General features: G+C 41.4%; 2 protein-coding genes across 5 annotated transcripts; both read left to right on the top strand.

Moving 5' to 3' along the window:
• The first annotated feature begins 6,291 nt into the window (after positions 1 to 6,291).
• On the top strand, positions 6,292 to 12,405 carry si:ch73-206p6.1 (phospholipid scramblase 1). Of its 3 annotated transcripts, XM_058638342.1 has the most exons (7): positions 6,292 to 6,408; positions 6,961 to 7,076; positions 9,315 to 9,357; positions 9,451 to 9,671; positions 9,824 to 9,985; positions 10,489 to 10,650; positions 11,044 to 12,405. In XM_058638342.1, exons 2-7 carry the CDS (start codon positions 7,008 to 7,010, stop codon positions 11,071 to 11,073), a joined length of 687 nt encoding a protein of 228 aa, XP_058494325.1. In that variant the 5' UTR covers positions 6,292 to 6,408; positions 6,961 to 7,007; the 3' UTR covers positions 11,074 to 12,405. The 3 variants fall into 3 exon arrangements, with proteins under 3 accessions (XP_058494325.1, XP_058494244.1, XP_058494158.1); XM_058638261.1 differs by lacking the exon at positions 6,961 to 7,076 and having other exon boundaries at positions 6,298 to 6,408; XM_058638175.1 differs by lacking the exon at positions 6,292 to 6,408 and having other exon boundaries at positions 6,795 to 7,076.
• Positions 12,406 to 21,114: 8,709 nt separating this feature from the next.
• plod2 (procollagen-lysine, 2-oxoglutarate 5-dioxygenase 2) lies at positions 21,115 to 52,655 on the top strand. 2 transcript variants are annotated; one of them, XM_058637962.1, is made up of 20 exons: positions 21,116 to 21,629; positions 33,409 to 33,500; positions 34,727 to 34,863; positions 37,628 to 37,791; positions 39,721 to 39,833; positions 39,933 to 39,996; positions 40,341 to 40,438; positions 41,577 to 41,678; positions 43,395 to 43,520; positions 43,627 to 43,748; positions 44,493 to 44,597; positions 45,381 to 45,506; positions 46,804 to 46,945; positions 47,728 to 47,790; positions 48,867 to 48,980; positions 49,174 to 49,239; positions 49,432 to 49,536; positions 50,637 to 50,783; positions 51,556 to 51,681; positions 51,862 to 52,655. In XM_058637962.1, the coding sequence occupies exons 1-20, from the start codon at positions 21,527 to 21,529 to the stop codon at positions 52,015 to 52,017; spliced, it is 2,271 nt and encodes a 756-aa protein (XP_058493945.1). In that variant the 5' UTR covers positions 21,116 to 21,526; the 3' UTR covers positions 52,018 to 52,655. The 2 variants fall into 2 exon arrangements, with proteins under 2 accessions (XP_058494027.1, XP_058493945.1); XM_058638044.1 differs by lacking the exon at positions 47,728 to 47,790 and having other exon boundaries at positions 21,115 to 21,629.
• The last annotated feature ends 19,434 nt before the right edge of the window (positions 52,656 to 72,089 follow it).

Genomic DNA, 72,089 nt, shown 5'->3' on the forward strand with positions numbered 1-72,089 from the left:
GAGAGGGTCATTTTACTTTTTGGAGAGGGAGGGGGGGGGTAAAGAAAGCAGCAAAGTCGAATTGCAATGCATTGAACAACATTCTCCTCAAACATGGACCTGGAGCACCCTCTACCCATCGCAGGTCAAAATGCAGGCCCCACACTCCAGTAGCTGTGTGTGTGTAACAGTCTGGTTGCCAGGCCTTGCTCCTGCTTGTCACAATCTTAACAGGAACCATGAGAGGGGAGGCTTCTTTAAAGGCTTCATCAACTGTGACCAACCACAATCAGCAGTAACCCATGTTATACAGGCTGCAGTTATGACACCCTCAAAGGGCTGCCCCCGAGGAGGCAGGCGACAGGGAAGGGGGGGTACAAGTGGAACAGGGCCTCAGAAGTTTCCCACCTTCCCTTGAACCGCAGCCGTGCACACTCGGCAGGAGGTGGACAGGGGCAGCTTTGAAAAATAACACCTTTGTGATCCCCAGTGTTTGGGGATGGATCGTGGTCTGCAGATGGCTCAGGATTCTCTCTCGCTCTCTCTCAGTGGATTGGATGGGAAAGACGAGAGAGAGACCAAGACTCAATCACAAAGAATTATGATATTGTCTGTATAGATAGAGATAGAGATTGTGTTGAAAGGAGGGTCACATGTTCAGTTATGCTGATTTATAAAATATAATGTGGAAGAACGTAGTCAGGAAAATGCACCTAACGATGCTTAACCTCCTCCAAGAGAGTCACGAAGATGATGACGATACAAAAACTCGAGTTCACACGTGTCCTGCATGTGGCTACAGCTAATGGCCGTGAGCGGAAAACCAAGAAGCAGACGTAGGAACGGGGAGCCAACAGAGTTTTGTATGGGGGGTGGGGTGTGTGGGGGGGTATATAAATTATTATGGGCCAAGCAATGGTGACAGCGTTTTTCCCTCAGTCTGGGAGAAGAAAACAGTACGCTGAACTTTCCGAGATCATTTCGGGCTCCAGTGGCAGTCGGTAACCGGCACTTGACAGCGAGTTCATGGAGGCTGGTGACACTTTTCCCGCGGCTCAGCAGGGCCTTCCAACGATCCACCCCTCTGTAAAGGTGATCGGCTGTTGTGCTGTTTTTCCCCTTTCCTTTTCTCTTGGCTCTCTCTGTGGAAGAATAATAACAATACAGGCTTTTTTTTTTTCCCCATCTCATTTACATCCATCCCTATTTTTCCCCTCCTCTATAGTTTGGTTGCTAGCAGCAAATGAAGATCGTACATTTATTTGAAAGACAAATGTCACAGTAGGAAACATCCTGTTCTCAGTGATCGCTCAAGGGCGCACGATAAATATAACTTCTTTTTTGGGGTGGGGTGGGGGGGAGAAGATGGATGTCATTCAAATGAAAACCCAGATTTATGTTTTTTTTTTTTAAACTTGAAAAATTCACATGGACTTCATCTTGGAGGGTTTTCCACGCACACATTCAAAGTGATGATTGTGTTACAGTGTTCACTCTCACAACTCGGCTCACAGAGTCAGCGTGAGTGCCAGTCGTGGAGCTCCGTGCAGGAGACAGTGCCTCCTGAAGGCTTGTTTTGCCTCTAAACAGCTGTGGTGCCTCTTTTGTGTTATTTGGAGGGCCTGTTGCCCCTGCTCTATTCAGGGCTTTCACACCAGTCTCACTCACTTCTCACTCCCTGGGTTCCTCCTCACAGGTCATAAATTAAGCAGAGGGTGGGGAGACTTGAGATCAGAGGAAAAAGATCAGTCAGGGCCTTATTTCAGTTTGTTTGCATCACGTACGCGGCGATATCAGCGGCGCAGAAAGGGTTTAATAAGTTTAATAAGTAACAATAGCGAGCGTGCCGCTCAGAGGGGAATTCGGAGTCTCTCCGACTTGTCTGTGGATTTGTGAGTCGAGAGGCAGTTTGGGTTTATCCACTCGGGGGCCACACTGCTGTTGACACTATGTGTTATTTTAATGAGTGTTGCAGCGTCGCGGTTAATGTGGCCACAGCTCGCGGTGCAGAGGTGCTGCATGGCTGCGCATGTGTGTGTTCATGAGAGAGTTGGTGGGGAGTGAGGCGGGGCGCGGTGGAGGGGGGGGGGCATTGGGGTGTCACAATATGGTTATGGTGACAAGCGCCGAGATAACTCACGCTGCCTCTCCTGTCAAAACAAAGACTACTTGAAGTGAGCGAGACTGGCAGTGAAGAGCGTTACGGTTACTCGGGAAGCTTTTTGGTGCAGGCAACTTTAATTTGTCATTTAAAGCTATTCAGATTTCCTTCTTCTTTTTAAAGCATTATGATGGACATATTGTATTCAGCAAGGTCACCATACTCAACCCATCAGTGCACACTGTGACAATGGCTTAATGGCATTAATAAAGGGAAATATTGCACAGCTCAGTGGCTCGTATTGTGCGCCATTATGCCTTTGTGATACAGAAAGATCAAAATTATGAAATATCATGTGACCCATGTGGGATCTATTCAGCGGTATCACAAAACTCCCATTGAAAGACGGTTAAATGGCTTCGCATGAGGCTGTGTATGGAACCATATGGACGCCTCCACATCTCCTCATTTCATACATGTTTCTTTTGACATCAATAACGCCTCGGTATCCAGTGGCGTTTGGAACGCATCCAAAACAATTATAAAGTTGCCGTGGAAACTGAGGTCCTGTGCCAGGGTGAGGCATACTGTCTCCGCTCAGATAACCACATGGAAAGTCACAGCAAACAAAGCACTTGACAGGGGTGCAGAAATGGGAGAAATAAAGGGAGGGAGGGAGGGAGGGGGGGACGGGCAGAGGTGAAGAGACAGGGATGGAATAACAAAAGCGGGCAAATGTGGCAAATTTGGACATCCACACATCATAAAAAAACACACGATAAATTCGGCCCCCTTTTTTGTATGTGTGGGTGTAAATTACAGACAAAAACCCTCATGACGTGTATTCCTCAGACCTTTTCTTCAAGCATTAAAAGGGGTAAAAAAGTCAGATAGGCTAAGAATAAATGTTAGCTCGAGGTTCAGCGAAGGGTTAAGTTCAGGCAGGTGATATTAAGTGTACGTGTGTGTGTGTTTGTGTGCACGTGAAAGACAATTATCATGGCAAACTAACAACACCCGGGCCATCAGTGACACATGCGCCCGTGTGCGCGGAAACGCCGCGGCCTGGAGTAATGTATTGTAACCTTATGCTAACCTAATGAACAAGAGGATGAAAAGCGGTGTAATGGAGGCGTTTTCACATTCATCTTTAGGGCTCCTCATTATGCGGCGAGTATGACAACCTCGTTAGGAGTGCACAAAAGATTACCCGTGCGGGTAAAGAGCACCACCTTCACCCGCGAAATAATAATAAAAAGAAAAATAAATACATAAATAAATAAATAAAACACAAACACAGAGAAATTGTAAAACAGGTAGGAATGCAGAGAGCGGGGGATTGTACAATTGGTGCACACGTGCACACACACACACACTGAAAACCCCTGGTGGGAGTAACTGGGCTCTTGGAGTCAGGAAGACAATCTGACTGGCTTTCAAAGACCCCCTCACTGTCTGCACTGTTTATTCAGATGGGAGCTGAGATCGCCACCATTTCCAAGTAATTTCATTACCCTGTTTTGATCTCGCTGATGAAGAACATGAGTCGCACCGCTTTTGTTGGCCACTCAATAAAACAAAACAGGGCCCTCGATGCTACCAGCAGTGTGTGTCAACTTTAACTCAATACTTGTAAAAAAAACAACATATATATATATGTATATATATATGTATATATATATATATATATATATATATATATATAAAATCCTGAGGCTTTATTTAAAACATTTCTTTCAAAAGGAGAGAACAACTAGGAGTGTACGCAGGGTTCTCTCTCGTTGCTATTTCAGGTCACTATAAGAAATAGCTGTAACATGAATCAATTAAAACGCGTTTTAGTCGTCCTGTGCCTGACGTGTCAGCAGATCTGCGCGCGAGTCGTCGTTTGTTCTCATTAGCGTTTGCGTTGGAGAAATCAGTAGCGCTTGAGGAAATCAGGTAATTTGTATTCACAAAATAAGGAGACTCGGCCCGACAACGTCACATCATTTGTAACAAAAGTGGAAAGTGTGTGTGTGTGCACAGCATTGTGAGTCTACCTGTGACTATTGTGCTTTAAAATGAAAAGGCAAATTCTGCATTAGTCTTAATAATGGCCACGAGGGCCGAGCATCATTAGCTCAACACTGCTCTCCAGTGGGTATAAAGTATAATAACCTGCCCATAAAGTTCAAGTGCACATCATCAGCTGAGAGTAAAGATTCTGACTCCTCCGGCATCACTTTCATTCTTGGCTTAAAAAAAACAGCACAAGCTCATCTCCTCCATGAGACACTGAGCCTCGAGTTGTTCGCTGTGGTGGCGTTTTCCTTCCTCGTACACATTTGTCATGTGATTGTGTTGGCTGACTAACAGGATGAAGAGTGACAGCGGTCAAATCACTTCGTAGACTGGATTTCACTTCTTTTTGTTTCCTTATTCCCTTCACTTTTCTTTACTTTGCTTTGCTTGCGAACGGCGGCCGAGTGACGTGGAGCAAAGCTCTGTGGTCGCAGCTGTGAACGATTAGTCCACCACCACTGCATTGTTAGGACAACACAACTATGGCATATCTCCACAACGTGCAATTTGCTAGAATACGGGAGACAGAACACAAACACCACTCGATATGTGATAGTATAAATACGACTCTAGCAAAGGAACAATGTTTCTTTAGTGGCAAAACGTTCATCCTGTCTTTAAACTTTGTATCTACTACTTCCTTTTTTGGATTTGTACCATAACAGGAAACACTACAATATACCTGCACACGCACAAAGACGACATTGTTACAGGTTTAACAGTATATAACTGTGGCCTGTGAAGCAAGCGTATGACCCACATTGAAGACGGTGTGTAAACACATGCCATACTTGCTAATTACACTGCAGCTGACAGTTTCATAGACAGCCGTGAGGTAAACACCTGGTTTTGGGCAAAGTTTTTTTTTTTTTTTATCTCCTTACATGATCAGGCTTTAAAAAAAAACACATGACCACTGTCTGACACATCGCACACACGTGCAAACTCTAAAACCTTGATGTTTGAGACATGAAATTTGTGGCAGATTTGAAGTGCATTCTTATTTAAAGTAGCTTCAAAGGGAGGGTAGCATATTACCAGTGTGGTTAAAGTAATAATAAAGTGGTTGTTAAATGATACAGAATGAAAATAAGTCAGTTTTTTTTTTTCTTGTGCATTTGGTTATAGCACCTTTTCACGTGCTCTATGTTTATCTGGAACCACGGTGACATCTAGAGGATGAAAAATAGAAAACGTGAACATTATGTCTTCTACTGAGAAAGTTAAAGCAAAAGGGGGGGAAATGGTTGTCTCAGGGTCTGGACTCTGGAAAAAAATGTCTTATGTTTCCAGAATATTAAAATAAAATATTAGATATAATAATAACAAACAAATAACCCGCCCCAAAAAAAAATGTTGAAGGCTGGAGTAGAACGACTTATTCGACAAAACTTTGTCCTCCTCAAAGATAATATTATCCCTTAAACACAGAGTATCGCAGATCAAGTGCACTTTGCATTATTGTAATCACGCGAAAATCCAAATTATCCAACGGTTTTTGAAAGCTGAGAAGTTGCACGTCAAAGACAACATGTGGTTATTACGGTAACCACGGTAATTTCATTCGCACACTGTTGCAGGAAACCGGAGAATCAGAGTGTTAGTCACCAGAGAGAAGAGAGTTGGAAAACACCTGTACATAGTTTGCCTGTTTTTGGACATTGAGACAAAAAAGTCTCAAACATATGTTATATTAAATATGTGCTATACTGTTCAAATTTCAACTACAACTACAGTGTTGTTGTTTTGTTTTTCCTTCATTTTAAATTGTTATTACACTACTTTAACATGCAATAAATTGTAAATAGCTGCCAGATATTGGAAGTTATTCTGGAAAAATGGGCAAAAAGCACTGAGTTACAGGACATTTTCTGGCCCTTTTATGGTTAAACTAAGCAAAAGATTTGACATTTTGAGGCTTAGGTGTTAAAGGGTTATATACTTCTTCAGTCTATTTAAATAAAAATAATAATGATCTGCTCCTCCTGGAAGTAGTTCTTCAAATTCTAAACTCAAACAGATTCAATTATTGCTATATATTTCCATTTTCTATTTCATTTTGCTGTGTATAAAGACATCACAGTCTCTAGTGTGTCCTGTTCTATGATGTCTTTATACATTTGGCCTCTTCACTCGTGTCCATCATTGGCGCAGGAAGATGACACGTGCGACGACATCCGCCAATGACAGCGCAGCTTTATTCCACAGGCTCGGAGTCCTCGGAGTGGCCTGCTATTATTTTTGGAGTAGCAGGTGAAATATCGGTGAGTATTCCTCGAAACTCTATTATTGTTACCGCTCATCGTTACAGCGTGGCGTCACGAGTGAGCGTTTGCGGGTGTCGTAATAAGTCGCTGTTTGGGAGGTGGGACACGGGCCCCAGCTCGCGCGAGGTTTTTTAAAAATGGAAAAAAGAAACAGATCGAGTAACAGATCTGCAGTGAGTGAGGTGACCTACATAACTATAGAGACGCGCGTGTGCACACACACACACACTCACAGACTCAGGGTAAGAGAGGATTCTCTCATTTTCCTCTCGTCATAAACACATTCAATCCAGACAGAGACAGAAATATCTGTGTCGCCCACCATGTTGGTCTGCAGCAGCCCCTCCTCCTGCCTCCACTCTAAAACAAATCATTATTCCGAACAATAAAGCGGAAAACATGGAGTAGTAGATACGGCGCCACTGTCCGTTTAAACAAACAACACTACACACACACACACGTACGGAAAGGGGCAGATACACAGAAATAAAAACCCCACAATATGTCCATCTGGTCATTTGTTTATGACTGTCTCCTTGACGAACACAGGGTGGCGCCATTTCCCCGTTTTTTGTCACTCACACAGTCTGATAAAAATGAACATGTATGCTGCGCCCAGTGCCGGGATTCCAGGCTGTCCACCAGGACTAGAATACCTCACTCAGGTAAGTCATATGTTAACTTTTGTTGCTGCTGTTGTTGTTTTCTTCTTGTTTTTGTTACATTGAGTATTTTTTTTTTGACTTATAACATCAACCTGCCTATAGGGCAATCATCCATCCACCTTCTACCACTTTGTCCTCCACATGAGGGTTATGTGTCAATCTCAGCTGACATGGGGTGAAAGGCCAGTCCATCACAGGGACACATAGAGACAAACAACCATTCACACTCACAGCTACGGTCAATTTAGAGTGTCCAGTTTACCTAATCCCCATATTGCATGTTTTTGGACTGTGGGTGGAAACCGGAGAACCTGGAGAAAATCCACACACACACGAGGAGAACATGCAGACTCCATGCACAAAGGCCCTTGTTCCAACCGGGTTGCGAACCCGGGTCTTACCAAATGGCTATAATATATAGCATAATATCAACATGTTGGTGTTCCCACTTGCTTAATGGAACACATGTAAGGTTCATGTCACAGCCGCCCTAAATTAACAGCGTTAAAAAAAATGTTTTTTTAATGTTTCTGCTTCATGTTAATACACCAGCATGTAGAAGGCCTTCAACCAAATTATATTTTTTAATGCTTTTAATGATTACTATTGCTTTTCATGAATTTTCAAATGTACTGTTTTACAAAAAAAAAAAAAAGCACATTGTTATTCCTTGATTAAGATGTCAAATTATAGTTATATACTTGCATTCCTGAACAGAAAACTAAAGTATTTGAATGTGATGCTTGTTTAATTTCTGACTTACCAGTGAGCCGGCTCAAATTTTCAGTATAATAAGGTGAATTGAGTTTGTTATTTGCCAATTAAATAACAATAAAATTTGCAGTTTCAGACAAGTTCTTGAAAGATTTCTAAAATAATTGCGTTTGGACGTTTTTATGACAGGTAATAAATACATTTGTGAAGCATTAAAATACATCAAATAAAACGTGGTCCGTGAAAGATTTCCAGGTCAATCTAATAAAATGATCATGAGTACAAATTGCCGTGTAGAGCACAACAAACAGTAATTATATAATCTGTAATAGAAATATATTTATACAATTTATTGGCTGAGGGAAAAAAACTCCCATTTACATTTACAGTCTGACTCATGTTTAACCATAAGTGCTGCACCGTCCCCAGACCTTTGCTTGTTCAGTAAATCATCTGTTATTTTGGTAGTGAAAGGACAGAGGCAATGAATAAATGTCACCTTCCCTCGATCACTCATTAATGCAGTGGCTTGTGGGTAACATTGATTCTGACTTTAAAGAGCACATTGATTGAGTCACTGTGAGCTAAAGGTTTAGCTTTTTCATCAGACTAATGTATCTTACACCGCACGTGTGAGGACAGAGGAGTGTTATCATGCCCCTGGATCCGTTTACACTATATGAATATTTGATGTGTCACCTTAGTGGAAGCGCAGGTGTCGGCCTAAATAACAACATGGCCAAATTCAAATATAGCTGCTTTAGAATTAGGGTCATGTGTCACACGGCCATGGCTCACTGGGTTATTGGAAAAGATGGGTTTCCTGTTTACATAATAGAGTCCAGTCAGTGTAGGACTACGTGCAGAGCAGTAATCTGTATCGCGATACATGGACCACGATACCAATAATATCACCATACAGCGACTCTGTGATGAAGGCGATACATCACATTATATCTGTCTAACTCGGGGGTGTCAAACCTACGGCTCGCGGGCCAGAACTGGGTGGGTCTAATCCGGCCCCCACAAAAAATTTCAAGTTACCTCATTTAATGTAAAACAAAGGGAAACATTTGGAGTGCTTGTTGTTCATAGGTTACTATGCTGTTATTTGAATATGTCCGGCCCACTTCAAAGATCAAATTGTTCCATGTATGTATGTATGTGGGAAGCACAATTTTTCAAAAAATACTTCCCCTATTCTAGTAATACAAAGATAAATGCAAATCGGTGAAGTATTCCTTTAACGTAGCTTTTGCCGCAATTATCCCGCAACGCCACCGTCAGGAGACATAAAGTAGCAAATTAAGCGCCTTCATTTGTTATATATCGATATTCACCCGGGCATATCGATTATCATATTGCATGAGGAAGGACGGCGATATACAGTATCACCCAATCGATATTTTGACCCACCACTAAGTGCATAGTTAACACAGCTAGTAGAAGAAATATCAATGTGAAGAAAAGTCTAATTTACAGATTTTTACTGTCATGTTTCTGTGGTGTCACATTGTATCACAGGTGGATCAGCTCCTCATCAAACAGAAAGTGGAGCTTGTTGAAGGTAAATGACGTCAAACTTCACATAACATAATATCTGCTCAGTTCATTCTGTGTGTCGTAAGAAGTTAATATGTGCGTTTTCTTCCCTGCGCAGCCCTTGTCGGTTTCGAAAGCAACAACAAGTACGAGGTCCGTAACTCCATGGGTCAGAACGTGTTCTACGCCGTCGAGGAGAACGACTGTCTGAGTCGACAGTGCTGCGGTCCCGTGCGCTCCTTCACCATCCACATCCTGGACAACTTTGGACAGGAGATCATCACCATCACCAGACCACTCAAGTGCATGTCCTGCTGCTTCCCCTGCTGTTTGCAAGAGGTGAACGAAGCCTTTTTTTTTTTAAAAAAACACACATTTGTGTGTATGGGTTCAAAGGTGGCCGTGGTTCACTGTGTTGATTTTAGCTTCATGTCTTTTTTCCCGCTCATGACAAAATCACGCTCTGTTCTCCGACAATCCCCCTCACTCAGCTGGAGGTGCAGTCTCCCCCCGGGAACACAGTGGGGTACGTTATGCAACAGTGGCATCCGTTCTCCCCGAAGTTCATCGTCACCAACGAGAACTGCGAGCCCGTGCTGAAAATCCACGGGCCCTTTTGCGGATGGAGCTTCCTTCCCGATGTTGACTTTGAGGTGGGTTCACACACACACACACACACACACACACACAAACCGACACAAACCATTCAATTTGGGAAAACATAACACGACACGGTCACAATCTCGCCCCTCTGGGTGTTTCACTCGTATGGCATCCTCCTCGAACTCTGGGGCAGGAAATATGTTTCCAATGAGAGTGAAGCCGTCCTCCAAGCGTGTCATGATCCTGTGTGGTACAGTGTGGCCATTGTTCCGTGCTCCAGCTGCTTTTATTGGACTGAGCTGTGAAAGGGATTTGGGTCAGTGACACAGACCTTTTACCAGACTCTGAGGAATGGTAACCGAAGCGTGATATTACCATCCTGATTATTTAGCCTCCTTGAAGTCATTACTGTGTGGTTACTGTGGCAGTTGGATGGGATTATGACTCAGAACTATGATCCCTTTCCAATAAAACCAAATCATTTTTACAGCTTGATCGTCGTCCTACTCCAACACACGACGTCTTGTTTGTCTTGTCTGTAACATATCCTCAGATTCTGACCATGGACGAAGTCAGCAAGATCGGTAAAATCAGTAAGCAGTGGACGGGACTTCTGCGGGAGGTGTTCACGGATACGGACAACTTTGGCATCCAGTTCCCCATGGATCTGGACGTGAGGATGAAGGCCGTGATGATCGGCGCGTGTTTTCTCATCGTAAGTCCAATGGCGAGCGTTTTAACGCGACTTCATTAACGCCTTAATAAAGAAAGAAAACATCATTGCCTGTAAAGTTTTACAGGGCCTATTTTTCCCCCCCTCACATAGCAAATTAACTGTGGCTGTCATGGGGATTGTATTCCTCTACTTAATGTACCACTTAGCTCCCTTTGTGGGAAACGTGATCAATAGCGAAACCGCCGTAATCTCCACAAATGCAAAGCAGCTGGACCGAGCTTACCTTTCACAGTTAAGTCACATATGCTCAAAATGATAAATTGTCAGCATCAGCTAAAGCAGCATCATCTGAGCCATTCCTAACATTATTAAAACAAGGAATCAGAGCAATTAAATGTCCTTTTTTTTTTTCTCTCTCTCCCTTCTGTACAGGATTTCATGTTCTTTGAGTCTTCTAACTAGGAGCCAAACGACTTCTGTGAGAGCGAACAATTATTCCTGGAGGACCAAGGCCACAAAGCCACGACGATCAGCTTGGAAACACCAAACAACCTTCAAACAGACAGTATAAATGTTAGAAATTGTGCATGAGCATTGAAACGGGAGGTGTGTTGTAGTCTTTAGCTGCTCAGATCGGCCGGGGGCCGTGAGTGCAAAGAGTCTTTTCTTAGACGAACGTTGCAACCGACAAAGGGAAAGAAAATGTTTCACTGTTAGAAAGGGGAGATGTCACACTTTATAGAAGAGGTATTAAACGTTATAGTTTGTATGCGGAGAGAGTCAGCGTTGTGTGGTCTGGCCAGACGAACGGAAGATATTTATTTATAGCCTAGAGAACACTATGTTTGTAGCTATATTATGAGAAATGACCGTCTCATGTGATGCATTCGTTTGCAGTTTTTCAATGCTATTATTTATTTTTTAAATTGTAGAGCAGTGTGCGTGCGTGCGTGCGTGCTTGCACTGTTGTGTGTGTGTGTGCTTTCAAGTGCACTTGTGTAACAACAAAAACATAAAAACTATTACATCACAATCAAGGTTACAGTATATTACCTAGGCCATACTGATTATGCATTGTTAATTTGACGTGCCGTTCCAGTCTTGTCCAAAAGAGGGAGCTAGCATGACGCGTAAGATTAATAACCCAGTACTGCTGACAATTGTACTCACTCACTCGCTCGCTCACTACTTCCTTGTGCCACAGGTTTTTATTCAAATATTAGTGTATATTTTTGGACAAACTCAGGTTGAAACGCATGCTATTGTAAAAAATAGTGTTTGTCTACTGCTGGCTGCACATTTTGGCCTGGTACGATCAATATAAGTATATTTTGGAGGATGTTTTGTACGTTAAATCACGTAGTTATATGACATATTATGCATAGGTTTCCTGGTACATGCTGTCATTGTGAATATTTCCACCTATTACCTTTATTTTATGATTGGGTTAATCTTAGCTCGTGTTATTAGCTTTTGTTATTTGCCATGTAAGACTCTGGAAACCTGTTAAAGCATCTCTCTAAATTCTTTATTATAAGTATGAAATCATGGAAGGCTTTTATTTTTCTATGACGTAAACTGCCAGCAGGGGGAACTAAAGTTCCCAGTATAGTCTTAACATTTTGTTGTTAATTTCCCCGCCCATATACTGACATGTGTTTGGAGAGTTACCACAAGTGAATTAACCTTTTAGAACCTTGATTTTAAGACTAAAACAATATGACTATGAGTATTTAAAAATGTTTGTTTTCCGTTATTATGGCTGATGTGAAAATAAAGTATTTATGTAAATTTTCCAGAACATTCTTGACATTACAATGGTGTGTATGCATTACTGTGTGGGACGCTGGCACATGATGACCCCCCCACCGATGCTCTTTTGATTGTGTCTAAAAAGCCAAATATTCAAGTCAGAATGTGATACAAAGGGAATGAAGCTATAGTCTGTTGTGTATTTAACCGTTTAAAGTACTTATTCTTCTACTTTTTTGCACTAATACTGTGAACCGACTTGTGAAACCGTTAAGTCGCAGAAGGAATGCAAAACTCTGTGAGCGATGCTTTAATTGTGCAGCCACTGACAAGACTTCAATAAAACACGACGGTGTGATGTGTGCAGTATTTCTTTCCTCAAATCACCAAATCCATCTGGCTCTAAAAACCACCGAGGCTCAAAAAAAACAACCCTTTTTTTTTTTTAATCTGTGTCCACACAGGTTGGAACGATCAGAGTTACACTGGTCAGACCTTGTTAATGGTCATGTAAAACCACCGAGGCTTGCTTGTTAATTAGTAGCTGAAATTAGCACTACATCTTTCAGAGCATGTCTCGTATATAAGTTTTTCCTCTGCAAAGAAAATCTCCCTAACTCAATAATTGACTGTAGAAATGTAGATCTATTTAAATGATTACACGAAAATGAAAAAATTAATTCAGTTTTTTTTTTTTTAACCTCGCCCTTGATAAGACAACAATACAAACAGCTGCTCGGATGCTGAATAAAGAGGCTGGAATAGAAGGTTGTGCTCAAATCACACTGTTTCTAGTTCTAGTTCATGGACATATTGTTGAGTTTTGAGGTCATTCTTGTACTCTTATTATACAAAATCTTTATTTCATATTTGTGAGGTCACACAGGTTCAATTTTTAACAATATTGTGTAATCTCAGACTTCTCATGAGCCAGTACTACATTTATTAGTTTTTTTGTGGTTTAGCGGTCGGTTTTATACATTGAATGGCATGTTTTTCTATACTGCTCTGACTTCTGTGGTTGGAAAACAATATAAACAGTGGAGGCTTATATATGTAGGGCCATAGGTAGGAATTCTGTTTTCTCTTTCCTGATGGTATGACGTTTTGTTATGAGGCTCTGGAAGAACAAATATAAAGGCTGATTCACACTTTCCATCCATACTCGGTGTCTGCATGGTGCTGTGAACATGTTTCTGTCACACATTCACGTCTTTGATTCCAATCACAGTGTTCCATGCACAGATTACGCCGTATTCTATTTCCAAATCAATTGTTTTTATTGTATTATTTATTGCTTTTGGAAACTATGATTAGGCCCTAAATCTGTCAGTTAGACAGGCCCGGTGTCACAAGGGGGCGATGTCCCTGCTCCCTTTACTGAGGATCAATGATCGCTTTAATCCAAACTGAAGAATTCCACTGTATTATGGTCGGATTTCTTTTTTTTTATTGTTTTAGAGTTAGAGCTAGAGTTACAGTGGTTTTGTTGAGCTATACTAGCGTTTGTGAAATGTAGCCTACAGGCCCTTTTTGCACACTGCTGTGGGTCATTTATTGTTGGCACTGGGCCTGCAGTTAAACAACACTGATTTGAATTGAAACATCTCAACAACTATACCATGGATTGATGTGATAATTAAAGGAATATTTCACCGATTTACATTTAGCTTTGTATTACTAGAATAGAGGTAGTATTTTTGAAAAATTGTGCTTCCCAACCTCAGTTTCCCCTGAGTCAAGAAATATCTTCACTCTTTTTTTGTTACGTGCCCACCAGTGACACTTGGTCCGAGCCTTGGTCCGAGGCTTGAAACTGCAACGCTAATTCCGCACATTTAGACCCACTCGTAGGGGGGTGGGACTTCATTCCCAGAATGTAAACAGTGTCCGCCATCTTTGCTAACAGTTTCCTAACAGGACCAAGTGTCACTGGTGGGCACGTAAAAAAGGAAAGAAAGGAGATATTTCTCAACTCAGGGGAAACTGAGGTTGGGAAGCACAATTTTTCAAAAAATACAATCCCTATTCCAGTAATCCAAAGATAAATGCCTTCCTTTAAGAGACGTTTGGGTCCCTGGTCGGGTGATCACATGACCTTTCCACTAGCGCCACTCATGGTGGTCTAAATCTTTCAAAAAAAGGCTCATTCTGGGATAATTAAAAGCAATACTTCGTTCAAACAGGCACACATAATTTTAAACACTCGATAGGATCAAGAAAACATGTATGAAGACTGAATATAAAAACAAAAAACTAAATGGACAGTCATAGTTGCAGTAAGCCAGTACCAGTATTTACTAGTACTGTCATTTTTATTTCTTGTTATAAATTACCCACTTTTACCCTAATTTCCTCCAGCTAAAAAGTTTGTAGAAGAACTGACAGAGTTTGAAAAGATTTATGTTTAAATCCTCAGCATTTCTTAGAAATGAGTTGAAAAATGGACTGCTGGGACTTTCTGCAGACATTCTCTCTTGAGCTTCACTACACTAGCGGAGGCCATAAATTGGTATGATTGCACTTATTACAGAGCAACACACTTTGTTTGGAACGAACTAAACACACAGGCCACACACACAAGTGATGTTACTGCTTGCATCAATGATTTGCTATTTCCCAGACTGGGAAAAAAACACAGATGTTTTCTGGAGCTATAACATGTGGGATTCTGCTTTTTGCGACACCCACATTTACATACACTCCCCCTTGTAATTAGAATTATATTAAGGTTGCGCAGCTTTTAAAATTCGGTGATGGTTCTGTGTTACGTGTGTCTTTAAAAAAGTGACACAGATTCTTACACATGTGGGAGTCAGGAGACTCCAATAAGAACACCTTTAATACCACTAGCCAGCCACGTGTTGTTCACTGTGTTTACATTACACCCAGTCCCAGTATATGCACTCTCTCACTCCCACAGAGTGTATATATACACACTGTCAATTCCACAGATGTGTGTGTGTGTGTGTGTGTGGGACTGTTTTCTGTTAGTGTGACCCAGTAGGACGATTCTAACAAATCAGGGAAATTACAGCCTTGATAAGAGAGTGTGTTTTAATAGAAATAAAAAAGAAAATATTGTAAAGTTTTCTCCTCAGTCAGAGACTGCAGTTCTTTCTGATTCTCTAGTGACTGCATACAGTAAACTAGAATCTCTGGTGTCTGTGCCTGTGATAAACAAACGGCAGAAGCAACATCTGTGCAAACACAGCCAAAGACAACATCACAACTGGGGTTGACACACAACAGATACACAAAAAAGGTGGTTGGTTATTTGCTTCGACACTGTTTGACACTGTTGAACGGAATTCAGACTTTTATCAACTCAAATTGCAACAATGTAACATGTTTTGATCGAAAACTGGCACTGAAAGAAACAGGATCTCCACTTCTCGTCTCCTCACTCTAACTCTGGTTTGTTTTTGGAGCCTTGTGGTTTCAACATGGCTGCCTAATGATGACATTCAAATGAAGAGGCTGAGAGAAGGGCTCATTATGTGCAATTTTCAAGGAACACTGCCCCCAAAACCCTGGTGTAATCAGGGCAAATGCAAATTTACGGGGCTAAAAAAAAAAAAAGTAAAAAAATGCACCGGTTAGAAAATTGCAAACATCTTCATCGGCACATTCTTCAAGCATTTACAGTAATTTGCTGCTCAGGTCTTTATGGTTTAGCTCAGTATGAGACAATGGATGAAAGACCGCCCGTGAACAGTGAATTAATTCTTGTCTCACCTCTTTCCCCCTTTCGCAGCCAGACACTGGGGTGACATTTACGTTGCTGTGCTTGTTAAAGTTCTTTGGTCTCAGACTAAATGCTGAGTTGATGACAAACCCTAGACCACACCACAAGCCAGTGGATGCCCCGTGGCCTCATACGTGGAACTGGCACAGACCAAAAAATCAGCAAAGGGACGATGTAGTCATACGTTCTTAGAAAGATAACCTCTCCATTGATCCGCGGCAGTAATTAACTTTTCTGTGGCGCGATCAAAGCGTTTGGGGGCTAAAAATAAAGCCAATTCTTTAAGAGTCGCGGTGCAATTGTGGCTCCTCGCACGGGGGTTAAGAGACCACGTGTCTCGGATGTGTCACGCACCAGTGCAATTGCAAAAACCGTCCACTTGTACCACCAAGTCGAAAATAGAGCAAGATACCCAAGGTGTGGCCGAACCGCTGACAGTTCTGTGATTTTGGCTTTGATAATGCCTGAAGCTGTGCACAGGCATTAATTAAAGGGAAAACACATTGTTTTTTGATTATATAGCCCAAAATATTCATGGGAAACAAACCCTGGAAAAAATGAGGCCATAAATGAAGGAACCATTTCTGCTATACTGGATTATTCTTGTCTTCTTTCCCCCCTCTCCAAATAACGTCTAATGTTCTGTTTAATATTGGACATCTCTTTGCGAGTCTCCTGAATGAATGGTGTGTTTATCCTCCTTAAGCATGATGTAAATTTAAACAGCGCCTGTAAACCGACTGTCTCCACAAAAGTGCAGAAAATAGACGATGGTCCTCTGCCATCAGGAAGCTGCAACACTGTTTAGTCTTGTTCTAATGCGAAGGACAGTGAAGGCTGTTTTCGTTGGCACTGAAGCCAAAGATTTAAAAGCAGGGACAGGGAGATGACACCTGAGCTGTCGGATGCTTCCCCAAAATGTCAGTGACCTCTTTCCAGGCGGTTAAACGGCAGTTTGTGACTGTACATTCAAATCAAGTAATTCAGTCAAACCTGAAGAGAACTCTCAACTGCAAAACGCAAAGAGCAAAAACTAGCCAGAGTCTCATTCCTTCCAGGTACAATTAAATTCAAGACTCGTCATCAACGACAATCAGTGCTTCTTTATTAACTCTTGTTGAAGTGTAACTGCTGACGTCACCTAACCCTCATGGATGATTTTCAGGAACAAAACGGCTTCAGTCGCCTCTGTGTTGCATTCAATGTGCCGTCGGAAAAAAGTAAAACCTCCACTTCTAAACAGAAACACTAGGTCGATCACCTATGAGCTTCTACTTGTTATTACTTATTTTACCAGTCACACACAAAGTAATTTAACCCTTTAACACCGAGCGTATCGCAGGCGACACGTTTGTGCAAGCGCACTTTTCATCACCGTAATTACGCAACGGTTTGTTGCGAAAAAATTCCAGCGGTTTCTGAAAGCTGAGAAGTTGCACATCAAAGCCAACGTGTGGTTATTACGGTAATTTCACCCACACTGTTGCAGGAAGCTGGCGAATTAGCGTCTTTGTCACCAGAGAAGTTTTTGGGCTGTTTTCGGACATTGAGACAAAAACTCAAACAAATGTTATTTTAAGATGTGTTTTATACTGTTCAAATTTAACATGCAAAATCTGGTGTTCGTGTACAACTATAGTGCTTTTTCTAAACAAAACTTTTTGTTTTTCTTACTAACTGCCAGATATTGAAAGTTATTCTGGAAAAAGGGGCAAAAAATAAGCAAAAAAGTCCAGAAGGACATTTTGAGGCTTAGGTGTTAAAGGGTTAAAAAAACGCTATTTGAACTGAACCCGACGCAAACCCAACATTTCTGGATTTCTGTCCAAACCCAGCCTAACCCATCAGGCTCTCTTGGGCCTGGTTTTTGGTATCAATGCTCTGAAGACAACTTGGTTGTCCTCATGAGCTCCTTGCCTTCTACTCTGTCCTTTCCCCACATGTTGCAGGAGTCCCACACGCTGTAGCCGACCATTTTTCTGCAGTTATATGTAATTTTCACCCACATTACATGTATCTGAAGTTCAAAACTCACCATCAGTTTCACCGCCACCACTGCATGCGCTTGTAAAACGATTCCTCCAAATCCTCCCTCGGAAACGATACGACACTTCACTGGACGGCCTCGCTCTTCTCCTGGTTTCTACAAGACGAAGCAAATAAAAGCACATTCACTGTCGCGCGCTGCCAGGACGCAATATTTTCCAGCTGCAGAGTTTGTATGTCCGTACGTCTGCTGCGGATTGTTTGTTTAGCTCGATATTTTGTTTGTCAAAGTTTCACAATATTGTTATTTAATGATGTCGAAAGCAGTTAGAGAGCAGAGTGGTGATTTCATTGTCAATTAAAATGTCTGGCCAGTGCTCGCTACAGGGTCTGTTGCATGAATAAACTGAAGTTCAAGTCCAGCTGTTGGGTTTTCTGGCATGGGCACATTTTCAAGGTTACAGGGCCCCACCGGAGAGAATCCACTTATCTTGTAGAAGAAAAAAAAAAAAAGAGTTCTGCTCCTACTCCCTCTGCATTAAAACCACAAACCCCAGTGATGTCATTGAGTAAAACAGTCTGGGGCTGGCAGTCGCAGCTTCCATGCAAAGTGGTATGTGCCAGGAGGCACGTCTGTTACTCCGAATAAGAAAAGAGAGAAAGTATTTTCAAGGTCGGCTGAGACACGGGGGGGGACAACGCAGATACAATCTGACGGTAAATGGAAGTTGAATTTTTTTGTGCGTCTTCACCAAAGCAGCTCGAGCAACTGCAATTTTACACTTTCATATAAAAATGTATTGTCAGAAAATGGGGTCATGGGGTTATCTGATGCCCTCTATGGAGAGAGAGATGTGTGGCTTAATCTATGTTCACAGATTAATCTATAACTCCATACTGCTTCTCCAGTGTGGGTTGTGGGGTGAGCTGCAGCCAATCCCAGCTGACAGATGGAGACAAAAGTACAAATACTTTGTTACTGTACTTAAGTAGAAAATTCACATATCTGTACTTTACTCTGTTATTTATATTTCTAGCAACTATATTACTTTTACTCTACTACATTTCCCATAACTATCTTTGTTACTCGTTACAACCAAATAAAATCAAAAGAATAACAGCTTTCCTAGTCTCTTTTCCTAACTCCTCACATTTTTAATAATTTCACGCTCTAAACTTGAGCACATTTTATGTCAAGTACAGAAAATGTCGTACACTTTAAGACTTTTACTTAGTAATATTATTAAAAAAAAGTGACTTCAACATCTACCAAAGTCCTTTTCTGGTATGGTATTTGGTATTTTTACTCAAGTATCCCTTTAAGGTACTTTATACAAGTCTGCATAAACCCAATCTGCATGATTTAAGACTGTAGAAAGACACACACATGGGGGGGGGGGGGGACATGCAACCTCCTCACAACAGGGAACCCATGATTGAAACCATTTATTCTGTCATTGATTAAACCCTCCCCCACCAAAAACAAAAAACAAAACACAATATCTAGATCAATATCAGCTGAGAATTCCAGAGATGGAGAGATTTGTTTTGACTCATTCCTTGTATATGAAGCGTGTCTGCTCTGTCAGGACAGAGAGCCTCGTATTTAACAACCTGGGGATGAGGTGCAAATAATCCCCCATTTTTCTAATGACCCTGCCTACCCCAGCTGTATAATCCCTCGATTCCTGTTTCAATACAGTATTTAAACATGGGGGGCAAATAGATTTCTGTGTGTGATGTGAATAACAGGGATTATGTTGAAGATGAACTATTTAAGGAGTGAGTTTGCTGCTTCGTTCCATGATCTGAGGAGAGTGTAGTGTAGAAGTGGAGTAGTACGGGTGAGACAGAAGCTAAATGTGCACGGGGGGGGGGATGGGGACCAGGAAAGGGCTATTTAACCGTCAATGGCTGGGAGGTTGATATACGGCGGTGCTTAGTCACACTTTCACACACAAGACGTCCTTGTGTCAGGAGTGAAAAATGACACCCCCTCAGTCGAGCACCTGCTCAAACATACACGGTCTAAGCAAACTCCTTAATGTCCACCAATGAAAGTGCTTTTAAAAGTTAAGTTTCATTCTCCGTGGTGTGGTGGGTATTCGGACACGCACACTGAGTCTCACGTACACCGTCTGATGGCGTCACTGAAGCACGTCCACACAAGTCTGAGCCACGCAAGAGCTTTGTTGAAGAATAACTACTAAACTGTTTTGAATGAAAGTGAAAGCAAACGTTAAATTTGTTATTTATTTGGCAAAAAACAGACTGAATTTACCTTTTTATACCCACATTTGACCCAGAAACTTATGAAAGACCAACATTCAACCACTAAAACTAATGTTTCTGTCCACTAAAACTAATGTTTCTGTTCAGGAATGTGAGTAAATAACTATAATTTGACTTAGAAAGAAATAATCATGTGCTTCACTATTTTTAAGACATGGATAACAATAATAATAATTGTGTTTTAGCATTAAACATATCATTTGGGTTAAAGAGCTTCTACATATCAGTGTATTAACCATTAAGGAAACTGATTTTGATATTAACCAATGCTGTCAATTGGCTTTGGGTGGTGGTTTAATACATTTGTTAAGCACTGAAGAGTTCAATCACTGTCACAATTGTGGCAAATAATGGACCCTGCTCATGGAGAGAAGGTCCAGAACAGTTAAGCTCTTACACTTCCATTTTTTTTTAACTAACGGGTATAACTTTCCACGCCACAGGCAGCCATTAGTATGAATGCAAACCCACAAATTAGGGAAACAACGTAAATTGCCCATATAAAAAAAAATGACCACTTGGCACTGAAATATCCTAATTTTGTCATAAAATCTAGTCATTTCAAAGGAAATGGGAGTTTGAGGCATTAATGACATCACCACAGCTCTTCTCTGATTGGTCAGTCAGGCAGCGATACATTTCACTCGGGGCAACCCGGTGCAATCTCCCCCCACCCCGCGAGGGATAATCTCTCTCTCTCTCTCTCTCTCCCTCTCCCTCTCTCTCTAGCTGCCTCCAGCTTGCCAAAGTACACGTTTACACGGAGAAATCACCGATGCTCTCAGTCCTCCTCCATGTCTCTCTGCTCATGGTTGGGCTGTAACTTCACCAGGAGCCCAAGTGGCTGCAGTTGCAATTAAGGAACCACGCCTGTTACTCTCTAATTTCCCTGAATTGCAGTACTTATAGGACCTGTGTCTGCCTGGAGCTGAGAGAAAGCTGTGTGAAGACCTGCTTCTTCTTTTTTTTTTTCCACAGAGCGTGATCTCCATCAGAAGTTTGTTTTTTTATTGTATTTATTATTTTTTCTTATTTATTATTATCAACGACCCCTCCAGGGTTGATTTTCGTTGTGGGTCCGGGAGGCACTCATCCAGACGCTCTGTCCACGGACGCGCACAGCAAACAACAACAGCCATGGAGTACCTCAAGTTTTGTTTTGTGTTTTCATGCTGGGTGAAGTTTGCAAACTCTGTCTTCTCCACCGATACCCCTCAGGCTCCTGCGCCTATCCCTAAAGGTAAACAACGGCACACCTTTCTCCCCCTCAAACAACGCTCACTGCCATTACGCACGACATTGTTTATTTATTTCTTTTTCGATCGAAGCGCGAACGGTCTCACATCTCTGTTTCCGAGCTGTCACGCCAACTTCGCAAACTCGGGCTTATGTTTGGGGTCTGTAATTTACCGGCTACATCATGTTCCATGTCTGCCCAGTCGCTGTGTGCACGCCGGAGAGCAAAAAATGACATCATGTGCCGCCTCTCGCAAAAGAACCCGTCTGTGGTTTCTCACAATCCCGTTTAATTTCTTGTTTATTTGGCAGCTTTTGTTTCACACGAGCAACTGGTGGGCGAGTGTGCGCGCGCCGAGATGTCGCTCCAGTGTTTGTCCAAACGGTTGCATTGACGCGCAAAAGTAAAAGCAGAAAAGTTTAAGAAGACGCAGTTTGGGATGCGCAATGTTGTATTCTTTAACAAGCAATTGCGTAAAAGCCCAAAACGGTCATAAACGCGTTGTAATTTCAGGTCCGTGGATCAGAGCCAAGCGCCAAACCAGCTCTTATACAGCTGATTACAACCTACACACTGCACATGTATACGTTTATGTTCCCTAAGATGTGTCACACGTTTTATGGACTGGTTATAAAAATCGCCCCCCCTGTTTTAGCATGTTGTTGCTGTGGCGTAAGAAGTGTTCTCTTAATTACTCCGACACCATTTTCAGCTTCTGTCAGGCGTTTAAGGGCAACTTGGAAACAAGAGGATTCATGTGTTGCATGTTTTTCTGTTGCTAAATTGTTTCAGGGACAGTGTGAAAAACCAGATTCGTTCTCAGCAGTCTCCACAGGCTCGTATTGTCCTCTGGTCTGGACTGGCTGGGTGTCCTCCACACAGCAGCCGCTTTCACTTTTTTTTCCTCCCTTTTTTTTTTTTTAATAAGTGTTACATTTTTTGCTTGTGAGTTCCTTCCAAAATTTTTTAAAGCAGCTATCACAGAGGAACAGGGAAAGTTATAACGCACAAGTGCCAGAGGCAGTAAGTTTTACATGAAAGATTAAAACAATATGTGATCTCATATCAACCACGCACGCGGGGTGTATCGTAACATTTACCGACCGTACGCCAGATTATATCAGCGTGCTATCAAGCTCCTCTCAGCTGCTGTTTCACTGGGTGCCATGTGTACTTGTAAAAGTTTTAAATGGATCATTAAGTCATCAGTCACTGAATGGAAATGACAAACAGACACTCCTTTTAAACACTGACAGACTGAAGAATGAAGCCCAAAACGCACTGCACAATAAAATGGCATGTCTGATGTGTAGTGCAGCAGACTCCCCTCTTCTATTTGTAATCCAAATAGAAACCATATGTTTTTTTTATTGGGAAACACTGACACCAATAATCTGACTACTATCAACTTTGCCTGACACGACTCTACTCCATTGATATTCCCGATCGACGCCACAGAGCATGGCTCCTGTGGATTACTACATCGAATAAAATGTTCCAATCTGATTAAGACACAAGAGTAAAATCAGAATAATCTTTATTTATCCAGCGAATAGACAAGGATAATGTCAGAAGCAACGTCTGCAGACATTAATGTTCACTCATACAGTCCCTCCAGACAACTCACACTTATTTTCATGATTGATTAATCTGTTGATTACTTTCTGGCATAAACATTTCTGTTTTTGGTCAGAAATGTCTGAAATGATTCAGATTGAATGATTTCTTTGATAAATGAAGCAAAACCAGAAAATATTCAAAATTACGAAGCCAAAAAGCTTGTTTTGTTTTTTTAGATCATAAAAATAGACTGTAAAAAACATCACCGTTTAAGTGATTATCAACACAGTTGGGAAAATAATGTTATAATCAATTACTAATCGATTAACCATCGCAGCCCTCGTTGTGAAAGCAGCTTTATTTAAACGTGCCAAAAACACATAAATCTACATGACGTGTTATAATGTGGAATGAATGAAATCATCATGGGAGTCTTCTTCAAAATGATGTATTTTCCAGAGAGGCTTTAGAGCAACACGTGTTTGTCTTAGAACGACTCTGCTTCTAGGGCGGAGCCAGATGCTGGTTGTCATAGCGACGGTGTTTCACACAGCAGAAACAGTGTGTGCTACAAGGGAACATTCAGAAATGCTTTAGATGCCGTGGTGTAGCACAGGTATTTGTATACTCTCGTGTGTGGATAGCGACGCAGGGAAGGTGTTCTTGTCTTGGTTCTGTCTCTCAGATACTGTACGGTCTCCAAGACCGCGATTCAGCAGGTTTGCAGAGCTCGGCCCCGTTTCTCACCTGGTCAGTTTTTGGAAATTTACAAACTAGGCGATGTAGAGCCAGACTGTCCGGCCGCCTGAAAGGAGTCTTTCATTGATAGCTGGCTGACTGTAATCCCCCCTGACACACAAAATGTCGGAGTTAATGCCGGCATTTCTCTGCGTTCACGCGTGTGTTCAGCAGCTACATATCTCCGCGAATGACTCGAGACTTCACTTCCATCATTTCAGTATAACGGGCGCGAGTCAAGTGCGCTCATGAAAACAATATATCTCTTGAGCGTCAGCTGCTCAGTTGTGGAAATGAGAAACGAAAACTCCCGCTGTGCGAAAACTGTAAAACTTCCGTTGATCCGAAACAGATCTCACGGCTTGTTAAAATATCAGCTGTGATTTTGCATTCAGTTTTTTTTGGTATCCCTGACAGTAACTAGGACAAATTTATGGGTAAATATTTATGGAAGAGGAACAAACACCCATCATGATGCGGTCTCTTGTGGATTTTTTTGATTAGACCTTTTTTTTTTTTCCCAGACATCGCTGACATGTCAGCAGGCAGCGTTTTATAGAGTTCGAAGAGGAAACTCCACCTAAGGTTGGCCAAGCCTTATATGCTATATAATAGTGCTCTCTGTTGCCCCGTAATTCCAGTCTAACAAACTAACAAACCCCGTTGGCAAGCCAAGCCAGTAATCACGTCTTAGTACATTGTCACTGCATCACCACAGGGTTGGTTCCATGTCTCAGTTAAAGCCCAGTGTGGCTGTGTTTTTTTTGACAACCATCAGAATAAGATAAGAATAACCAGGAGACTTCCCGTGATGAAATTCCTGCCTTTGTCTTAAGCCGTACTGAGAACAGATGACATTTCACTAGTGGAATTGTCAGTGCTGTTTATGGTATGAACATGTTCCCTTACTCGGAGTGACTGAAAACTGGGAATTGAGCAGCTGCCGAGCTCCAGCAAAAGCTTTTTGGCTAATTCTCGTATTGATACAGCTGTGTGAGACCAGACCATTTCAAGTTCCCTTATCGTCAAACTTTTAGGACAATGATTTGAGCTGTTAGCAAAAGTACATGAAAGGCATATCGAGGATACAAAGCCTGGAATAATTACTGTAACATACCAAGATGGTGTTATTTAAGGAGGAGGAAAAAGAACAAATTCCAGCAGCACACTTTCAAAGAACAGTGTCCTTTCTAGGTTTCTATTAGCACAGATTATTAATCACTAAAGCCTGCTTGTTGATCGAAGCATGCAAAATAATGTCCAGTGTGAGCAGCTCGCGGTTACCAAATATTAAAAGGAGTGGATCACCTTAACATCTTGCGTCGCCACATTGAGTTCTGCTACAATGCCTTTTAAGCTCACCTAGACTGTTTTAAGTGTGCCTGTCAACAAAAGGACGCTTTAACGATTTAAAACAGGAATGCAGCGAGCAGGGGAAATAAATGTCATCCAACAGCACTTGAGACATCGACCAAATTCAATTTGTTGTTTTGTTTTTCTAAATTGAATTTGTTGTTTGTTTGTTGTAAAAGGAGAAAGTAACTGAGCGATTCGAAATGACGAATTACGAGAAGACAAAATTGTTTCCTGGCCCGGCGCTGGTGACGCTGTGCCACATCCTAAGTTCTGAAGGGCCTGTGGTTTTACATGAGGAGTAGAAAACACGCCCCACTTCTCTGCAGATGCACTTGCACAGCAGCCCTTTTAAAAATGGAAATGATGTGTTTTATCAATTATGGCGACTCTAACTAAGTTGTGGGCCGTTAAAACATTGTACAACCGACTAATCTGCGAGCAATTAGGTTTTCTAACCCCTTTTGTGGATCTGTCCCTAACTGCCGGTTGCTATGGCGATGTCCACATGAATGGGTTTTCATTTTAAAACCTAATTTTTCACTGTTTACATACGGCCTGCCGTCCACACTACTCTGAGAGTTTTCGGAGTCCCTCATTTTCTGGCTTTTGGAAACTCGTTTTGCCCAGTTTTAGTTTAAAAAGTCTCAGTTTGTTTTTTTAGTCTAGACAGGCAGTAAAAGACACTTCTGGAAACTATTACTCAGACGCCCGCGTTTGTGTTTTATCAGTCTCAACTTCTCCTCATCACAGAAAACAAACAGCATCTGACTCAACTCTTGACAAAAGCAGATACGAGGATACAAGGGGACCTTAAATCTTGTTTTGCTTTGAAACTCAAATGCCAAGTGTGTGTGTGTATATGATCATGTGTTTTCAGGTGTGCAGGTATGAGGGAGATGCAGATTACTGTACTTCTGAGAGCTAAAATACATTTTAAATGATGTTCTCCTCGGTGTAAAGGAATGTCTGGGGGTCTCCTCGCTTTTAGAAGTCACAACTGCTACTTATGCACTGGTGCTCGCTTGTGGATACATTTTTAGCATCAATCTAAAGCTGGTAAACCTGTCACAGAGGGCTGAGAAATGATGGGATGGCAGATCTATGAGGACTGAACCTTTTAAGGCATGTGTCGGTCTCAGCGAGGATTTGTGTGGACACGTTTGTTGTCAGTCAGTTGTACAGTGCGTGTGCACTGTATCCACAGCACAGTATATATACTCATGTGTTCACGCGCATGCAAAGATATTTTTTCCCGGATCCAACTATTTAACCTTCGACCCCACTTCATGCTGTGATTAACCGGCTGTGCATGAGTGAATTAAACCCCGGGTTTCTGTGTCAGAGTGCAACGCTGTGAGTGCTTCCCAAAAGAGTTGGCCTGAATGTGTCACCGTGATCCCGAGAAACACTAATATGAGCTCTCTGTACGGCAGCCAGCGCTTTTCACCCCAACTTCAATTGTGGGCACACACATTCGATTTCAGTCATGTTTGGACAACACGGCACAAATTCAGCCCGAGCGTAACTTGGCCCCTTTGACTGGAAAAAAACAGCTACAAGCGGTATTTTTATTATTACAATGTGCACCGTATATCAAATGGCAAACTCATACGGCGTCTGCAGCACTCAGTGAATTTCAGCTCATTTTTTGACCATATAGCGGTGGGCGTCATGTCACTGGTCTGTTTTGTATCAGCCAAGACGAATGTCCTTACATAAAGCGTAGTGCAGCAACTTTCAAAGCAAACAAGGAAGAGTCTCAGCAAGATTGCGGAATGTTACGCAGGACAGAGATAAGATCGGATTTCTCCTCGCCAACCGCCTGCAACACGTCTTTATCATAAATTGTGAGTCTCGTTTTTTGCCGGCACCATCGCTTTACACCGAGGTGGCAAAGTCAATTACTTTGACCCATGACACAACAAAAAAAAACGTGCTGCAGCCAAATCCACATGACACGCTAATTGTGTCCTGCCCACATCTTTCTATGCTTTCCCATAAATCTCCGTCTCCTTACGCAACGCGGCTCAAAAAAGTTTCCACAACATCCCCCCCTTTAGAGACAGTTAGTGGAGAGGGTTTAAGTTACATTGAGCAGCACAATGAGAGGTTTCAGTGTTACAGTCTGGCTCTGTGAATCACTGTTGAACTCGAGGCCCATCCATGAAAAATAAAAGCTTGGGAGGCTGTGAAAAGCTACTAGCTTTTACCATATACGACCATATTTTCAGATACAATTTTACCTATTTTACCGTGAACCAGAAGTCAGAATGGAGCACTGGGTTGCAGTCAGCAAAAGCTGAATTAAGCCTCACAGTGTGCAGTCCTTGCACAAAAGTCTGAATTAGGTCAGATGCGGTCATGTGTAGGTCTCCCCGCCCCCATCTCCGGCTTCATTGTTTCAAGCTTTACTTTTAGATTAAGGTCTTATCCACACGGAAACAGAACTTTCCCCTGTCCAGAAAAGCTTTTAAGAACAACAAGCTTTTCTGTAAAGATGGCACTGTTTCAAGAAACCACATGAAACCCCCCCTAAATGACTCTAAATGCTGTAATACATATGCCGGACCTGTATGTGGTGCTGTAACGCTGCGACTAAAATATACCATTGTATTTTTACATAAAAAAAAAAAAAAAAAAAATATATATATATATATATATATATATATATAAATATACAATATACTATACATAAAAATGGAGGGGGAGGGGATGTTGAGGCTGGGGTAAAGAATTATTCAAATAAATATATACAAGCATACAAACAGCGAGAATAAACCATGCCAGGTGGGTTTATTTATCTAAGGAAAGTTATCATAAAACAAACAGAGCAAACAAACTCCAACTACAAGGAGAGGAAGATGATGACAACAAAGATAGCAGCAGCGCAAGAGAGAGGTGGGATTACAGCGTCATTGTCTTCCCAAAGTAGTGTATTGACTGCATATGTATAATCATAAAAACGTAGCAGGGGAGTTTTGAGATTTTCCCACTCTGGGATCCAAAAACAGCCTTCAGTTCTCCCATAACGTGGGCCGTGAACTCAGCGACTTGGACTTGCTCTGAGACCCTTCAGATTATTTTATGTGAGACTTAAGGTGAGGAGAGTTTATTGACTTGAAGGACCAAAATAGAGCAAGAGTTTGGGTTCGCCGACGAGGAATGTCTCGTCAACGGGGGGGGAGATCCTGTTAACCGTATATTCAAGGCCAGAGAACGTTCCCGTGATACCTCTTTCTGTTCTACAAGAAAATGCTTACTTAAGCCCTGGCACTGACCAGTCAGTCAGAACCTTTGCTCGTTCAAGTGTGAAAGTTTGCCTAGACGGCTGATCCACATGTGGTACAGAGAGGGAGGGAGGGAGAGAGAGAGAGAGAGAGAGAGGAGGTGAGGCACTCGTCTTGGGGAACAGTAACAGCAGCACTGTATGAGCTGCATTCCTCTCCCCCTGTGGATTTTTCATTCAGTCCTGACAAGAGAAAATGCTGTATTTACTCAGAGCAGACACTCATCCTCGAAAAGTGCAGCTGTCTGAAACCTTCTCCGCCATCTGTTTCGAAAGCCATGCTTCATTATTTGAGTCATTTTGATGTTTACATAAAATTAAGCACATCAAAGGACAATGCAGTTGGCCCAGGATTTCATTTAGTGGAGCCAAATTAGGTATTTGTATGTTTATTATCCTTGACTCAGCAAGTAGCTGGTACGGTTTTTCTCAGGAACACACTCAGATACAAAGTCCTAACTGTTGCATGAAAGGGAAACTTGTGATACCAAGGTCAGCTTCTCAAGACACAATCATGAAAAGTGGTTTACGTTCATTGGCGTGTAAGCAAATTGCTGACCAACACGTTCATGGAATCATTAGCTATATAAGCCTTGGTCTTTCACAGAGTGAAGGTTTTGCTATATACAAGACAGTGGTGAGACCAGCGATGCTGTATGGTCTAGAGACAGTGGCACTGAGGAAAAGACAGGAAGCAGAGCTGGAGGTAGCAGAGATGAATATGTCGAGGTTCTCTTTGGGAGTGACGAAGATGGATAGGATCAGGAATGAGTCAGTCAGAGGAACAGCACATGTTAGATGTTTTGGAGATAAGGTCAGAGAGGCCAGAATGAGATGGTTTGGTCATGTACAGAGGAGGGATAGTGAGTATATTGGTAGAAGGATGCTGGGGTTGGAACTGCCAGGCAGGAGGTCCAGAGGAAGACCAAAGAGAAGGTTTATGGATGTAGTGAAAGAGGACATGAAGTTAGTTGGTGTGAGAGAGATGGATACAGAGAACAGGAGGAGGTTGATTTGCTGTGGCGACCCCTGAAGGGAGCAGCTGAAAGGAAAAGAAGAAGACTGTAAGTGTATAAGATCAGGGATTAAGACGTTTATCGTATGTTTGCGTACTCAACTGGACACACGGTTGGTGAAGTGGTCAGCACCCGTACCTTTACAGCAAGTTTGCATGTTCTTCCTGTGTGTAAATGGGTTTTCTCTAGAGATTTGGGGCAAATTGGACACTCTAAATTGACCATAGGGGTGAGAATGGATGGTTGTTTGTCTCTACGTGGCCCTGTGATGGACTGGTGACCTGACCTGAAGTTGAATGAATGCTTTCTCAAGTTATATCTTAGGTGGCTTAAATCAAACTTTTCTTTGTAGTAAAAATTGGCACCTCAGCACAAGGTCAGACACTTGTAGTCAGTCATCCATTGTAGTGGATGTGCAATTCAGCGATTCCTGTCACTCCAGTGTGCCAAACTGATTATCAGAGTATTTACAGTAAATGATGAAAAGCCCAATCAAAAGTGAAGCAAAGGCGACGTATTGACAACCCCCGGTTTAATGCAACATAAAAAAAGAAAGGAAAATGATGGATAGAGACAGAGAAAAATTGCCTCAGCTTGGCAGGGAATGGACAGATTTGAATTTTTCACCTCATCACACTTTGCACTTTAATTAGTGACAGCGTCACGATATCCAGCCAAGTTTTTCCGGCGTTCAATTGTTCACTGCCACTGTGATTTCTAAAGATTTTCTTACCACCGGGAATCGAAGAAGGAAAGAGAGATTTGATGGAGTGATTATATATATGTGTAAGAGTTGTAAAGTAGGGAATAAAAGTGTCAATCTCAGGACGTTTGCATCCCCAGGCTGTACTTAAATGGGACGCTTGCTTGCTGGAATACACTCGTGTGGCCTGCGTGTTTAGAAGAGGGGGGAAATCCGTTGGTGTATCAGGTCAAGTCAGATTCAGATGGGAGATCAGTGATTATGTTTTAATTCATGCACTAAATCAAAAGCCAAAACACAGGTTATTACAATGAACTGCAACAGAGCCGGAATCCCATCTCGCAGCTTAACATTTCCTTTAAACTGCATAATAAAAATGCAGATGTTGGTGATCTGCTGACGTCATTGCAGAGATATCCAAACATAATACTGAATGTCATAACAGCATTATATACAGATTTTTTTGGCATATTCTGCCAAGAAATCACAATCTTTCCATTAGCCATTAGCTATACATCTTGTCCTTTGAGCGTCACAGGCAGCTGGATCCAGTCAAATTTGACACTCTGTGAAACACAGGGTCAACTATGGACAGGATTGCAGTAAACAACAGGCCCAAACCAACGTTAGCACTTTACAATCATTTGTCTTTAGTCTGTGGGAGGAAACTCCACACTTTAAGGACTCGGCCTTCCAGCACCACCGGTACTGACCTAGATACATTACCAGATTCACACACACACACACACATACACACAAGCATACACAAACAGAAAAAAAGTGAATAAAACCTGTCTGATTCATAGTGAATCCTTTTGCCAGAATAACTGATCTTCAAGCATGCATGTTTTCTGGCTTTTGGGAAGAGATATTTGATTCTGGGCAACAAGCTAACGTGTCCCAGGTGACTTGAGCGGTCTGGATTTTTTAAGATTTGGAGGTACATCCTGAAATTAATCCACTACCTTGGTTGTTACTAAGTGCAGCATTCTGGATGAGCAGCAGCTGAGTTTTTAATGAGACCTGTAGAGACACACTTACAATAGTCTAGCCTACTGACAATAAACATGAACACATTTATCTTAAATAATTAAGATAAACCCTTTCTAAAGTTTTGTAATTGTCTTATGTGGGCTTTGAGTCATTAATGACTTTTTGGGCCAGTCAGTCTGTGATTAGTTGTAGAAAATTCTACTAATGATTTTAGGGGAGGTGATACATGTAAAGCTCTCCTGTAACTATTACAAGTTTCCCAGATGTAGAGGACACCATTTCCTCCCAGCACTATACTCCTCCATCTCCTGCCTTGCAGCCAAGTACAAGAACAGGGACACACCTGTGGCACAGAAGAGGCATCTCTTCCGTCTGCGCCTGGGCTCATTTTGAAGCTCACATTGTGCTAAATCTGCCCAATCTCTCTCGCTATGTGTCATCGGATGCTGTCAGGTTGGAGGCAGACGATCTATTTCCAACCTGTAACACAACGTCTGTGTCAGATGTTGAGTGCTGGAATGGTTATTAGAGCGGTGACAGGGGCCACTGACTAGACTGGGATGACAGAATGGCTCAGTCACATTATTGGAAAAGAAGTACTGCACGCACAGTGTCTACTTGTAATGTACTTAAGTGTGAATGAGTACATGGGAGGTTGAATATTGTGGTTATATATATAAAATTTCACCTCATTCCCACTGGTAAAAAAAAAAAAATATAGACCTGTTTAAACACAAATTTAAACTGGTTTTTGACCAGTGGGAATCAGCATTCACTTCCAGGTTAAATTATTATTGACTTCATCTCAGCGCTCCTCAATCAGCAATAGTGGGAACACAAGACCTGGGTGAACACTTTGAACATTTCTTCTCAGTGTGCTTCATTTCTGGCAGTGATGCAAATATCAGTGTTACTTCTGTTGCAATGCTACGATGCACATTCATTTACCCGTGCAATTAGCCACAAGTGTTTGTGGCAAACTTTTAAGAACTTGGGACAGCGCTCAATATGGCATAGGTTGGATCATAGAGGGACCAGAGTAATAGATTTAAAAAAACAAAGGTATTGCCTCTAATTTTATAATTTGTGTGTGAAAGAGGCTTTAAACCATAACTTTTTAATTTTATTTCAACTATCCATTTGTTGTTCACATCACCAAGACAAATAATTAAGCAATACACTGCAGACTAATTAAAATAGTCAAAAAAAAGGAAATGATTAATACCTGATAATCTCTCCTTCTTTTTTTTATTCCAGACTTGTTACATCAGCTCTTCAGTTGTGTTGTGGGGCAGACTGGATTAGACTTGAATTAGAATTCTTTATATGGCTCTTATATGTATTTTCTAAAACTTCCAATCCTACTTGCCAGTGCAGCACAGTACATAGTTTAACAAGGATTTAGTGCTGCATATTAAACAGAAAGTAGATTGGCCTTCCACACATGAAAAGCCGGATTTCAGCGCTCAAGTGTGACCATAAAACCATATTAAAGTGTCAATAACTTTTTTTGTTGGCCTGTCTTAATACTGGCCCAGAATTTTTTGTTTGTAGTTAAGGTTGAATTAGCAACTCCACCCTCTCTCTCACACAGTAATTGAGTTTTATGAAGCAGATCTTGAAGCTACTTCCTTCCTTGGCAAACAACAACAGATTGCCGACCTTTCCGATCAAAGGCTTTTATAAAAACACAACAGAGCAAGTGAAAATGAGCTTCGTGGGTGTACTCCGCCTCACACAATGCTTTAGCGCTAATTTGTATTGGTCTAACCCTTCCTGAAACCTCAGACTTCAGCACTTGTGACCACTGCGAAGTGTCCCGTAGGCTTGTGGGAGCTCATTTGACCCAGAGAGATAAAAGTTATTGACTCTGTGTTTAAAAATACGCTTCTGTTTTTGAATCCAATTAAAACTACAGAGGATGTTCCTTAGAACGCTAAACCATACAGTTACCAGTGTGTTGACATAGGTCTGAGGTTTACATGGACCGTGGTCCACAGAGGAGGAAATGTAAATAATGTAGAACAATTTACACACACGCTAAATGCTAAAAGAGAACATCTGCTCCGAGAAGGTATTCCCAAATCCCTATAATCACTTGTGGTACTCTTTTTCTTATTTCTGTTTCAGATAAATTGCTAGTCTTAACCGTTGCAACACAGGAAACAGATGGCTTCCTCCGCTTTATGCAGACTGCAAACTATTTCAACTACACTGTGAAGGTAAGAGATTTTCTGCTCCTGTTCTAAAGTGATGCTCACAAACGGGCAGTTTTTTATCCCAGCAAACACCACAGCACTCCCTCTCACTCTCACAGACAGCAGCATTTTTTTTTAAACACACTTCATGAGATTGATTAGGCCCGTTAGAGTAAACAGTGAAGTCCAAGTGAGCTGCACAGAGAAACTTCACAGTGACACTCCTGAATGTGGGAGCAGAATTTCCCCTCTGTGGTTAAAAAAGCAGCCATAAAAAAAAATTGTTTTTTTTGTGTGCCATGGAGCCTCCAAGTTCATGCCCTGCTCACATTTCCTTACTATCCTTTGGTCTTTCTGCACCAGTCTACTTTCCATCTTCTGCAGGCGCTCACTTGCAAGCCCCACAACACCTCATTAGTAAACAAATAAGCTGCCTGCAACTCAGGTGTTTCCGTGATACTGCAGGCGAGTTGACCCATGTGGATAAGCAGTATGAGGCTAACTTAAACTCCGAGCATGAGTGAACAAATGAGAAAAGACTGCTAACGAGGGCTGTCACTTTTTCTAAAAATCATACTCAAATGAATTGTGTGTGACACAATATACCATTAAAGAGGTCACACTGCAGGTGGAGCGAACTGCTTTGACAGTTTAGCTTTCACATGTCCTCTGTTTTCACAGAAAAACAACATATCACTGTTTCATTGTGTGCTTTATAGCACTTTCCAATTTGAAAAATTGAGTTCAGTTTTATGAAAAGTTTCAATAAGTTAGAGCTCCTATCTTGTAACCTTAACATTTTTTCTACCCTAAAATCACTTGTGTTAATCTCCAACATTTAATAAGCAAATTTCTAAAATGTCAATATTTAACAGAGTCTGGTGTATTTAGCGACATGTCAGAACTATAAAGTTCTCACAGCGCCCTGTGCTGAATGACTCGTGAATAACTTCAGATACTCTGATGGGCTATTAGGCTGTATATTATAACTGGAATTGTTTTTTAAATAACAGGATAACATAACTGACCCATTTTTTTTATGAGCAGCATTTCTTTGAATGAAGACAGTAACGGACCGACCAATCTTACTCTGTCAGAATTTAGAAAAGTTTGTAGAAGATAAAAAAACTGTCCCTAAGTGGTTTTGAAGAATAAAGAATAATCAAGACTAAGAAGTGAGGAACAACTGGTGGTGCCATGCCAGTTCATGCTGGACTAAGGAACCTGTCCACCGTTTTTTTATGTTTCAGGTGTTGGGAATGGGAGAAGCATGGAAGGGTGGTGACGTAGGTCGATCTATCGGTGGAGGGCAAAAAGTCAGACTACTAAAGGAAGCCATGGAGGCTCTGGCTGATCAGGAGGATCTTGTTGTCCTGACCGTGGATAGGTAGGTGTTTGTCATTTACCCTCACATCAATTCTGTCTGTATTTCAGTTTGATTTTCTCAGGAACCCAAAATTCAGACAGCACTTGTTGAGTGAGAACTTTTCTTGGGCATGAAATATTAGTAAATCTGAAAGGCTAAATTAACCCCTGTTCAGTTTGACGACTGTGGTTTTATCTAATTTAGCACTGATTTGAAATATCCATAAAAAAACCCCATCTATTATCATGTAGATTTATGCATTTAAAATGACACTAGTTTTGAACAACCACAGCCTGTAACAATTGCTTAGAAAGTGATACTACCTCCACTCACTCACTCTAGCAAAGGTATTATTATAGAGCATCAGCAAAGTTTCACATGCGGGGAGCTTGAATTATAAGCTGTCAAGGCTAATGGGAACTTTTACTGAGGTTAATGTGAGCGGTTTAGAATAATAACAGGATTGCAGGCCATATTTTCGTCAAATGGAACAGAAAGACAATGATACTTCCTGTACCATGTCACGTGAGGTTACCTGTAAATGCTGTGCAAAGTAATCACACCCCTGAAACAGGTAGTTGGATTGGATTTCTTTTAGTTTGATTGTACGGTACACTTCACAGATAACAAGCCGTTATGGTAAAAATGGTATTTTAAAAGTGATCAGCTTCTGATTCAGTCACAATTTGACTGACATTCTGTCCACGTTCTCAAATTTAGATTAAACAGAAATGTGTCATTGAGCCTCTGAGCTTGTTGTTGTCTCCCTTCACTGCTGGTAGTACTTGAGATGAATTTGCTTTTATGTGGGTGGGATGATGGCTAAGTATCCATTACCATTTACAAAAAAAACAACTGTGAATTACTCGGAAGACCCAAATAAAAGCAGGCATTTGCAGAAGGACATTCAGTAAACACTAAGCTGACTTCTACTCTGAGCTATTGATTGGAGTGTAAGTGGAGTCTTAATTAAATTGGTTCTGGGAACCAAAAGTTAATAACCACCTCTTTTGAATAGCATTTTAATTCAGTTCAGCACTGCACTAAAACTGCATATAACTGCATATATTACACCTTATAATGCACTCAAATGTGCAGTACATGGCAGTTTGCCTCTCCCAGAACTCCCCAAAGTTCACCAACCAACACAATGCTGACATTAAAGCCTCATTGAAAACATCACGTTAAAAAGCGCATGTGGAAAATGAATTTTAATGGTGCATTTACTTTTGTCGCGATAAACGGATACAGGTATATAACATCTATGGATCACGCTTGGTTTAAAGTAACAATTGTATATATTTATGCAGCAAACAAAATGGACACTGTGACATGTTCTGTCATGTAATTCATGTGGTCGTGTTTACAAATGCTCTCATTACAAAAGACGACACTTCTAAGTTGAAAGGGGATTTGAAAAAAATAAAGTACATACTCATTACAGCAAATACGAGAAAAAAGAACAAGCCAATTTGTTCCAGGGCAAGTTTTTCTTATAATTAACTCTTTTTTTTTTTTACACTGTGATGAATGTTCTGTCGTGTGGTGTTGGTCCTTTTTTCTTTTTTTTTTACTGGAGCAATAACAGAGATTGATGAGGGAACAAGTGGCATCGGGAACTCGCATGAACATGTGTCAGCCACATGTGGCAACAGCAGTGTGTACATTAGACTTCCATCCCTCTCGTGACATGTCTCACTCAGGTGGTGTAGATGGGTGACACACTATAGGGGTATGTACTGTATGTCCAGATGAACAGGTAAATCCGATTTAATGTTGAGAGGGCAGTTTTGTTCTAAACGGTGTAGCTTTTTCGAGCTTTTATTGCTCCGGGTTCTGCGGCCAAGGAAACTCACAGACCAACTGCATATGTTGTAAATCAGCTCAAAACGCTGCTCAGCCAACCGTTGGCTCTCCAGTCAGTGAGCGAGACACATACGGGGGGCAGGGGATTTCAGACGCAAGCAATAGTTGGAGACAATCAATAAGGAAAGAGGGAGGAGGTATCAAAGCTGTTGCGTTGTTAAGATCTGGTTTTGTTTTCACCCGTTGTTTTGTGAAATGGTTCTTCACAAAAGTTTGTGGAGGGACGGGTCACGGGCCAAGGAAAACTTTGGTGCCGATTCAGATGAGAGGTCAGTTCTAGGAGTTGGCTTCAATGAAAGGCTAGACCATAAGAGGACTCTTGGGTCTTGGTGAAGTTCAGTTCTACTTATAAATTTTTTTGTTGAGGATTGTAAAAATGTAAAATGTTGTAAAAACGGGATAGGGGAAACTGAAGTTGCACTCAAGTACATGAAAATACAGAATCAAAGGCACTTGTAGAAAACGGTTTTATAGTGGACAGGACTGTACCTTTAAGGGATTTTCCAGTTTGGGAATCACTGCCTAAGAGAAACTTAGAGTTTTCTACATTTAAAAATATGTGCCCTTTGAATGACTGCACATTTTTAAACAAGTCACTACAAGACCCCCCCAACTGGTCATTCGCTTTTTCCACCAATCTGTCAAAGAACTGTATAGGCCATGCTTCATTAACATAGTGTGTGCCTTTGTGGTAACTTCCTGCAGAGTGGGAGCCATTTGAAAATACCAATCCAGGAATGCTGCCCTTAACTAACACTCACTCATGAAGAATGTCCACTGTTTAGATACCGATCTATTAAAACAAGTGGGAGGCTTCGTCTGTGTACCTGACGAGCAAAAACGACAAATGTGTCCAGGAGATAAGAACAGATAGATTAAATAAAAATGTTAATGGTTTGTCTTTGCTCCTCCCTTTCAGCTATGATCTTATCTTTGCTGGGGGACCAGAGGAGATTCTCAGGAAGTTCCAACAGGCCAATCACAAAGTGCTCTTCGCCGCAGAGGGAATCATATGGCCAGATACACGACTAGCTGACAAGTACCCAACCGTCCGCAGTGGCAAGCGCTACCTCAACTCTGGGGGTGGGTTCCAAAAATGTTAAATATGATAGACAGTCTGTAGTATTTTGACCTGTTGAGGTTGTGTTAATACTTTGTGTGGATTATGCAAAGATGACCTTACTGGTAAATTTAGATAGGTAAATGTTTGAGTAAACACATTTTAAAGACTTGCAGGGTTTTAGTTTATGAATACAGGGGTGGAATAACCACCACGTTTACACTCAGTGTTGCTGATTTAGTAGCAGGATACTGTGAAAGACGGATGTTAGTGTTTGAATATGAAACCACTAGTTTTATCTTTTGCTGTAAAATAGAAGAACATTTTCCCTGTAACCTGCCTCTCTGAGGTATTTCCTGTTCAAGACATGATGCAACAGAAGGCCGTTCATGGGAATATGAAGCTTTATTGGAAAAATTACCCTTGTTGTCCTCCTCCTGTTCCTCCTCGATACTTCTTTTATTTATTACTTTCCAGACATAATTTTACTCAGGTCAACTTGAATTTTATCTATATATATATATTCTGTCAAATCCTAGCAGTGCTTTTATGATCAATTATATTAGGGGAGATTTCATATAAAGCAGGAAAAGTGCTTTTTTCAGTTCCCCATGAGCAGGTGCTCAACGATAGTGGGGAGGAAAAACTTTTAATGGGGAGACATTTTTGTAAGCCTGAATTCTGGATGTTCTGGTGAGATGATGTGTCACTGTGAGCTCTTACAGATGCCTCATCATTAACAGATTTCGAAACGAGGGGGGGAATTTTGAATCCTACTTTAGGAATTAGTTTTGAATAGTTTTCTGCTTTTCGGTTTGTTTTTCTTGCGAACGGATGTGGGGGACTTTTTGCGGTAGACAAAAGATCATCACTATGAAGCACACAAGCACTGCATATGTGCAAATGTTTTAACAAAAGGACCAGTATATTCACAAATGGACGGGCCAGCTGTTTCCTGTCCATCATGCAGCACGCCGAATTGCTGCTTTCCTTGTGGTCCTCAGATTGGTCTGACCTCCCATACTGGAGCTGAGCTGTCTCAGACTGATCAGAGACTGTTTTTAGCACTCATTGTCAGTGACATGACGTGTGGACTTGTCTTGGCCCCCTCCCCCCAAACGTGCTACAGTTCGTATAAAATTGTAGGTTTAGTCTGTGTTCCTATATGGACACTGACCAAGGGACCATTGGGGGAATGTTTCAAAGAATCTGAAGACACACTGAAGACTCGCAGAGTACATAAGGCTATTACCTTTGTGTTTGGCTTAAATACACACGCACAAACTAATAACGGCTAACACTCAAGAGTTAAGCAAAATAGTGGCTTTCTTCCAACAAGGCTCGAGACAAAACGCTATACATTTCCCAACATTTTCCAGGACCTGTCGCCGTCGCAAAAGCCATCATTTTGTGGACAAGCGACTGACCGAATGAATCGCATGAAACATTATGATTCGCTTTCAACTCCCTGGCTGCTCCTGCCATTCAGATTATATCATGCCTAGCCGTCGACTTGTTTACAGTGTCTGAGGCTTTTTCCTAAATGATGGGATACAAAATGGCACACACCAACAACACAGGCAAACCCTGCAATCTGTGTCTGTGGTCAGTGACCTTGAGCCAGAGGAGAAAAAACGAGGACACGGGGAAAAAAAAAAAAAGCCAGTGTGACTGTTATAATATATAGATTTCAGCTTTTTCGACTGACCATTATTACACTCTTTACTGTGCACAAACTGTGGGAGGGGAAAGTCCCTGCCCTCCCCTTGTGTGCTTGGGATTTGGGCCAAAAATCACACTTTGTGTAAGGCAACCAGACTAGAAGTGTTTAGACCATGAAGCCCACAGAAAACTGTATAATTGTCAACAAGAGACTGCCAGTTGTATATGACCTTGTAAACATCTCTGGGCCTATACTTTGTTTACTTTAACAAACTGTCAATTACTTGCAGGTATAATCGGCTATGCCCCGTACATAAACAGAGTAGTTTCACAGTGGAACCTCCACGACAATGACGACGACCAGCTCTTCTACACTAAAATATATTTGGATCCCTTACAGAGAGTGAGTATATTGTGGCAATTCAAACACTCCCTACAAAACAACACCGTTCAATAGCATAAGCAACTGTGTATCAAATGTCTCCATTCTTCTGTTTTTCAGCAAACACTTAACATGACTTTGGACCACAAGTGCCAGATTTTCCAGAACCTGAATGGGGCAGTTGGTGAGAAATCCCAAAAATGACGTCCATATTTTAGTTTCCAGCTAAAGTGAAAATTATGTCAAATTTAAAAAAGTCAGTCATTTAAATGCCCCAGGTTTACATTGGCACTAGGAAGTGGGAAAGAAAACTTGGGCATTAACAACTTTTGCTGCAGTGCACCTAAACCTGTGCTGTGCTCTTCATTTTGCTCCCACACTCCTGGGAAAGATTGCCTTCCATTTTCAGAAAACTTGCACTCCTGGCAACGTAACCCCGCAAATTATAAACCTTTGCAGCACTTGACCATGTGGTAAGTCGATTTTCATAACCTGGCCTGAAATGTCTGGTGTTCCTCCTTTTGGCAGACGAAGTGCTTCTCAAGTTTGGAACAGACCGCGTGAGAGTCAGAAACACAGCATATGACTCTCTGCCAGTGGTCGTCCATGGCAACGGAAACACCAAAGTAAGTGAGGAATAACGGTCTTGTGCGCATGTAATGTAGTATTACTTATGGCACGGTATAGATACTTGTAATTTAATCATCTTCATTCAGGAACACCAGCTTTGGGTTGAATTATTCAACTCTCTTTTCCATTCTCTGGCTCGTTGTCCAATTCCTTATAGATTCTTATCCAACTATCACTCATTCATTCAGTTAATACCGATACTTGCCAGATCTTATCATAAAGCCACCTCATTATTCAGTGGAGAAGGGAGCGCTGGCCAAAATTAGGTCATAATGTGCAATTTATCCTCATTATTTTTCAATGTAGAGCGATGGGTATAGAAAGCTAAAAAGCAAGATGTCTTTTTTTATTATGGCCCTGTTCCTTCTCTTAACACATCTTGCTCCACCACCAGCTGCCTGACTCCGGTCTTCCTTGGTAATGAACCAAACCCACCAAACAGTTGAGTCATTTCTCCCAGGGGCCTCAACATCTGGAAGAAAGGCTTTACAGATCACAGAATGTCCTAACAGTGGTTTCTAATGCTGGAAGCCGCCCAGATAAATCTACGACCATTAGCTTAATATTATTTTCCAGTCTGCACGCCGGGTTCAATCAAGTTAATGATCTGTCTTTTAATAATCTGCAAAGAGATTCATAAAGCACAGAGTGATGGAAATTACATGTTGTCAGTGAATTTACAACATTCATGCAGGCTAAATACAGAGCAGCCATGATTGTGATTGCTATATGATGAAATTTATGAAGAGAACAACAATATAATAATTCCCTGTCTACCAGCTGTGTTCCACTACCATAACATAGTGCGCCCAGTTTAAAAGAAAAACAACAAAAAAAAACAACAGAGCCTTGATCCTGTTGGTTCTAACTGTTAAACTTGTTTCTAAACTACCATTTTTATCAAAGGTTGAAGTGAGGACATTTGACTCGGGATTGTGTGTACATGAAAACAAGGAAAATGATTTTTCCTTCAGTCTGACTTTGTGCCTAGTCATTCAACATTCCCATAATAAATCTTAGTATCCATATTACGTACCATTCCAAGGAAAGATATTCCAAACACAACATGGAAATGCACCTCTGGAGTGTTTTCTTAACCTGTTGTTCACCTGCACTGAATGTGTTCCTTCACAGATGTACTTGAACTACTTGGGAAACTATGTACCCAATACATGGAACTATGACCACGGGTGCAGCCACTGTGATGATGATGTTGTGGACTTGTCTGAGTTAAAAGTAAGTTCTTCCAGTGATGCCATTTCCCTTGCATTTCCTGTCCTCTTTGGTGGAAAGTTTGTCTTTAGCCTGCTTTCCGTTTAGAAAAGGATGAAATATAGCCTGGTGTGACTGTCTAGACAGTCGACACAGTGGCCCGTTTCAACAGATAGGCAAGACTCTTGGTGCCCTCCACACTCCCCCTTCCAGCAATAACAGGTTATGTACCCACTGGTCCTTTTCGACCTTTTTAAAAGGAGCATAAGTGCCAGGGAAACTACTTGGGGGGAAAAGGAAGCACTGCACTGCTGTGGTGCAGGATATGGCTTCTGGGGTTTTTACAAGGGCCCACTTAAAGGGGTGTCACTGTCGACCAGGCTTGCCTTTAGTGGGCTTCTCAGTATTGGTTTTGTCCATAATAGTAAGTTATAGTGGTTACGCTAAAAATTTGTTGGAGAGCTCAGCCAAGACCGGCGACATATAGACAGAAGGCATGGCAGGCATGAGGAGATGACTTTAGCTGTGTGGTTGCATCTGTCAAGAATGGCCCTCAAATGTATAAACTCCATTCTGTTATCATTTGCGTTAAAAATACACGTGTTCCAGCGCATCAAAAATGCGTCCTTGCAATTAAATAGCACGTTTTCATGTTTTCTCACACATAAATAGCACATTATTAATACCATAAATTGTTCTCCTCTCCTACTGAAACAATCTTCTAGGATTTACTTAATTCCCCCTCGACTTTATAAATAAATGTGCTTCAGCAGTTTAACTGGAGACGTTTCAATACAAACCCGGCAACATGAAAGAGACGTCTATGAAGGTTGTTCTCAGCGACCTTCCATAATAAATACAAAAAAGCACTGCTTCTCAATAATAGGCAAGCTAGCAGGCATGTCATTTCACCATGCGGCTCCGGTTTGGGACAGAGACTTGTGGAAGGCCAGGTCATGTGGAAACACTGCTCATGCTGCTCTTTCATGTGGGGGTAAATGCCATTCTCTTCTCTCTGCACTTTGGTTTTAAGACTGGGTTTAATCCTACAAAAGACACCATGCGACACCACCAGAACCAATACTCTGCCAGAAAGTTGCTACCAACTGTGGTGTATGTTTCAATGAAACGAAAAGCATTTTCACCGTCCCCTTCTGCCATTCCCATTCCTCTACTGTCTGGTCACTGTCTTTCTGTAACAATTTAAACTCAATTTGGCTGGATTCACGAGTTTCCCTTCATGTGCCTGCCTTTGTGGAACTTGCAAATTAGATGGTTCTGCTCCCTTTTGATCCCCGGGCCAAACCTTTTGCTGTGAACTGGTCAAGAGGATCGGGAGTCCAGACTGAACCACCGTGTGGGCTGGACCCGAGTGTCATGGGAAAATGTTCCCTCTGAATCTGTCCTCTGTGTCGCTTGCATCATTTTTCTGTATGTCATCTTAGTCCGAACTGGCTGAGCAATAATTATGGACATGGGCAGTCCTCTATAAAAGACATATACGTGGCAGTCTGAGTTAGAAGTTACATTTCCTGTAAAGCAGACTACAGGTAATATAAAGTGTGATTTAAGTGTCAATAAAGCAAAGAAAGTGCTGCCATGGACACTCTACCTGACACCATCTTTGTTTATATTAAAGTGAAATGTTAAAATCTTTCATGACCTACGGTAAACAGTGGTCTTTTACCTAGACGTGTTGTTTGAAAGAGTAATAATTTGTCTTCTCTCTAATCTAAACAGGAGTATCCATATGTGCTGGTTGGAGTGTTCATTGAGCAGCCTACTCCGTTTCTTCCCGAATTCTTCCAGCGGCTGCTGACACTGGATTATCCCAAGGATAAACTGAAAGTTTTTGTGCACAACAATGTGAGTCCTCACAGCTGCTCTCGTTTTTTTTTCTTTCTTTACATATCTATCAAACATGACTCCTCGTATTTGGGTCCTAATCCATTAACACTGGCTCCCATCTCAGGAGGTTTACCACGAGAAGCACATCCAGAAATTCTGGGAAGCGAACAGGAATGTGTTCAACACTTTCAAGGTTGTGGGACCAGAAGAGAATCTGAGCCAAGGAGAGGCCAGGAACATGGCCATGTATGTCCGCCTCTTCTCTAAATCTGTCCTCTCTCTGTACCTGTGGTTTGAAGAACAAAATTGATGAGACCAGTTTATGGCACCGGTGGCACAGATTAATCGTGGCCTTAAGGAAAACAATTTGCACGATTTCTGTTAAAGGAGGAGGTTAACAGAAAGACACATTCATCACTTTACAATGTTAATGTCATTGATCTGGCTGTGGTTTCCTGGGTATTAATCCCAAATGTAATGTTTTATGCATTGTATATCTACTGTAGTATGATGAATGGTGTCAGGTCAGCATATAACTTTTCTGACTTTTATTAACACCCTTTTTCGAGTGGATGTGATTAGATTCACTGCGTGGCAGCGCCACAGGTGCCGTTAACGCCAAGACGGAGCGTTGAGTCATTGTTGGGTGTTAAATAAGATTCTGTTGTCACGGTGATATTTCAATCAGAGGAAGCCTATCAAACGCACAGTAAGCCTGAAAACGTTGGTCGCAGGACATCCCTGTAATGAACAAGTCTAAGGTTTATGAGAAGTCTCTAATCTTCTTCGAATTACATTATTCACCCGAGACTTAAAGATAGTCAGAGCGAGTCAGAGTCTACAATTAAAATTGACATCTTATACTTAGGAGCTGATAAATTTCAGCGTTTGGCGGCGATTGCTTCCAACGATTTCTCTGACTGTAATCAGCTACGGATTTAACAATGACTACTTTCCCTGCCAACGTCTGTGTTTTCCATTCATCCATAGGGACGAATGCCGAAAGGAGAGCACATGCGACTACTACTTCAGCATAGACGCTGACGTTATGCTCACCAACAGACAGACTCTGAAGCTCCTCATCGAGCAAAACAGGTAATCACAGAGCAACGGGAACGGCAGCAACACTGGAACCTGTTCAACAGACCTCCTTGGTAGCTGTTGCGATCATTGAACCATGCCTCAACTGGTACAACCACAGGGACATTACAGTGGAGTGGATGAAAGTTTAAAAATAAGCCACTCTGGCTTCCTGTTTTTGCCCTGCCACATGGAAACAGTGAACGAGTCCATTGCACTAAACCCCGAAAAGCCACTTTTCAATATCCAAAAAACAAATATGCTAACTTTTTCCCCCTCCTTCTGCAGCTTGTGATTCTGAGAAAAAAAAAAAAGCACTTCCCACAAACTAGATGTCATTGTAGCTGTGGTATTATATTGTGACCTGTTGGACACATGCAAAAGGGATATTTCTGGGATATTTAAAGACAGCATGAGAATTCTTCACTGGCACAGAGGCTATGGAAGGAAAATGCCAATGTCTCTCAACCAAGACAGTTTACCACACTGTTTACCGTAATGCATCCATACACCAACCAACGGCACCATCTTTCAACCTTGCCCAGCTTTTTATATCATAAAAAAAATTCTTAATTGTGGTTTGGGGTTATGAGACTAAAGGGAAGCGAGCCATTCCAGCAGGACATACAGGTCTGATTTCAGTATACAGATCTGTATCCATTCAGAATCAGATCTTCTCGGTGCAGCATATATGGCTTTACCACACATTAGATGGTCGGCCGTCTGCGAGATGTCACTGAGTTTTATCTACTTTGACAGAATTACCATCTCTCTGCTTTGTCTCCTGCTTCCCTACAGAAAAATAATTGGTCCTCTTGTCACTCGTCACGGCAAGCTGTGGTCCAACTTCTGGGGAGCCTTGAGTCTGGATGGTTATTATGCTCGCTCTGAAGATTTTGTCGACATTGTGCAGAGGAAACGCATGTAAGTCGGGCACATACAGCCATGGCTGTGCATTTTTGTGGTTCACACGCGGGTGTTGTTTACGACTCTCAATATTGTGCTCAATCCCATTTCTAAGACATTACTAACGAGATGCCTTCAAATGGAGCTTCATCCCAAAATGCACATATGCAGAGTCATTGAGCTACACTCGGATCCGTGCGGTGTCAGCGCTGAGCATCAAAGCCATGAAAAATACAGGGAAAAAAAAAAAGCAAGCCTGTAGATTCATTTCTGCTCGGACTGACTCTGTATGTGTTTTAAATAAGCTGAAATAGCGCCCAGATTGTGCAAAGGAATAAGCATTAACTGACCACAGTGGAAACCCAGGTTTAATCACCCGAGGCCATGAAGGGAGCAAGGCAGGGAGGAATCAGTTTCTTGTCGCAGCACCAGCTTCTCCAGCAGGGATGGTTAGCTCTGGTGTCTGGGTGGAGGATGTTGGGGGCGTCCAGTAATAGTACGACTCTCTGGGCCAATGGTGCGAGTTCATGATGACAGAGATTGAAGAATAACAGAAATGTTCATCCTTCCTTATTTCATAGAGAAACATAAATCATGTCTTTTCACACAATGAAATGCTACTTCAGTTTACAATATAAATTTCTCCAAGGTCCCATTATCACCAAGCAGTACAGTAGGGTTCATTGTGCATTGTTTATTATTTGCATCTCCACTGTGAAACCTTGAGATTGGTATCCAATTTGTAGTGTCCCAGTTTTGGGAATTAGGCTTTTAACCGGTGGGTTGCTTGTTTCGAATCCCCGCTAGGTCAAGGGCCCCAGTCCCCCAAAGCTCATTGTCAATTGGACACTCTAAAATGACCCCAGCCACAAAGCGGGCCACATCCAAGTGCCGTTCCCAAGACCACATAAATGAGGTTTGCGTCAGGAAGGGCATTTAGCTTTCGATCCCTGGAGAGGGAGAAGCTGAAAGCAAAAAAAAAAACAAATTTACTGTGGCCACATCCCACATGGGTTGTTGGGTGAGAAAGCAGGATTTTTTTTATTGGGTAAATTGGTGCATCGCACTGGTATGACAGCACACTTTTTCCATAGCTGATGAAGCTATTGCCATTCGGCCCACACACCCTGCAGTGAAAATGCAAGTCAGATCAGGAAACGTGGCAAACGGAACTCTGAATAAAAAGGCTCAGCATACTGTCTTAACAATTCCCACGAGACCACTGTAGTCATGGAAGTATCACAATGTCAAATCTCCCCCGGCATTGCTACTGCAAAATGAGCACCCCTTTCTCTCTGTGTCTTGTTGTTTCTAGGGGCGTGTGGAACATTCCTTTCATGGCACATGTTTACCTTGTCAAGGGCAGCGTCTTGAGGAACGAAATGAAAGAGAGGAACCTCTTTGTTCTGGAGAAACTGGACCCGGATATGGGTTTCTGTAGAAATGCTAGAGAACTGGTAAGAAGGCCCAGCCCCCCATCTTTAGGGATTCATGTCTCAGTATTATTAATGTGAATTTGGTGTATTTGAGTCGTGTTTTCCTTTCGAAATATTAACATCATGCATAAGCAAACATGTCAGTATCAGGACAGAATATTAAGCTCTTTACGTAGAGTAAAGATTTAGCATGTCAGTCCTAGTATGAAATTGAAAATGCAATGAATGTTAACCCCTGACAAAAGTCAACAGCTCACGGAAACCAAAGAGGGAAAACTGGGCAAGTATAAGTGAACTGAAATGTCTCTGTCTGTCATCGAGTCATCAAGGCATGATCTTTTCCTGTTAATGGTTGCTTTATGGCGTGTGAAGGTTCTTTGCTCCACTTGTATTCAATCATCCATCACTTTGTATTGCCGTCTATTTCAAATGACCACGGACGGTGCAACCAGTTGCGATGCCTGGCTGGTGTGCTGACAAACGCTGTTATTCCTGTTTTTCTGCCCCATTTTAAACCTGAAACACATGCTAACCCTTTAATGTCACTGACATAACGCCTGCACCCAGCTCTGTACAACGACATTGTCCTATCCAAACTCTTTGGATCGTTTGACACTTTTTTTCCCCAGCATGCACTGACCCCATGTTTAACCCACAAAAGACATCAGCTTCAGAGGGAATCTTGCTCCTTTTTTCATGCCGGCTCCTCCTAAGATGCCATGTATGTGACAAATACTGTGTCTTACTACTGAAAACACTGATTTATGTTATCGTATTTACATGATGCTTCTCCTTTATTTTAGACCAGTCACAGAGAAAAAGACTCCCCTTCTCCGGAATCATTCCATATGCTCAGGCCCCCAAAGGTTTCCATTTGTTTTAATCATTCTGCTTTGTGAAACGTCCGTTTCCAATGGGTTAGCACTGACAAGCCACTTCTAGCGTTGGCTCTAAATTTTTTAGTTTTTTTTTATTAATTTATTTTTTTTGGGATTATTGAGTTGCCATCCCTGCTGCTAAATCCATACAAACAAAAAGACGAGAGATTGCAAAGAGATTAAAAGCAGACACTGCAAAGCCAGAAAGAGAAAGACGTTTTCAGGAGGAGGAGGAAGAAGACGGGAGAGTCGGTCCGCACATGCAAGTCCCCTGCTGTCCTGATGCTTTACAGAGAACAGCCAAGCCTCACAGCAAACACTTGTAACCACCTGCAACCTCTAAATACTGACCTTTTTCAGACTAGGCTCCAAAACATGTGTTCAATTATCTGGACTAAATCATTGCTGTCACAAACAATTTGTAAATTCTGCACTATGGTTGTTAAACCATTCCTAAACAAGCAACTTTGTGTCATTTTATGAAGCCTAGGCTGATACTGAGTCCAAATTCTCCCCTACACTGTGCCCTCCCTCATGCTTCACTATAGAGTATCATTCCTGGATCCTGCTTTGTTCCAAACTGCCCAGCACCCCATCTATTCCTGTTCTCCCAATCCTCTCACCTTACCTTACTGCCCCCGCCCCTTTCCTGTCCTGTTCCTGAACCCACTGATGCCCCTGCAGCCCCCCCCCCCCTCCCAACCCATAAATAATCCTTGATTATTTATTTGGCACCCGTTTCTTTTTTTGGATCTCTTCCAAGTTATCCATTGATTGCAGTGTGTTAACACACTCTTAAATCAGAGTTGATTTGAGTTCTTTTTTTTGTGCAAATGAAGCCTTTTAGTAGTTTGCCACAAGTAACTCTTTTTGTTTTACAGTTCTACGCCAGTGCTAACCTTTATAGAATTTTCAAGTCTTAAACATGTACCAAAATTGCAACCTAAAGTGGATTTATGTATTGTAGACCTGCATGTATTATGGTTTTCACAATACAGATCTGTTAGAAGTGCTACCTGTGAGATTTTTGCGAAACTGACTTGATGTTCCCCCGTTTGCCGCAGGGACTCTTCATGTACATAACAAACCGCCATGACTTTGGGAGACTCATTTCCACGGCCAATTATAACACTTCCCATTACAACAGCGACTTGTGGCAGATATATGAAAACCCTGTGGTGAGTCAGCATGACCTCTCTTCATACTTCATCAGAGTGACAAAACTTAACTGATAAGGTTGGGTGATTTACTGTATTTGGCACGCTGGGACATGTGCCGTAGGAGGGGGGATTAGCTCTTTGAAGTATGCAGTGAAAGAAAACAGTCCCTAATAAAAAAAGGTCACTAATCTGAAATTATTTCTTTGTACAGGACTGGAAGGAGAAATACATCAACGAAAACTACACTCGAATTTTTACAGAAAACTACCTGGAGGAGGTTTGTATCCATGCACATGTTTAAGCCATAGAGTCGACAAAGATAGAAAGAGAATGACATAGTGTCGCACCGAAACCGTAACATCTGCTTATAGCATACAGTATCTGGGTATCGCATTAGACGGTGCAGCTCCAGACGAAGGTGTCAAGTCTATTCTCAGTTTGTCTTTCTTTATGTGTGTGTGACCTGCAGCCCTGTCCAGATGTTTTCTGGTTCCCAGTGTTCTCAGAGACGGCCTGTGATGAAATAGTGGAGGAGATGGAGCACTACGGTTCATGGTCTGGAGGCAGACATGAGGTCAGTGCCATGAACTAGGATTCACTACGCACAGAGCTGAGGTCAACACCTGATAGGAACATGTGGCAGAAATCTGCATAAATCTTTAAATAATAATATAGCTGCAAAAACATTCTTAGATCAGTCAACTGTTTTGTTTATTTATCATGTAATTATTTATCATGTTAATAACTTTACATGGACACTAAAATAGACATATTCTGATTATGATATGAACACAAGTTGCTAATAGAATATTTAAGTCATATTTCTATTTACATGTTCAAAATCGTGTAAATAATATCGATATCAAATGATGTAAAAAAAAGTATATCGTAATAAGCTTCTTTCTCATATAGCTCAGCCCTCGTCTACACACTGATGTGTCCTGATTCCTGTGGCACGTGAATGAGTGTGAATGATGTGAGACAGAAAAGGTGCTGCGTGAATGACAAAAAGTGGTCATCAAGACTAGAAAAGCAACATTTACCATTAAAAGAATTCACATAAACTTAAGAATTATCTTAGAATTAAGGCACTTGTCTTGTAAACCTTATTGTAACAGCCATTTCTTTGTTTGTTGTTGTTGTTGTGAGCCGTTATCTCCAAATAACCTCGTCAGAGTCAGACCCAGTGAGCAGCAAATGGCCTGTTGTCGAGATTAGATTTTTATTTTCATGCGTTTATTAGGACGAGTGCCATCGCTCACACCGACGCACCCGGCCGATAATAGCGGCACTTGTACACGCGCTTAATTTTTACGAGCGTCATCTCCAGGTCCGCCATTTAAATATAACGAAATAAAACATTATGATGTTGTGTTTATGGCGTTTAAGTCATGTGGCCTGTTTTTATGTAGTTTGAAATTGGTAATTAATGTGCCTAAAAGTTTGCCCGGGAGATTAACCGTGTACTCTGAGTAACTCTGCTGAGCTTGGGTCATTAAGTCTGATGTGGTCAGGCAACAAATACAGCCTGAGGTTCAGGAGACAAAACACACGCACACATCGACACGTCGTCATCATCATCATCTTCACTTTCAAAAGTGAGGTCACACACAAAGAAGGTGGTGAGTCATTGTAGTGTAAAAATACATTTCCTCCTCTTTTCTTTTCCCACAGGACCGACGGATTGCCGGCGGCTACGAGACCGTACCCACAGATGACATCCACATGAAGCAAATCGGGTTCGATAAAGAGTGGCTACACTTCATCCGGGAGTTCATATCACCTGTCACGCTAAAGGTTTTCTCTGGCTACTACACCAAGGTTTGTGTGACCTACGGTGTTGGAAAAGAAACGGACACTTTGCGATATTCAAAAATACAAGTATTCTCACCAGATGGGGCTCATCTGTGAACGAACAAGACTGTGTCGAATTGTGAAATAAAGAGAGGAGAAAACTAAACCTATTTACCTAAGTAAACAAAACAGATCAGTGATTGTTCCACGCATTGTCGACTGCACTGAACATCCACAGCTTGTCTGTGACCCTGCATGTGTGCCGCGGTCATACAAGCTTCACCGCCAGTTAGATGGATCTCACTTGTGCGGCAGAATTGTGCATTTCCTTCTCAGAAAGTACACAGTCAATTTTGCAGTGTTAAATTAACTCTTAAAGTGTTGATTAAGTGTTGTGTCCGAATGTATGTTTAACACTGCAAAATTGACGGTCTATTTAGGTTTATGAGAGAAAGTCGGTTATTTTGAAGAAAAAAAAGGGGTCTGTAAAGTCGCTAAATAGTTCAGAGATGCTTTTCTAAAGCAAAACAAAAGTTGAAACGTTAAAAAAAAAAAAAAAAACGTACATGCGCACATCCCGGTGACGATGCTCAAAACGATACATCGTGCAGCCCTAGTGTGACCTCATGAAACAGTGACCCTCCGCTCATATATTATGCCCAAAAGCTGAAACCACAAGAAAAAAAAAACGTTTGCTCACTTTCACGGGATGGGTTTTTACACGTACATCTGACATTCCTTGCTGAAAAGAAGTGTCATTGTCTGCTAACATTGATGTGTTCTTGTTTGCTCATTGCAGGGTTACGCTGTGATGAACTTTGTGGTAAAATACACGCCTGGGAGGCAGTCATACTTGAGGCCCCACCACGACTCCTCGACTTTCACCATCAACATCGCCCTCAATAATAAAGACTCAGATTTCCAGGTAAAACAGCGGTCTGACACAAGATGAGTTCATTTGGAGTGGAATGCCTTTTGGATGTCATTAAGTTTGATTTAATTGCGACATTCCTTCGACTAAGTGATTTATTCTACAATTATCGTCCTGTCTGCGACGGCCGTTTGATGTATGTTGTTTTCTCCTCTCCTCTCCTCTCCTCTTCAGGGCGGGGGCTGCCGCTTCCACAGGTATAACTGCTCCATAGAGTCGCCGAGGAAAGGCTGGAGCTTCATGCATCCAGGGCGGCTGACTCATCTCCACGAAGGCCTGCCCACCACCAACGGCACCCGCTACATCGCCGTGTCCTTCATCGACCCTTGAACCCTCCGACGATACTGTAAATTAGTCTTTTGACTTGGCTTTGCTTTTTTCTTGTTTTTGTGCCCCAGATGTTTTGCCTGATGCGATTCTTTCTTAAAGGAGTATTGCATTGAAAAAGATCTCTGTCAAACAGAGTGTAGAGTAAAAAACTATTCACACACTAAAATACACAAATGACTAAAATGCTAGCAAGGTAAAGTACTTCACTTTCAGATATTTGGATTTCGATTGAAAACCATGACCGTAGTAGAACTTACAGGAACTGTATCATGACCTTTATGCACAAACACACACTGGTGCCTTTCCTTGCAATTAGCTGTGCAATCAGAAAGCTATTTCTGTTTCAGGTAAAGCCGTAGCAAAAAATGCATTTATACTGTAAAAAAAAACAAAACAAAAAATACTCGACATTGTTTCAACAATTACTACTGGTGCTTATCATCATCATGTTTCTGCATTTACACTTTAAGTTATCAATCTTTGGGGTGTGAGTTGAGGTGATTTTGTCGTCACCTAAAAACATATGCATGTGTGATTTTACTTCCAAGTTGGATTTGTGCCCAGTGAAAAATAAGTATATTTTTGTAATTTTGCACAGAAGGAAAAAATAAATAAATAACAAAAGCAGCGGAACTCAATATGGATTCTGCTTGAAAGAAGTTCAATATTCTGTTTTACTTGAAAGGTTTCTTTCTGTCCTTTTTAGAGATCGACTACATTCATTAGTTTTTCTGACATTTTCCCTGCGATATTTTATTTCCGAGAGACGTGTGTGTGAATGGATTTTGGGACTCAGAAAACGGTTTTTGTTTTAACTTATTGTCTAAATAGAAATAAAGTCTTTATAAAAAATAATAAAATGTTCTTCTTTATTGTCTGTGATGGATTTCTGCATTTAAAGACCCTCATTATTCATACTCCCAACAACTTAAACAACCTTCTGCTCAAATTCTTGCAGAAGCAAAGTAACTGGAGGTAAAGTCTGGAGGGAAGTCTTCATTGTGTTATCACTGATGTCTCTTCATCCTCCGAGTCCATCAATCATAAACTCTACCATAAACATGTCACATGTAGAAACAATCATCAGGTCCAGTCGAGCCTGCACTCCCTTGGGCGTTGTGTGACGATGTACGTCAGCACATATGTAGTGTAGTTTACATAAGGGCCCATGTGTAAATATGTACATACAACCCTGTATGGCTCAGGGCTGTAAGACTGATGGACAGAATTGGTGGAAGGTGGAACCTACAGAAAAAAAAAAAAACTTGTATTTCCTCGTTGAATTGAGCAATCTGATGAAATCTGTTCAAGTCTGATTTCCCTGGAACAGACAACTGTGAAACCACACAGAATATTGACATCAGATCAGAACATCATGAAACAACTTGCTCTCATATCAGATCTCATTAGTTCTTAGTACCTGGGCAGACGTGACTCAGCACACGTCTCTGCTCCCCTGTGAAGTCGACGTATCTGAGAAGCCGCTGTGAGGCGGCGAGGAGAAGGAGTGCGAGATGGAGGAGATTTAGGCCAACATGGGGGAAAGGCTGCGTGCTGCTGAAAGAGCCCTTTGTGGCCACCGTTTCCCCCTGGTCTGCTCTGTGTCTCAGCCCCATGAAAGGTGACATTGATCCCAGCCAGGCGTGCAGGGGAACCTGCATTCCTAACGTGTTCTCACAGGAATGACTTTATCAAAAGGCAGTGATGGAGAAAAATGCTTCAAGGCTGAACTATTTCGAATGTCGGACGAAGAATAAAGCAGACTGAAGGTAGTGACAGCCTGTTTTATTTCCCTTTGCTACCTTCAAGTTTACAGGAGTGTTTATTTTCCTCAGTCAAACGCGGTGAACATCCGCGCTTGGGGTCAACAACTCCAAAGATGGGAAACTTGATGCCACACCAGAGTAGATTCAAGGGTGCCACTAACTGCAGGGTGCCCAGTAGGGGACGGTGATTTAGCCGTGACTGTGGCATATACTCGGGTTCTGACCAAATGTGGGGATTTAAATGAGGTGTTTGTGATGATCCAAGAATGCAAGTGCCCAAGATGGCTTGGAGGAAGAATGGTACATGTGTCTGCGTGAGCAGTTCCAGTTACTATTTTCCTATTTAGCCATTTGCTTATCGCGGTTACAAATGCAGGGGTTATTTTGCGACGTGATCTGTGCCACATAAAATACGGAAAATCATTTTGCAATCTGTATAACTACTGATTAAATGAGACCATGTCCCCTTTCATTTCCTACTTACGAAACAATCAACCTCACAGGGGGGTTTTCATCTGTTTGGTACAACATTGGAGATCTAAAACTGCAGGCTGATACAAAAAAACAACATATAAAATCACCCACTACACCCACTCCAAGTCATTTGTTGTACAAAGCAGGTCTGAAAAAGATACTGCTGAACAAATACCTGGCTTATTTGAAACCAAGTTGGACAAATCAACATATACAAGATTGCAGAGACGGATGAATGAAGCCAACTTTGTGTGTGTGGTAGTGATGATGATGATTATGTTCCACAATGATTTAACCTCCTGTATATTGCTGAGAATGTGTAGGGAAAGGAGTGGGTGAAAGGGAGTATCTGGGTTCACGCACAGTGCAACTGTGAGTCAGATGCTAATGGAAAAGTATTGGAAAAGCTGAATGCTATGATTAAAAATGCAGTACAAATGCATTTATATGTATGTGTGTGTGTGTGTACATACATCTTTGTGAGGATGTTTTGTGAAAGGGAGGACAACTTGGATGGTTCTCAAGTTCTGTCACTGTTTATGTTTTAGGACTTGGTTTTAGGGTTAGAATTAAGTTTAAGTTTAGGTTATGGTGAGGTGAAGGGTTAGGTTTTGGCATTTAGTTGTGATGTTAAGGTTAGAATAAGGGGCTAGGGAATGCATTATGTGTACAATTATATGTGTGTGTGTGTGTACTTCAAACAAGGTGGCTCAAGATGGCTGCCTCCACAAAGCAAGGCCCTTGACATCGGTACATGTAAAAAGCTTATTCTAAAGCAGCAAAACACCAAACACTTTTGATTTAAAGGTGATTATAAACCTATACAAGCATACTTATGAATAGCATATGTCATTTCTGCCAATAAAACCCTCCTAAATGTTACACACTGGACCTTTAAATTGTAAGACAAGCAAATTGGCAGCTTCTGCTATAGAGCGACCCTTTCAGCAATCTTTGAGGAATGGGAAGATTCAGATGCCGCGTCACTTCTGGCACACGATCCACATTAACTTGCATTTAACATGCATTTTACAACCTGTTTTTTATCATTATCATATGTTGAGTTAAAGTCCTGAAGCAGCTGAAGGGAGGCAAACTTCAGCTCTTTGACTTTAACAACTTGAAACCACTAACACTGGCAACAGCGGCAACTTTTTACACATTGTAAAAAAAAACTGTGTTTTTTTTTGGTAAACTTTATTGAGCTCTTATAAGAAACATCATGGAAATCGATGTGTGTCAAGTACCTGATTATAATTCCTCATAGCAGGACACTAGCTGTGATTAAATGTCATGTGAAAGTGGATTCAGACAGGTGAAAAAGTGATAGCTTAAGTGTAATTTCAACCCAAACACTACTTATTATTTCAAAGCTGCCATTATGCCTACCTTCCAGGTAAGTCATCAAGTACACAGCCCACAATAACAATTATAGCTGATAGTATGCTTCGAGAATATTGGCCCACTCCCTTTTTTTTTTTTTTTTTTTTACCAGCCAGACTGTTTACCATCTCTGAGTAAACTGGGTGCAAGTACCATTTAGCCAAATTACACAGAGACACTCTGTAAAAACAATCAGCAGCCCCACACTCGCAGGCAGATATTGATTTATGGACAAGACAAAAGCAGAGTGGAAGATGGGTGGAGGATAGGGAGTTGTCAGAAGCCACAATGGCTCCATTTATAGCAAGTGGAGAAAAATACCAGTCACACAACATGCTTTTTATGAGTTATTTTAGGGTCTTTTGAATGTTTCCTTGCCGTGTTTAGTCTGCTGTGTTGCTCCTTCAATCGGTACAAGTTGAAATGCAGATGCAACTAAGGGAGTGTAGTGTAGTTTTTTCTGGTGTCAGGGTGTGCGTGTGCCCTTATATACGTGGAGTGGAGGCTACGTGTCTTAGGTCAAAAGAGGAGGGAGCAACAGAAGGTCGGTGTTCAGATCCCCAGAGCCCCCATGTGGGTGGAGACTGTCTGTACCACTTCTGAACTTGGATCTTTTCACTGCACAGTAACACTGTGAAGTGAAAAGTTTGGCAAAAAGGCAACACTTTACAATACAGCACAGTAACAGCACGGTGATCATTTCGCCATTTGGAAGTAATATTATGGAATACTTTCTTATATCTATGGTAAACAACAAGTAACAGCTTGGTAATTACAATGTGTGTGGGAGATAAAGGAGGATGAATTTCACCTTTATGATATCTTAATTATCAATTTTGATTCATAAACATTATCCTGTGAGGGTAGTAGCCAATAGTATGTTTAATTACCTGGATATTGCATGGTATTACTGTAATATTACACCACACTATTATTGAAATGAAAATTGCATTATAAATAAGATACATAATAAACATTTCCATACCATTAAATCAAATCGATGACCACATTGCTACTGCACTGCAATGTGTTAACCAGGAGGAGTTGTACTGACAACACTCATCATTCATCTTTTACTTGACAAGTAATTAAGGACCAGAAAAATCAGTCGAACACCTGCAGGCAAAGTACAAATGTTGTTTCTGATCGGGTTGATGTGTCAAATAAAATATACTGCTATTCATTAGTCCTGTTCGCTATTACAACTTGTACCTTGGTGTCAGTCAAGGTTTACATAATTTATATATATTTTAAGGCCAGGATTTATAGACCTTTTCTGCTCACAGACAGTGAGAACCTAAGAGCATTACTAATCTATTGCAAGAGTGAGAAGCACTGAAATATGATCATGAAATGGGTAAATCATACTGCCTACTGACAAGATGAGGAAAGTGATGAAATGCCCGAATGTTTCCTTGAGACAGGCAGTGAAATATCCCAGATGTCAGATGATTCTTCTGTCTGGGACGCCTGTGAAGATCTGTCAACAAACTTTGTCTCTGTTTTGTTTATGTGGAGACAATTTCCTCGCTACTTTCGTCTGAGCGAGCCCGTGATTTTTGGCACAATATTGAAGAAGGCCACCCACGCTCACATGACATCACAGGAATGCAGTGTTTGGGGACAGTGATGCTGAGGGCGGCCTAAATGGGCGGATAGTTTGATTTCAAACTGACAGCTGACTAACAAACACAAACAATTTAGAATAATGATACACAATGAACAATTCGAAAAAACAACACAGCGCTTGAATGATAAATGACATGATCGTGACATGATAAAAAATATATACTCTTTTCAAAAGATTCCAGTAGAGTTGGGTTGCCATACGTGTGCTATGCACAGTCCTTTATGCTAACATCAGTGCCTCTATTGCCCTGAATTAAAGGTCCAGTGTGCAAGAATTAAATGAAATCTAATGGTCAGACTGCAACAAACTACACTCCTTATTCCTTCCTTTCCTTAGCGCATCAGGTAACTATGGTGGCCTTTGCATAGAAAGGATGTCAACAAGTGCTTTGATCTGTCCATAAGATGATGAAGTTCCCATAAGCCTCGTTTTCATCATGGTGCAGTTTGGTTTGGTACAGTTCGGAACAGTCAGGCCGGGTCAGGCTTGTGTTTCAACTGAGAACAGCACTTTTACTTGGTAGGCGGGGTGTATGTGCCCAGTGGAGTTGTGTCAGCGAGATATGTAGCGCGATGTTGTACCGAAGCGCTGACAATGAACAGCGACGTCAAACATGGCTTTTGGCAACAAGACATCAAGCTTTCTGTCGTAAGCTCTGGACGGTTTGTCTGTTTGGGCTCCATAAAGCAAAGCCCTTGCTAAAAGTACATACACTATACAGGGTTTATTATAAGTCTACGAAAACCAAATACAAACATATTTATGGTTCATGTATTCAATTTCTGCCAATAAACCCTACTATATGTTGCCCTCTGGACCTATAAGACTTGGAGGCTGTGACTTTTGCTGTCCTTACTACAGAAGGACTGAAAATAACCTAATCATAATGCCAACATTTACCATCTATGACAATAAGTATTGTAGAAGTTTGGTTATGTGTAGCAATATATCATCAAAATACCTGTAGTGACACGTTAAGGCTTTTCTAAGACACTGTATGAATACATTGCTGTAGCCTTTTGAAAATGAACATGAACTTGATTTAGGTGTTTGCAATTTGCTGACCTGAAAACGGTCTGGAGTCAATTACCATTAGTGCATTCCAATGGCATCGTATCAGCTCTAGAGGACGAATATACATCTTTGAAATGGCTGGGAGGAAGCCATCCAAGAAAACATCAGTGTGCTTCCTTAAAATGATCACACATGCAGAATTTAAGGAGCAAACATACAGTAGCAACAATCTATCTGGACTTGTGAAGTCTGTAATGAGAGGCTGGGTTCAAAATTTTCGAACCTGAATGTGCCAGAAGGCGGCTTCAGGCTCATCCAAGAACACGAAATGCATCAACCACAGTCAATCCTTCCTTGTGTATAAGTACATATTTATGCCACTTATAAACTCAATGATGGATGAGTAGTTGCAACAGTCCAGACTGTGCGACATTCACTGAGGAAGGAAAGAGGCAGGGTTCAAGCAGGGTTTGGTGACATGAGAACATTCCCATCAATAGTCTTGTCCCCATGCCACAGTCAGCCTTCTCCCACTGACTGTCTATCCATTGGTATGATATAATTGCAGGCTCACTCATGTGGCTCTTGTTGGATTTGTAGTTTGCACTTCTTCAAGTCCTATCAGACACCAACGAGGAAGAAGCCCTCTGTAGCGTTGTTTGTTGTGAGCTCTTCATGAGAACAAACCTGTTGCCCTCTGGGGAGCCAGAAGCAAAACAGCACCAGACTGGCAATCTGGTGACCACAGCTCATCAAGACAAAACCAGCGGTCATCCACCCTAATCCTTCTAATTGCCTCTTTGGCTTAACTTGAAAGACCAACCACAAGTGAGGCATTTTATTCCCCTTGGATACCTCTGTTGCATGAATCTTCAACACTGGACGTTTGCGGTCTGTAGCTGTGTCGTGGCATCCAGCCACCATCTGGGCAACGGGCCATCCTCCTCTACTCTTCTTGTTTTGACTTTCACAACTTCAGATGTGATAGTTTATGATCTGGGTCAAGTGAAACTGCCCATGCAATACTTAAATATTGGATTTCACGGGGGGGTGTACCTCCATTTTATACGAGTGAGAGCATTTACATTGGACTTCATGCATTTGAATGTTAAGTGTCAGTGTTTACATCTGATTTTATGATGGGGATTTGCCTGGAACCAAACGTCACGCGCTAACACTCTATAAGAGGGGAAGCTTTTAGGTTGGACAATGCAATAAAAAAAAGGCAATTTTCACCTATTTCATTCACGTCTAATCAGAGATTTTCTTTTTTTGAAGTTTTGTTGAAAATATCTTCATCAATGACACTCATGGTCTATGTCTAGGTATTTCATATATAATTTGTAGCACCCAGGGTTAAACTGTGTTCTTTTTGCATGCCTCAGAACCTGCACTGTGTAATATTAGGCTTGGTTTGATAAGATTAGAGAGTCAACCTGAACTTAGCTGAGTGGTCCCCCTCTGTGAGGAATACATTTAGTCTTTGAAGGTCAGGGTTTGGTGAACACAGACGTGCAGGCTGTAGCACAAGACCAAAGTCAAGTGGTGGTCATTACAGGCAGCGCATGGGAGCTCCACCCCTGCCCTCACCCACACATAAACACACAGAGGTCAGAAACCGAGGGGAGTTGTGAAAGCTCGAAAATCACACAGCTCTCTCCAGCAAAACAACTTCGCAGGAATACAAAGACGGAGTCTGAATCGCGAGGTCAAAAGTTCTCTCTCTCAGATCTTGATTCCTTCTTGATTGCTTCTTTTTCTCCCCACCACTTTCTGTGGCTAAACTGCTGCTATAAATGGAATCCGAGACCACTGATTAAAACGTTACAAAGAGCATGCAGTGTAATATCTCCTTCTATGTGGATCAGCTATGGGAGCAGCCAGTGAGCACATTTATGTGGCAAAAATCCACAAAATGCTGTGATTTATCACAGGATGCATGTGCAGTACAGACGTACATATGTTTCCACTTTTGTACATACATCCCTTTTTGTGCAAAGCCTTACCTCTTAACTCAGATCGTGCGGCCCTCAACAAACATTCGCTCTGTTACAAAGGTATGCAGACAATTACGCCGGGACTTTAAACCTCATTGTTTGGAGCCTCTTACAGGCTGCAACATGGCTCAGTATAGTATATGGGACAGACAAATGACAACTTCTATACAGACTGGATTTAAATAAACTGGCCCGTTTGACCAATGTAGAGAGGGAACAGTAATGGCACCCAAACACAGGCTAAATTCCATACCTTTCATTATATTTAAATCCACTGGTATCCACCTGTTGTGTACAAGGAACTTCATCACACACATATGATGTCTATTTCTATTCCCTTTAAATGAATTGTTTGTCTTAAAAAGCTGTCAGGCGTATAACCACTCAATAGAGCAGCTGGAATAACGTAAGCAGTTCATGTATCTCTCTTGGTTCGGCCCCTTTCCTTAACGCAGTTGCAGATGATTAACATAGTCTTGAACTGAAAAAGGATCTGGGGGGAAGGAAAAAAACAAGTGCTAAAATCCTTTGATATAAATTCTTTTATGAGCTACATTGACCTGATTCATATGTCTTGGATAGAAACACACAATTGGAAAGGTGCACTTTTCTGTATTGCTTTGGCTTCATAATGACTCCAAATGGATTTGAGCTGTCATTGTCAAGAATCATACCATATATATTTTGCACAGCCAATGTTATTTTAACTATTTTCAGGACTTACAGTTGAACTCAAATTGAAACTTAATTGAATGTGGCTGAAATGTTGCCAGTGGGTGGATGGACATATGTTTTCTCTGGCATTTCAGTCTGGGAAGGAATATGTTATAATAGATGCTGGTCAAAAGAAATTGCAGAAAGTTTGAAAAAGGAAAGAAGATCTGCACACTTGAAGGTATAATGGATAATATTTTGCAACAATTATTGGTGAAATTGCATGGTGAATATCCTTCTTGTCATCCTTCCCTTCCAAGTGTGTTGGAGAATCTATTGCTGTCCCCAGTTCGGTTCGCCTCTACACAGTTTGGTTGGTTTTCCATTATAATATAGTACCTCCTCAATGTGGGCGGAGTCATCCCTGCACGGCTGCAGGAAACTGCCGTGACGTGGTTTTACACAAACTAGTGACTTGTAAAGCAGTTGTCTTCAGTGTAACTGAATCACTACAATCAGTTTGTTAAAAAGATTTGTTTAGAGAATCGTTCAGTACTTCCTACATGACCGGAGCACAGACTCTGTCTGAAACAGTCACTGAACTGAAATACAGCGGCAGGGTTTGTGATGCAGCTAGCCGCTCACTATTGCAGGCTTTCAGCAGTGTGGTCGCTAAATACACCAGACTGTTAAACATTCAAGATTTTAGACATTTCCGGGCTAAATGTTGTAGATTGACTCACGTTTTCAGGATGTTTAAGTCTATTTAACTGATCTACAGTTTGGCATTGTTCACTTTGATTCTTATGTCAGACCTTTGCTCCATTCCTCTTCTAGTGACGACACTCAGACCAGCAGTCTGTATCACGCATGGCTTTTATTTTATTTACTATAAGTGACACACGAAGGCTCCTCCTCAAAATATGAGCACATAACATCACCAAAGCGAGATGTGACACGTGAGAACCCCCTCCTTTTTCAAACTTCCTTGGCATTTTCATCATTAAAAAAGATCTATTTACAGAACTGTAGGCATAAATGTATCAAATCCCATCTCAAAGGACAGGAGGAGTCCTTCATTCATATGTACATAAAGTAACCCTAGCAAATCATTACTATTACATACGAGTAGACGCATACAAGCATGATAATCAGCAAGAATCCGCTGTCGACAGGGAAAACCACACTGCATTACACCCACTCACACGAGGCTGCACGGTGGAGGCCATTCATTAGATGCAGTCAGTAGGTTGAAGTCACTGGGGTCAATCAGTGGTTGGCGTGTGTTTGCCTACGTGCAAATTTGCACACAATATTTTAGGGATAATGTTCACTTGCACAGGAAGCCAGTTAAATGTACACACCCTGCTATGTGTACACTATTTACCCCACATCCCACCCACAATGTGTTGATTCAGCTACTGAAATCTCACCTGAAAGACTTCTCATAATGTAAAACTGCCTATTTACCGCTTTATCTGATCTTGTTATCTTGCAGCATAAATAACTGATGGAAGTTAATACCGAAACAAAAATAATAAGTAGTAGCAATAATGATCTGAAATCATTTTTAAGTAAGTCATGATGATGATGATGATGATGATGATGAAAAATGAGCATGGATATTCTCCTAAATTTGTGCCACACTCCACTGCTCCAGATGGCAAGATGGCATGTATGACAAGAAGTAAAAACAGTTTAGCCTGCTAACCTGGCACTGAAATGTGCAGCACAAGAGAGATCAGAAGACACAATCAGTATGCGGTCTGTTACCTAGACAGGCATGAAAGAAAAGAAAAAAATACCTTGTTTTTCATGCACAAAGAACAAAACATGGAAAAGGCTGTTGAGGGAGAAACGGTCCAGGTGTTTTCCTCACAGAGACACTGTGGCACTGCCAAGACATGAAAATTGACTGAAATTGCCATGGTCTCAAATATGGGACACACATTAAAAAACGCAGCCTGAAACTAATGAGTCATGGTTGTCTGGGAGGGATGACATCATTTCCTGTTCGCCTCACTGGGTCAGGAATGTGACCCCACCACACACACACACACACACACACACACTTCTCCTCAATCCAGTTCTAACTGCTGCTACATTACATCGGCACGGGGCAAAGACGACACTCGGGGTAAAACGGGCAGTTTGGTGATACAATTTCACTTTAAGCAGTAAAGAAACTAATAAGAGTCCCAACTGATGGCACAGATTCAATATTTTCCACAAGATTTACTATAATTTAGCCTTGTCAAATTGCAGGGTTGTGTCACAAAAATAGACATTAAGTGAGATTTTCTTCCATTTTGTCCTGGGCATAGATGGAGTGGAATAAGAAAAAAGCTCAATGCCAAATTGAATGGTGTTATTATTGCTGGAATCTGATGAAATGTGTTACAGATGCAGGAGTGTATACAGTATACAGTGAAACACAGTGAAACACAGTGAGAGAGGACAGGGGAGGTATATCATTCCACAGAAAATCCCAAATGATTCCAGAGATTGATGTATTTTCTTAGGAATTAAACCCCCCGATGAACACTGTTTTCCCAGTAACTGATAAAACCGGATTAAATTATCTGGGGGTTTGACATGATTCATTGAAGAGCAATCGGTGAATACTCATACATTATGGCTTGAAACACTCCATATCCACTCTGCTGCGTGGGACAGACATCTGGTCAGTGAAGTATGGGAGTGGAGTGAAGAAAACTTTCTCTCCCGGGAGGTTTTTGGTTTTTATGAGTGTAAATAGGCAATGGCATGGTAATGAGAAGTGCATGTATAAATTTCATAAATGCTACACTACCTGACCACCACCTTCTCTGGACACACAGGAGGCTATGTTAGAAAAAAAATGAAATAAAAACAATACTGGTGCAGAGCAGCAGATGTTGATTATATGTCATGAATGCCCGAGGGCAGAAACACAAGAGCTTGGTTTTCTTCACCTTGTTCCGTTTATTTCTAGACCTGTCTACATTTTGTCTGTATCCATTTGAGAAGGACTGCACTGAAAACAGGAATAAAAAAGGTTTCAAATCGGTCGATAATCGATAATTATCATAATTAAACGTCAGGTAAAGACTGAGTTTTGCTCCTGGTGTCAAATTTGAACAAATCTTTCTGTCAAATTTGAGGCAAAACATTGATAGAAATGATGTGTTGTGTCTCAGCATGTGTGTGCACAGTGAATATACATTATACACTGTATATATGGAAGAAAACAATCCCATGATATATACTAATCTAATCTATACTAAGTGCTATAGCATGTTTTCTGCCTCTTTTAATTTGATTCAATATCTAAAACCACCAGTGTGCTTTCCTGCTTGTTACTTTTTCTGGTATCTAAGGTTACAGATATTTACATCTCAATGCGTCCTTGTTTAATTCTAAACGAACAAGGTCCCAGTTTGTCATAGGTCCCTTTTCACATCCGACCGCCAGCTGGCTCATTTCGGAGCAGTGTGTGTCAACACAGCTGTCCAAGCAACTACGAAATGGCCCCTGGAAAAGCTTCTATGTATTTGTTTACGACAGAGTTGTTTGGGGTCAATTCGAGTCCAGCGTGGTGTCAAACTACACCCTGAACTAAACGGCTTGAAATTCACCGTGTATAGAGGAGAACAGTACATGGAAATGCTAATATGAATGTATCAATGGACAATAGGTCAGAAGTCGTATTTTTGACGCTGAAATATTATGACCAAATACTGGTACAGTATTACACAGTGCTACAGTGCAAGAAGTTTGCATGTTCTCCCGTGTGTGCGTGGGTTTTCTCCGGGTTCTCCGGGTTCTCCGGCTTCTTCCCACAGTCCAAAACCATGCAGATTTAGGGATTAAGCAAATTGGACACTCTAAATTGACCGTGAGTTGTCTCTATGTGTGTCCCTGCGATGGACTGGCGATGTGTCCAGGGTGGTCCCCTGTCTATCGTCCCTATGTCAGCTGAGATTGGCACAGCTCCCCCTGTGACCCTCATGTGGAGGATAAAGCGGTAGAAGATGGATGGATGAATGCCTTCGATGCAACCCTTTTTGGATTTAAATAAAGAAAACACATATAATCCATACCATCTGCCTGCATCCACAAGGCGTCACTGCAAGGATGATCCTGTTGGAAGGATGTAAACCCATAATTCTCATGCAGGAGAAATAATCAACACCACTGCAGTGGGAGATAAAAAAATAAAAAAAAGGGAAAAAAAAGAGATCAAAATCTAATTAACATTTGCTCATTTGCATTTGTCATATGCTCAGCCATCAGAATTATCAAAAGTTGACTGAAGTTGTTGTCAACATCATTAACAACAAAGCAGAATTTCAAATGAAAACGAAATATTTAATCACTGAGATGAGAAGCTTTGCCTTTGCATCTGCTCAACTCTTCTTCCCCCTTGTGGCTGAGGACGGGACAAAAAAAAAAGAAGAGAGAGAGAGTCTTTCCTAATGAAGAAGACACTATAACATATGCAAGTGTGGATTTTAAAAATGCGTTAGTCCTTGCCTTTAGAAACTTTGACCAAAGAATGATGCTCTTGAAGTGCAGTTAGAGACTTTCACATGTTATTTGTTCTCACCAGTGTAAATGCTGGTTTACTGATTTATTTTTAACCTTAAAAAAAACAGTAATTTGCAATTGATAAGAATAAAAAACAACATTATTAAATCCTTTTCATGTGTTGCTGATGACATTGTTTTTAAAAGGATTTTTAGGTTGCTCGCCTTAGCGCCACAAGGCAGCGCCAGTGAGCCACAAATGGATTTGCCTCCAAACTGCATCCAAAAAAAACACAGTCGTCTTTTAAACCGAAGACAACTAACTGCATGCAGTGGCTGTGAGCTCCTAATTGACGATATGGGTTCTCGCCTCTGCACCATTCACTGGGAGCAAACTGGGTCATAATTTACAAACATCATTTAATAATAATGGCAATTCATTAGTGCAAGACCCAAGCAATCTCTTTCATCAGCTGAACAGAAGAATGCCACTGGGGCTTGAAAGTGGGTTGGGGGGGTAGGTTGGAGCTTTAAACAGCGGTGCGTATTCATTTAATATGGCTGCGTGATTCCTGTGCCATCATTTGAATACGTGAGCTCAAATGAGCTTTGTGTGCAAAAAAACCCCCCAAAAAACAACAGTATAAGTAAATGTTTTTATAAGCCAAAGCGACAATAGTGAATCGGTAATTTATTTGACAAAGGCGTGAAAAGTTCTTTACTCCCTGCAGTCGTTTCATATACAAACTGAATGGCCTATTTCTTTTGTAATCAACTTGAATGTAAATCCTATTTCCCACCCCCTCCCCATTGAAACACATTTAATGTCAGTATTTCTGCCGGGCAAGACGGAGGGAGTGACTCGAAAAGTGTTGTCAGAGATAATTGTTATTCACTTCCTCCTGCTTTATAGAAGATCAGAGGAGACTGCGCAAGTAGCTGTGGATATGAATGGTCATGGAGGAGGCTTGGTTTATCTCCTCTGTTCATGTCCGGGGAGATATGATGGATGTCTGCAGTAACTGTGTGACTCTGGGTGTTTGTCTGAAAGGCAGCGGCGGGCATAATGGAATGTGAGGGATTGTTCTCAAGGTGGGTCCCGTGTCACCTGAGGACAAGGACACTTATCTACCAAAATTGCAGTCGTGAGAGACAACATCAGGCAGCGAGGGAAGGGGAACTGGCTCCCATCCAGCTCTTTGTGTCTGACGAATGATGACACCGCAAGCACACTTTGCTCTCACGTTCCTGGGCTGACGCACATCGTGGGCACCGGCGGTAGGTTAACGTAAACACGAGCTACAGTGCAGGCAAATGTACTAACACTTCTGATGAGGCGTTTATTTAACCAGAAGACATCCAATAATTCAGTTTCAGCCTATTCATGTGGGTGTACTTTTGGCTTCTACTGTTGACAAGACAAGACACATCGTATGGTGTCTACAAGTGCAAGTTACAAATGTTTGAATAATTGATTAGTCCACTGAGGGATTTCTGAACTGATCTTTTTAATACCAACAGCAGAATGAATATGAGCAGACAGTCAATCCATTTGTCACTCAAGTAATCAACTAATCAATTCATTTAAAACCATTCTAGCACTAAATCTGTGTCTGCGTGAGACCAGGGAACTTTCTATGGCATTTTATCGGTTAAAGGTAATGTGGAAGATAATTTTCTGGAGCATTTCTTTTTCCTGTATTGCTTAAAATCCTCTTCAAAACCCAAATGGAACCAATTAATGGATGCATTGTCACAAAAATAATTAATGTCAGTCAACCCCTCTTCGTGCACTGATGGCACACGCTAACAAGACGAAGCCAGATCTTATGCTAGCTTGGTAAATCCAACGGCACAGTCGCACCAACGTTATGGCAGAAAAGGTGCCAACAACAGGTGCTAATTGGCAAATGAAAGGCGTTTTTTGGGGAAGCTACTGCCAAGAAAAAGGCTGACGCAGAGCGATCCAAGACCAGAGTGAATATCGGTGCTGTGTTTGAACGGTGGGCGACAGAAAGCCCAGAAAGGGCTGCAAAGTGATGACATGGTGGGGCCCACTGGACCGGTAGGTTCACTCTCTGTGAGTATTCAAAAAACTTCAAAAGTTACCGATGCTCCGCAGTGCTCGTGAATCTGTGTTCACTGAGCGTTCCTGTGCTCGGGAGGCGGCGCTTCTGAGGGAAATCTGAAATTGAATTTTTGAATTGAAAATGTAGCCGGCTCAGTTTTTCCATGATCTCCTACCTTTAAATTATCAAACAAAGTCAAACTATAATTTATTGTAATACCCTATAATAAAAAACAACACTGTATCATTTTCTTACTATCTTATTATTGTATATTGTGACATTAATACCTCCCCCTCTACATTGTGAGTTCTGTATGCAGCAGGAGGCTTTGATTGACAGAGATGGTGAACTGAGTCACGACCTTATCTATTAAGTCATCAGGTAACACACAGTAGCTGCAGTGTGTGAGGACATTATGCCAGTATCTCAATGTTAAAGCACATTGAATTCTGTCTCTCTTTCTTCTTCTTTTTTTTTTTCACATTTTATAGTGCTCATCCACCGAGCTCATCTCAAGAATCTTACCACAGGACAATGAAGGAGGAGGATTAATTCAGCTGAGAATAAAAAAACTTTTCACATCCTCAGACACCTTTCGTTGTCTCGGATGAAGTACCGCATGTTGGAGCGATAGATGAATTATTAACAGCCAGTCATACGCTCAGTCTGTTGCATCTATACAGCGCTGGATTGATTTCCCACCACCCTGTCAGGAAGATGAGGTCAATGTCACAGAGATGAGAACACTGAACGCTGGGATGTGCAAACATTTGGGCTGCTTTGCACAGCCTGCCGATACATTATGCACCGGCTGTACTGAAACTAGGGCTGGGACATTATGCCTTTGTCAGGATTTGATTGTATCACGATACTCGAGTATCGATTAAACTAGTATTGCAATTCTGATTCTACAATTCTACAAATATTGTGATCCTGTCGTATCAGTTATTGTGGTTTCCTTTTTCTCCATAAACCAAAACTGAGTCACATTTCATTCATCCATCCGTCCATCTTATGTTCCTTTTTTCCCTCCATGTAGAGTGTCCAATATGCCTAATCCCCAAATCTGCATGTTTTGGACTGTCTGAACCTGGGGAAAACCCACACACACATGTGCGGAAAGGCCCTCATTCTGACCGGGTCATGAACCCAGGTCTACTTGCTGCAAATGCAAGAGTGCTAACAACTAAATCCACCACATGGCCTTAACATAGTCAGGTAAATAAAGTGATTTTTTAGCTTTGCCTACTCAGTGTTCACTGGAGAAAATTGAATCAAATGATGGGCCATAATGAATAGAACCTCTCAAAACAGAGCACAGCACAAAATGTGAGCCTTCAACTGAAACAGACAAATGTCTTTTCAAAAGCCCGGGTCGCAGATAACACTGATGAAGAGAACTTCAAATATGTCTGTGAAGGTTTTAAATCATCGAGGTCAATTACTAGACAGACGACCAGTTGCCTCGTACATAACTACTTAAGAGAACTTCCAATACTCACTGAGGTGAAATGGCAACTGCTCCGTCTAGCTGTTCATCAAGCTGGTAGAAATATTATAGTGGATTTTTCCCCAGCAATAACTGAAACAAATGCTTTACACCTCGGTTACGACTTCTTACTGGTTTACTGCCATTAAGAGTCGGCGTAGCTGCGTGGGTGACAATCAATAATGGCAGAAGGGCAGCACATCACCTCACCTCCAGCCCCACAGACTCGTCCTGCCATATCTCCCCATATCCCCATTGCATGCTCCCTCTGTGCTTTTCCTCGGGCAAAATCACGGTAAAGTGGTAAATAAGCAGGAGTGAGGGAAAAATAATATAATAAAATAAAATAAAATTGCAAGGGAGGTAGAGGACCTGAATTACAGGCTTCCCGTATCTGTAACCTCCCTCCATAAATGTTGATGTCGGTGCTGGCTGCAGCGGCAATTAATCTCAGCCAGGGGAAGAAAAGAAAAAGTAGTGGGATGCACAAGAACAAAAGCTATCAAGATGACAAGCCTTTGCAGTCTAATTTACTAGTTTTCTATTAATGTCAAGGATATTAATGCCACAATAAACTTGTTATTGTTTGTTGCCAGTAGATTGCTGACATGAGGACGGTGCCGATATTGTTGTAATTGAGATTTTCCAATTAGATCCGTTTTGCCGCTAATGAAGACAATATCATGGCTAAACACACAACGGGGAGCATTTGCAAGATTAGTGGGCATTATAACGACAAGAATAAACATATAAGCATACAGTAGCTGTAGCTAAAGAGTTTTGTAAAACCCATTCTCCAGTTCCAGGAAAAATGAATTGCCTTTCACCCAAGATGTTGGGTTATATGAAAATAATCAAGAGAAAATTACTTCATGCACTCTCTTTCCGCCGAAGCAGTGGCTTGCTGTCTGCAGCGAGAGGAGTCTCTCCAGTGTATGGTTGCATCTCCAAGGTGATGTTGCTGCGACTGCTGGATCTTAATGGCGAGTTTCCATCATGGTACAGTTCCGTTTGGTGCAGCACGGTACTGTTTGGGACGGTAATGCCCTCGGTCAGGCTAACGTTTCGCCTGAGAACAGTACCTTTACTTGGTAGGCGGGGTGTGGGGTGTGTGCTGCGCCAACAACGAAAATCGAACGTGAAAGAACAACGGAGGACATCAAGCAGCTACCATACCAGTCACAAGAGAGTGATGCTTTTCTGTTGCCCAATCAGCTGACTGTCATGGGTCTAGCTCCACCCATACCCCATACCATACCGTACTATTACGCTGGTGGCCCAAGGGTAAGTTACTATTTTGGTACTGTTCTTAATGTCAGTGGAGGTTCTCAGTCATCCAGGTCATAGTCTTCTTCTGTAGTTCTCTGTAGGCGACTGGACTTTGGTTTCACCTCTCATTCAAAAGGCTTCTTTAGTTCTGATCAACTGGTGCGGGGGGGAAAGCAGGTATTTAACCTCCGACGCAGAGACCCTGTCTAGAGAGTCGTTAAGTTGTTGTTAAGTGACAGATCTAATTCATATTGGACGAAAGGCATATTCACAGGAGGTTAGTGGGTGTTTAGTTTTCTGAAACTAGATAATGGGTTTCACAGAACTCTTTAGGTAGCTACTGATGCTTATTTTTTAATAGTGCAAAAGTTCATGACCACAGGCCCAATTTGTCCTATTGAAAAGGCCAATTGTGTTATTTGTATGGTCAACTGCGGACATTTAGGTTTAAAATCAAAAGATGATGATTTGGCTTCACTTGTGAGGACCATAAAGCTGCCAACGGGAGGGGAAGAAGAACTACTGCACATAAATGGGCATCGTACATCCAACAATTAGGATTGTCTGCAAAAAGACATAAAGAACTGGTTTACTGAAGAAAACACAACGAAGAGGTCGACCAAGGACAATGCCTGAAGCTGATAAGAGGAAATATTGTGAGAGCTGTAAAGGAAAAACCTAAAAACAACAGCGAATGGCTTTAACGCCAACCTCCACAGTGCAGGGGCAGAGGTATCGTAATCCAACAGGCAAAAAAAAAAAAAAAAGACTTCAAGGACAGAAATATGACGCCGTGCCACAGGATACAAACCACTCATCAGCAGTTAGAATCAAGATCAGCTGCAGAAGAACTTTTACGCACTGATGAGACCAACATACACTAAATAAACTACCGCAGGAAAGAAAAAGAGTTAAGAAAGTTCATGTGTCAACAAGTAGAACAAGATGTTGTGTTTTTGCTCTGGTTTGCAGAGATGCTCCTGGAACCAGCTCACCAATTGTTGTGGTGGAATGATACTGATGCTTCACAATACATTTAAAACACTATTTTAGAGAAAGGAGCTCAGGTTTCCCCTCATTTTCATGGCTGAATGTAGGTGTAGGAGTGGTAGATATAGTTGTACTCGAATGGCATGATTTTTTTTGTAATTAAAGGTAAAATATTTATCACTGAGTAATATTGCTGTTAATAATAAAACAGATGAGCTCTCAACAGCCCTTCTAAGCATTTGAATACTTTAATGACTGGCTTGTTAGAGCCAGTGCTGAGATTCAAACCTTGTTGACTACATAAATATGAAAGTCTCCCAGATATTGGCCGTCAGAGGTAAAGAAGAGTTCATGACTCTATTACAGTTTGTTTTTGGTTCCCAGATACCAGGACGACGTCTTATATTTTTAATACACATTAATCATTTAAAATATATTAATAATAATGACCTTTAATTAGCTAATAACAAAAAAGAAAAATCTGAAAACACATGATGAAATTATACTTTCTAGATTTCTACTTTGTAAAATCCAAGCAAATAAACAGACCAAAGCAGAACTAAGTGCAGTGGGGTATGACAGGTTGGAACCGTGGTGATGAAGGCTAGACAACAATGCAATTTGTTTTATTCTTTTAAATGATGATGTGCTGCACTATTTTTTCAAAATGAATTCAAAAAGTGTGAATATTACAATTTAATCTTCTTTAAAAACTGGTAGTTTTACCAAAACTTTCAATGATTTTTACACAGGAGGGCAAATGTGGAAAACCTTGGGTTTTAATCAAAAGGTTATGTAACCACTGCAGTAGTTAGGTTTTTGTACAGTC

Source organism: Solea solea, chromosome 1 (genome assembly GCF_958295425.1).
Source record: "Solea solea chromosome 1, fSolSol10.1, whole genome shotgun sequence".
Classification (NCBI taxonomy): Eukaryota; Metazoa; Chordata; class Actinopteri; order Pleuronectiformes; family Soleidae; genus Solea; species Solea solea.

What these genes read in the sequence shown, in the direction of transcription:
- si:ch73-206p6.1 (XM_058638175.1), top strand. Translation starts at nt 6,936, where the DNA reads ATGACTGTCTCCTTGACGAACACAGGGTGGCGCCATTTCCCCGTTTTT. An exon ending in GAAAGTGGAGCTTGTTGAAG is followed by an intron (nt 9,358 to 9,450) that starts GTAAATGACGTC and finishes TTCCCTGCGCAG; the next exon opens with CCCTTGTCGGTTTCGAAAGC. An exon ending in TTCCCGATGTTGACTTTGAG is followed by an intron (nt 9,986 to 10,488) that starts GTGGGTTCACAC and finishes ACATATCCTCAG; the next exon opens with ATTCTGACCATGGACGAAGT.
- plod2 (XM_058637962.1), top strand. Translation starts at nt 21,527, where the DNA reads ATGGAGTACCTCAAGTTTTGTTTTGTGTTTTCATGCTGGGTGAAGTTT. An exon ending in GTTGTCCTGACCGTGGATAG is followed by an intron (nt 34,864 to 37,627) that starts GTAGGTGTTTGT and finishes CCTCCCTTTCAG; the next exon opens with CTATGATCTTATCTTTGCTG. An exon ending in ATGGCAACGGAAACACCAAA is followed by an intron (nt 40,439 to 41,576) that starts GTAAGTGAGGAA and finishes GTTCCTTCACAG; the next exon opens with ATGTACTTGAACTACTTGGG.